This window comes from Populus alba, chromosome 17 (assembly GCF_005239225.2).
Source record: "Populus alba chromosome 17, ASM523922v2, whole genome shotgun sequence".
Lineage (NCBI taxonomy): Eukaryota > Viridiplantae > Streptophyta > Magnoliopsida > Malpighiales > Salicaceae > Populus > Populus alba.
Window position 1 is genome coordinate 6,349,368 of NC_133300.1, and position 72,089 is coordinate 6,421,456.

The following is a 72,089-nucleotide window of genomic DNA, read 5'->3' on the forward strand; positions in this document are numbered from 1 at the left end:
AGCTTTGTCGAAATACTTGTTCAGTCACATACCTTTCTCAATTGCTTTAATACATATGTCACAAAATATGTTCAACATCTCTCTAGCCCAACAAGCTTTATCTTGTGATTGAGAATCTTCCATGTTCTCAATTAATAGGTTAATTTTCTAGAGGCAATGTAACAGACATGGAATGCACCATCTTTCTTAAAACAACAACTTAAAGAAAGCATGCAATTTAAGAAAATAGACTTACAGAATTAGCAAACCAAAGCATAAAGCATATAATCAAAATATAGTGGCAGTTAATTTATTCCTAAGCTATTGATAGATCCCACATAACATGGCTGTAATTTTTTTCCCAAAACAATCTAAAAATTGAAAACATGTAACCAAAAAAAATATACAAAATAGTAACCCACACCCGATAACCAGTGGCAATGATTGCAGAAATATATAAGAATAGGGTTGTAATATTTTTCTTGAAACTATGTAAAAATTAAAAACATGTTACCAAAAAAAAAAACAGTAACTCGTCCCCCGATATCCAGTGGCAATGGTAGCAGAAATATATAAGAACAGGGCTGTAATATTTTTCCCGAACCTATGTAAAAATTAAATACATGTAACAAAAAAAAAAAAAAACAGTGACATACACCTGATATCCAGTTGTAGTGATTGCAGAAATAAATAAAAACATGGCTGAATTTTTTTCCCTGAAACAATCTAACAATTAAAAACATGTAACTTCAAAAAACACACAACAACTGACCTTGATTTAAATTGTTCAACCGAAACAGGGATCAGTAATTGTTGTGGTTGTGCTTTCCAAAAGACAGATTTGCAAGCCCTCTTTGGTTCTGGAAACCAAAACAGAACGAATTGTTAACACAGATCGAGAATTGTAGTAGATACAACAATGTCAACTCATTCGTCCCTGAATCAAAACAAATCAAGACAAATTAAACAAAAGGAAGAAGTAGGGTATGGTTATTACAGCAGATCAAGCATGTTACATATAGTTTTTCATAAGAAATTTACCTTGGAGAGCGTAATAATGTTAGCATGTCTTCAATCGTGAAAGGAGTTCAAGAAGGCAGCAGATCTGTGGTAATATCTACAATAGCTAAAAAATGGTGACTAGGTGCAATCTGTGTGAGGTTGAATGAGAGAGGGAAGAACAGTGGCGCGAGCAGGGAATCAGCTACGAGTCAAGGTGAGTGTGTGAAGTGTGAGCTTGGCATGACAAAGGGAAACAGAGAGCAGGGCAAGATAGCTGAGAGGAAAAGGTAGCAAATCTGTTGACAAACACAAACTATTCCCAAAGATCCGGGATAGACGGTTTGCGGTTTGTGTGAGCTTAAGAGGGGAATCTGAGTGGAGGAGAAAAGATCGATGAAACGAGGAAAGCACAATGAAAGAGGAAAGCACAGTGGAAAAGGAAAGCAGTGGAGGAGGACATATCAATGAGACCGGGGCTAATTTTTTTTTATTTTTTTTTTAACCCGGGGGTGTCCGAGTCAGTTTACATACACCATGACTAATTTTCAGGCCCACTAAACATTCTGCAAGCCCAGCAAACAGGTAAGGCACCGCGGAAATGACAGACTTCTGAGCGCGTCATTTTGTTTTTGGACACAATGTAATGGGATTGTGAGTTTGAAAGAGTTATTGCACGGCTTTTGATGGGAGAAGACTAGTTTATAGCAGGTTGACTGAACGCTGGATCTAGCTTGCTAATTTTTTTAAAAAAAAAAAAAATTGTTCCTTTCTTTATTTTCATGTGGATGAATTTAGGAGTAATTACAAAACACTCTTGTAGAAAAAATTGCATTAAAAGAGAACATTAAAATATTTCTTTATCAATAAAACATTGAAAAAATTTATAAATTGTTTTATCTTTGATTAACAGTTCTAAAAGAGAGTTAAGCATTTAAACTTTTTAATATTAAATTTTATTAATGGAAAAGTGGCTTCTTTTTCAAATTCTCTTCAAATTGAAAATCTCTCATTGAAGAGTGGCTTCTTTTTCTTTTTTAATGGAAAAAGGTTTAATTTTAAAAAAAAAAAATACATAAATTCATCTTGAACAAATACCCCTAAGGTTCTGCTCAAAGTTCTTGCAATAAAAAAAGTGAAAAACATTTTTCAATAAAAGCATAAACAAACTTATTTTTTATATAATTTTAAATTATTTGATATACTAATATTAAAAATAAACTTTAAAAATAAAAAATATTATTTTAATATATTTTTCTAAATAAAAAACATTTTAAAAATAATCACAACCCATTCTCAAATATGAAACACAGAAATAAAAAGAAAACGTTTGCAGAGTTGAAGTTAACAATTACGTGCGAGTTCTTTATTCTTGCTTTAAAATAGGGCATAAATGCAAAGAATCTCAAACTGATAAAGAGTCTTGTGGATGCATATTCCTATCCTTTCCCTCACTGAGATTGAAATAAAATTAAGCAAGACATGGCATACATATATACTAATTTAGCTTCAACTAAAGCTCAATTAATATATACTTTACTACATGTTTCAACAGCTTCACGTCATTTCCTTTTACCTTAAGGAAATATGGGAACCCTTGATCCACACATACATGTCTACACAACCACACATACATGATCTGTATCTTAAACCAGGTGAATTTCTTGAATCAACAAGCAAATATTAACAACATACAGGCCAGGATGAAGGTTTTATTTGAAAAATTTTGTTGGAAATCCTCCATCTTTCGGATTCAATCAGGAAAAGGTAACCTGCAAGACAGTTTCGGAGTTGCATTCAGACAGCTGGTTAATTTCCTGAGTACCAAGACACCATTTGACATTGATTTACACTCTACCATGCAAGAAAAATGAGTTGTAAAAAGCGAGCCTACCCAAGTCTAAGAAAAGAACACACGTTGTCGTGGTCCTGACGAGGATTTGCTGAGGTGCTGCTGATATTGGTCACCATAGAATCTGACGACTGGCCTTGTTCGAGCAAATGCCTTGGCCCTTCGATAAATTCATTAACTGCCGAGTAAAATATGAACTCAGGGTGAGAGGGAGTAACAAGAAGGAACTGAAAATTAATAAGAGGTCTCATAGTCTCACTCTCTGCTTCAATCGCTGGTTCTCTTCCATTAGTTGTTGCTCCTGCAAATTAACAAAAACTAAGGAAGATTGAATCACAGAGAGTACTGATCATGATAGTCGTTTGATTGTTCAAAACAACATGGTAAAACCATATCAGTTCGTTCACATCATATGGGGCTTCATGTACAGTAATTTTCACAAACTTTGCATGAATATTTTATTTTTTCTCATTGTTAAAAGTAGTGAAGTGACCTTGGACTTGAGAGCATCGACCTCCTTTAGAATTTTCTCTCCCTGAAGCACATTGAAGTTGAAACATGGGTGTGAGGTATTGAACAAAGTCTTCAGCGTACATATACAGGACAGAACTATCTACAAGAATTACGACAAGACAAGAGTACTGCATGAATTACCTTTGTTTCCATGACACGACACAAGCTTCCTTCAATTAATTTTTCTAATTTTTCTAATTCTTCCATGTTCAATCCCTGCAGGTCTTCTCCCCTTGTTCGCCTGTCATCAGTGGATCATCATATGTATCAGCATTGCAAATTGGAATGTGATCTATTGTGGCAACAAGTTATTGATCCTGAGATTTTACCTCAGTTCACGGGTTTTCTCTGCTATTTCCTTGTTCAACATGGCATGCACAGCACTATCAAGCTTAAAGGACAGAAACGAATATTGCCTTAATTAATACATGACCATGGTATCTTATGGGATTTATAAAGTTAGATTCTTGAACCTAATTCAAAGTCTTCTCCTTCTTGAACCTAATTCAAAGTTTTTTTTTATATATATATAAACAATCTTGATGTGGTTTTAAATTCAATATAACTTGATACGCTACAGTATAAAAACTAATTACCTGAAGCTCAACCGATGGTTGACTAAATGTGTCAAGGTTTTTGGGATGCAGATTACGCCTTTCTATCACTTGCCCAATGCTTCAAGAACAAAAGGTAGAGCAAATCATTTCTTGAATTTTCATGTCCAGGAATAAGCAAAAACTAGCTAAAAACAGTGCCAATGGTGGGATGTTTCAAGGATCACTTGTAATTGCTAGCTGCTATGATTCTTCCCAAAAGGACTCACCAAGATGTAAAGAAACAATCAACCTGTGAGGAAGGGTAGAAAATTTGCTGCTACTATGGCAACAGTAAACCACTAGAAAAAAATGCTGCTACTATTACAACAACAAACCACCAAACCTAAAAAAGATGGGCCTACCCAGAAACTTGGCAAAACCTGACGAGCAAAACAAGATCCAAACAGAAAATGAAGAAGATTAGACAGATTTTCAACAGCAACAGTCATTGCATGAAAGCCACAATAAAACCAGAATTGCACCAGCAGAAGTTAATAGGGACACAAAGTGCTAAGATTCGCTATTGACGGTTTGAAAAAAACAAGGCAGGAGAGGTAACTGAACACAAGACCAGACAGCAGCTATGCACAGACACAGATGAAGATTACAGGAGCCAGAAAGCAGAAGAATCTGAGAAAGGATGACCTAACAACAGCAAATGAACAAAAAGGAGACAAGTCTAAAATGAACAAAAAGAACACAGAAACGGCAGAAACCAAGAAGCAGCAAGAACCAGCCATAAAATGTCAGGAGAAGGAAGTAGAATCCATGATCTCTCGAAGTACACACACCAAAGCACCCTCATTTTGACAAGACTAGATAACAAAAAAGAGGAGGGAACTGAAAGTCTTGATAGATCAAAGAACTGTTGAAAGTAAACTAGATTTTTAAAGAATCTGTTAAATTGGTCAACTAGTTGGAACCAGTCGACCGAATGAAATAGAATAACCGGTTAAATTGTAAATTGTAAATGAAATAGAATAACCGGATGTCAAATAGAACACCAATAGCAAACCCTATATATATTAAAGCTTAGGGTGATAACTTGATTTAACAATAACAAACCCTAATATCATATTGGTCACTAGAGAACTATCCTTATCATTAAAAAGATTTATTACCCTATCAAAAGCTCAAATAATGTTAAATTAATCTAGACCTGTTTAAATGAAGAAATGTTTAATATTAAAATCTAGATCTATGCAAGTAACAGCAGGAAGATCAAAGAAGGTATTGTATCAACAAAACTATAGAAACACATCTCATACACGGAGGATATATTATGCGGTTTTCTATGATCTTAAGCTACTTAAATCTTAAACAATTTGGAACAGTAGTATAACAAGAGGATCTAATCACAAAAGAATCTCAGAGAACAAAAGCTAGAAAAATCCAGAAATTATTGTATTAAGCAAGAAATCATCCTTTGGTATCCCAATTGACAATATGAGCGTAGGAGTGGAGATGGAGTTTGGTAGGATAATGACATCTCAAAGTTCAAAGAACAATCCTATAGGAGTATTATAAAAATTCATCAGTTTTATACGCAATTGCCTCTAAAAGATAAAAACATTACATTTTAACACTTAAATATTCAATCAAAATCCTACTTGATTATTTTTTTTAACTTTTTATGATTTCGGAACTAGAGCAGGTAGCTTCGTGAAACATGTTCAAGTGTTGATAATTCTCATTTATTTAGTTATTAATATGCAATTGGAGATGATTACTCTTACCATATAACCTAAGACTCAACGATTCTCCTGTTGAACAAAGAAAAAAGATAAACCCTACTTTATTACAACATTCTAACAGCAACAAAATATACATTTCTTAGCACTTCTACAAAATCTTTATCATTCTTCTTCTTTGATGGTTAGAATATTGGTGTTCTTGTGCCAACTGGTGCCTACCCAGATTGAATCCACTTTCTCCTAAAAAACCTGAACCTTTTTTATACTAAACTGGAAGATTCATGAAAAATCACATTTTTATATCCTTAATTGACAATGTGAGTGCAGGAGTAGAGATGGGGTGTGGTAGGATTACAACACCTCAAAGTTCAAAGAAATCCTTCAACTTTTATGGGTTTTTTTATAAAAATTCATGAGTTTTATACACATTTACCACTAAAAGATAAAAACATCATGGTTCAACCCTTAAATATCTAATCCTTGAATCCATCCTTGAAGATACAAACTTTCATTACATATGCTTGTTGTCCCTCTTTAACCAAGAAAAATTTCTTATATGGAATAGTTTTAAATAAAAAAATTACTTTATTATATGATAGCAAAATTTTAAATCATAATTTCCTATATAGGATAGTTTTGAACTTATTTTTTCAGAAAAAAAAGTATTTTTTTAGTCACATAAACCTCTAATTTTTCTTCTTGTAATTTTGGTCCGTGAGCATATTATGAACCCTAAAAATTTTCTAATAATAAGAAAATTTAGAGTTAGATATCACATATATGAGAAAAAATAATGAAAGTTAAACCCTTTTCAAAATATGATACATTCAAATATTATCTTGTTTCACAATAGAAGATGAAGATTGCAAATGCAAGTAGGCTAGTTCCTAATTATACACTAGGAAAAAACATTTCCGATAATACTTATATACAGTGATCTATCATGACTGTAAATATAATTACTTATTCAAATATCTCCTCTTTATATCAACCTTTCAAGTCAAATTCTTATTCAGTGATTTAAACATTTTTTATATTGATTTTCAATTTTTATTTAATTAAAAAGTATCCATCTTTTTAACTAGTTTACTCCCTTTTTTTTATGTACGCACAATTTCATCAAATAATATATATATTGGATTATTGAATATATACAAGACCCTTTCATTTACCCGAATAGCATAGATAATTGGTATGTAAAAAGAGATTCTCAAAGGTTAATTTTTTTGTTGACTTCCTTTAATTTCTCATACAATAGATCATACAAACCTTACCTTTTGAAGGGAGAAATGAAAAGGAAAACAAAGAGAAGGCTACAAATTCTTACATTTTCTTAATTTTAAAAACATAAATTTAAAAAAATAAAACTCTGATCAGGGTCGCAAGTTTTGATATGTTAACCTTGGTTAAATTAAGTCATTTTTTATTTTTTTTTCTAAGAGATTATCTTGGTCTAATAACTCGAGGTCATAGTTCCTTCAATATTGGATTTATTTTTTATTGGGTTATCCTCATCTCATGACCTGGGTTATAGGTTTGGTTAGTTAATCTAATTGACTCAGTTTCATTTTCTTTTTTGAATTGATATTTTCTCTAATTGTATCATCTAATATTGTGTTTAATTGAAAATTAAGCTTCATGAATTTATTTTGTTTTACTTTTTATTAGATTATCTCAGCCTCGTAACCCCAGAATAGTACTTAACAAGTTATCCTAAGTTGACTTGACTCATTTTTTATGTCATTTTTTACAAATTTCATTGTTCAATATTAACTCTGACAAAGACAATTGAGAATTGAATTTCATAATATTTTTTTATTTGCTCTTTATGGGATTATCTTAGTCTCACAAACAAAGTGGTGGATTTGCCAAATTAACTTAAGTTAAATCAGGTTTTTTTTTCTCTAAGATTATTTTGTTCTGATGACCTAGGTCATGAGTTTTATAGATTGGCATGGGTCATTTTTTATGGTTTTTTTAATTGATTTATTTTTTAATCTTATCACTAAACATTGGGCTAATTAAGTCTAAAAGGTTAACTCGGGTTGTCTTTTTCGGTTCTTTTTTTAATTATTTTTTTCAATTTTATCTTTAAACATTAAGTTAATTGAAAATTATGCTTCATAATTTATTTTGATTTGCTTTCTATGAGGTAATCATAGTCTCATGACCTGGATTGTGGGTTTGACATATTAACTCAGGTTGACTTAAATCAATATAATATGTTGTTATCTTAATATTTAAAAAATAATAATCTTGAGTTTTTTGTCAAACTATGTTTTTACGGGTTGTATGGGTTACTTTTGGACCTAAAAAATCAACCAGGTTTCATCAGTTCAACCATCACATGATTTAAATTTTTTTTCTGCCATCAAGAAAAACATTAGCAACATTTGAACATTATTTTTTACATTCAAGAAAAATTTGACTTGACCCACAATGTACCGCAGGTCAATAATCTAGTGTTATTTCTAAACACTTTTCCTACTATTTGTTTTATACTTCTCCGCTAGTTCACATCATATCTATTGCCTAATAGTTTTTTTGGTGTTATGGCCAAAGACAATTGATGAAAAATACCAATAAACATGAATGGACTTGTTTAAAGGTTTAGAAGGCATCCTTATTTGTTCTAACACGTAAACTCTTGTTAGTTTTGGCGATAATATCTTTCTACATTTTTTTGTATGTACAAGATTTTTTTTCTTGTTAGCTTGTCATTAATATTAAATCCTCAGCTATTAAAAAAAAAACTTAGTTAAGCCAACTTTTTCTTTAATCAAACACAATGCTTTTGCTAGAAACATAAAAATGATTTTATGTTATACATGTTTTCAGAGTTTTCTTTTTTGTGAATGAATTGGATATATATACTTTGGTAAAATACTTTATTTTGAATATTATACTTAGATTGCATTGTTTCATATATAACCTCACCACAAACACTTAGATTGAGTTTATTTCTGAAAAAGATTTTAGTTTCTAAAAAAAGAAATTTTAAGGAATGGAATACAAAAGAAAATGCATTGTTTATTAACTGGGAATGAAAATTATTTTTTTAGAAAAGTGTTTTATAATTCTCTACTTTTTTCAGAAAAATAGAAAACATCAAAAAAATTATTTTTTAAATTCTCTATTATAAAAATAATTAAAGAACTTGTTTTGTTCGGCTAATGTTTTATGATCATTCCTTTTAATATTTTAAATTTAATCCAAATAAAGTCCTTATTTTCTATTTTGAAAAATGTATACGCAATAAACATGTTATTTTAATTATTTTTAAGAAAACAAAATTCTAAAAATAAACTTTTCTCCCTTGGGATCCTTCTGATATAACAAATAGTTTCAATCAAAATTAGTAACAGTAAAGCCTAAGATTTTCCCTTTTCTTAAATAATATTTCAATGAAAATCCTTACACTTGAAGATTAATTTTCTATAAACACGTAAAGTTTGTTTAGATCTTATAACCAAATTCATCATTTATATTACCACATCTATATGAAAGTGTCAAGCATCTATATGAATGTCTTTATAGTAAAAGCAATTTTTGAGCAAAACACAATTTTATTCTGCAGGTACGTAAAAATACTGTACGCAGAACATGTTAAGAAACAAGATGCTCTGAAAGTACGTGGTTTTTTCTTCATCAAGGCTATGGTTGTATACTTGTTTTACCTTCCCTCTCAGTGTTGTTAATGGAGCCTATGTGATGAATGATTCATTTTCGACTCTATATATTACTCTTCTAGGGTTTATGACGGTCATAGTTGATGTTGCTCTGTGATTTGAAGAGATGAAACGATATGTAAAAATAGAAAAAGAAAACATATTATTTTTAATACATGATTATCAATTAGCAAATGGGACTTAATTTACTTGGATGGATTATAGAGTAGTGAGCAGTCTTGTTATTATTTCCCAGTGCTAGATAACTTCCCTCTTAGGTTAAAGTTTTTTCTTTTATTACAAAAAATCGAGCCTGAGACTTCTTGAGGCAGGATGCATTTGAGCTACCAATTCAAGGGTTTTTTTTTTCTTTGTTATAAACAAGAGGTTGATACTCAATATTCTTTTGTGAAGAAGATAGAACTCTAGCACCAGTACAGTTGAAATTAAACATTGCAAGAAAAGAAGAAACCTATATATGCTTCTTCTTCTTCTTCTCTTAATTTGTTTCCTTATTAAATGCTGGGTGCAGCTGACCTTATGATCATATGGATTTCACAAAAATTAAAACATAGATTTCCTGAGGGTAAGCAGGACTAAAGCTAGGCTCTCCCAAATCAGTCAGCAGATGATCATTTGTTCTTATAACTAAATGCTGGGAGAAGAAGAAGAAAAGGCAGTGTCCAGGGTTAATGTAAGCAAGTTAGGTAATACCAGTTAGGTTACTATTTACTAATTGACAGAAGACTAGCTATTAATGCTAAGACAAGTTTTTTTTTTTTCCCCTAATATTTCGATTTTGATTTTCTTCCCTGCAAACATTTCATGTAATCAATAAAGTTTGTATATGTTACCTTAGCCACAAAAACAAGGAAATGGTTTCATGACTCTCATAGACAGAAAAATATATAGAAGTATAGTACAAATTAAGCGAAGATGGGGAAGAGAGTTTCTTTACATGAACACTATGCTACAAGTCACTTCAACTTAAGAGCTCATACATCATTTCGGAGCAATTGTAATCAATGGCCTCTACAAAGAATAGATTCAGGTTGTACTATTAGCTAGGGGTGTTGAGATTTCATATTTTGCCCTTGAGTTTTCTAGGGTATGAAGGCCTTGCATTGTGTGGTTGTCTATCCCTATATTTTATGAGCACATCCTTAGACTAGGTAGCGTTTCTGGGGGCATAGAGGATAGTAAATCCAACTTAATAAAAGTAGTGGCTTTGATCTCTAATGGCAGAAGTGCAAGTCTTTCTGGTTCAAAATAGACGTTATAAGCGTACAAGAGAAGCCATTAAAACATTAAGAGCATGTAGACCGCAACAAAAAAATCAAATTGATACTTTACTATCGTACACTAGAGAAACAAGCATACCCTAGACCACAAGCAATTCAAGTTTCAACACCAGCATTAAGAAAGACACAAGTGGATGTGTCATGTCCTTGAAAAAGGGTTTGAACTAGCAATAAGTGGCAGCAATAACATCAAAACCTTCATATCAGTACCAACTTCTCCCAGTGCTCCTCTCCTCGAAAAATATTATTTTGCTCACAGATACCAAAAGATTCTATTGTACATCTATTTCAGCCATTCTCTTCTTTTTTCAACTTTGTTGGGTTCAAAAGAAACCGTGGTTAATGTATCCTAGGTTGATCAATGAGCTCACAGATGACATAATATATATGGTATATCATAAAGTAGAAATTAATAAGAAAGAGAAAGGGAGCAGAACCTTGAGTTTGAGTACTCAAAAAACTTTCCAGTTGCAGAAAACACCATGAGAGCAATCTCAGCATCACATAGAATTGAGAGCTCGCAAGCTTTCTTGAAGAGCCCTCTTCTCCTCTTTGAGAAACTTACTTGCCTTGCAGTTGTGTTGTCTATCTTCTTGATCTGGATTTTCTTGCGAGTCATCTTCCCCAAGAAACAAATTCAGCTCACCCTTCATGCGCAAAATCAACCAAGATAATTAAAAGCACATACTGCTAAAAATAAAATTTATAAGAGAAAGAGATTGAGAGGCTGCGTACCAAAACCATAGACCTAATGGTATATATCATTAATGGAGGGCCTTATCAATGTTTACAGAGAGAAAAATCAAATACCCTTGACATAAAATGAGAAAAAGCATGCATCATACAACCTCAACAAGTATATTTACAAGCAAATCAATTTTTTTTTTTACTTACATCCACGCAAACGTATTATATTTTTAAAAATAAAATATAAACAGATTTTTTTACAAACAAGAAGAAGAAGAAGAAGATAGAACGTTGAATTTGGAAAAAAAAAAAGAATAAAGAAAGAAAATCTAGCCACTACCTTTACCTTAAAACGTACATCAATTGAATCGTTGGAGTGGCATTAATGGATAATACTACTGGATCGTGATAGCAAGAAATCAAGAACGGATCTTTAATTACAGGAAATTATCAAGCCACCATCAACCACAAAAGAAAGGGGGAAAAGCACAATCACAAGCACAGCCAAATTTACTAAGAGGATTTACATGTACATGGAAAATTAACAAGAGAAAATCAACTCGCTTTAATAAATTCGAAAGGAAAATTTAGTAAAAGAAACTGAAGAAAAAATAATTAGTACAGCACCGAGCATTTCTGCAAATAGAAATGTAGAGAAGCTCACTCAGTGATAAAACAAGAAAAAAGAAAGGGTGTTAGAAAAAGAAGAGAAAAGTTTTGCCAGATTAAGCCAAGAATCTTGAAAAATCTAAAACAACCCTAGCTGGTAATGCCAAGAACTCAAGCTGACATTGAAGTTTGTAAGAAATCTTTGGTTTCAGTTCTTCTTACCTATGTCTATGTTGTCTTTCTTTTGTTGCTGTTGACACCTCACAGAAAACCAAAGTCAAGTCCACCAGTGATGTTTAGAGATAAAAAAAAGGAAAAGGAGGTTAACAGAGAGATCTTCAACCCTGGTTGCAGGAAATAGAAAGATTCCTTTTATGGCCAAGCAAGAAGTCACACTGTTCAATTCTCTCCATTTGGTTAAGCAGAAAACAGGCTCAAAGGAGAATGTAAGGAGATATAAAACTATATATTTCTTCTTTTTATTTTTTTTTATTTTTAAGCTATTTCCATTTGAGTAAAGCACTAATAAAGTGAAAATATTTAAACGGGACTTTATTTTTATTTTTTTTATGGTGAGATTTGCTTTCCGTACAGATAGAGCAGCTGCTTTGCTGGTTAGATTTAACACTAACACCGCCTCTGGTACCCTCGTACTAATGGCGTCTCTTCAGCCTCTCTCTCGAGATAGGTTTGTACAAGGTAATAGCGACTACATAGCTTGCAGCAGTGGAGCACGTCAGTTTATCTTTTAGGTAGCAAGAACAAAGCTCATCATAGATACATACATATATAAGGAAAATACCTTAAATAATATGTATACCATTCTAGGAATGCATACTGAAAGTGAATAAAAAACTAAGTGAATTCTTACCTTCCTCTGCACTTGAGGTCGTGCCCTAAAGGGAAAAGAAATTTGTTTCTTTTCTTTGCATTTGGGTTTGATCATCTTTATGTATATTTATCATCTCTGCAAGTACTTTATTTATTCACTGGATTTGCATAGTGTTTAGTAGATTTAGAGATTAGTCATTATATATATAAATTGTTCTAAATACCTCAAATTATTAAAAAAAAAAAATCTAAATGATACGAAATTTTTTTATAACAAAATTAAAATTATTTTCTTAGCTGGTAAATAAAAAGGTAAGGGATTGTTAAGAAAATACATTCTAGATGGTAATCAAGAAGGTTGGCAACATAGATTAGTATCTTAATTCATATTTAAGGGATTGTTAAAAAAAAATATTTTCAGTGATATGTAATTAAAAGGTTTAGTGACAAAATTCAGTAATGTAAACTGTTGTTAATTGTTGAGTTTTTCTTAACATTTATAGCAATAATATATATATATATATATATATATATATATATATATATATATGCGGGCGCTAGTGTGTTATTATTAGAAAAATTTTATAATTATTGGATATTTGAGAGTTATGGATAAAAAAAAAAGTGAAAAATCATAAATGATCCAATTAAAAATGATAAAAACTTTCTTTTTATTCATTTTTTTTTATTTTTTTCTCTTTTATTCTTCTTATAGATTTGGTGAATGCCCGTGTGTTGTTATTGGGAAACTTTTATGATGTTGAATGATAATTATTGAATATTTATATAGATAAAAAATAGTTAAAAATCATATATGATCCAATTAAAAATTATACAAATTTCCTTTTTATCTATTTTGTTCTTTTATTCTTCTTTTTTCATACTATAATTTTTTTTTGGTGATTGCTATAGCCAACTACCTTCAATAGATTTAAAAATATTGAACTCCCTGTGTACCATATTTATGACCACTCCATCAAATTTGAAAAGTCAACAGATACTAACATTGATGGACTTTTTTTAATTAGTTTTAATGTTTAAAAGATTAAGAATATTTTTTTAAAAAAAATCAAGTTTCTATTATTTCTTATAGAGGAAAAACATATTATACTTATTGACCTTTGAAAAGTCAAAATGGATGGCGGGAGTATGATATTTTTTTTCATTTTTTTTTTAGCCCTAAAGCCTTTTTATTCGTAATTTTATCCTATTAGACTAAATCTGCATAAATAATATGTCAAGATTTTTTCAAATTAAAACTTTACTTGGGGTAAAAGTAAACATTAGAGAAAAATTTAAATTTTTTAAAAAATAAAACATATATCATTTTGATATTGTCTTAAAGAAGTTAAATATGCTCCATCTAGTTTTCAGTTTCAATATTGTTTGGTCTTGATTGTAGAACTTCACATTACAATCTTAACCTTCATCTGTTTTAATCTCTTGATGATGTGAAAAGGTTGTTGAAAAATATTAAGGAAGGAGAAAGTATTTGATCATAACATTTTAGCCACATAAAATATGAATCTTTGTGTCAATAAATTTGTATTGTAAAGAGGAGTTCGATAAAAATGGTGTTGTCCTCTATCCATGCTAGTAAAAGTAGGTTAGAATCTCTTAGGGGAGTTGGAGCTGCCAAATGAAAAGCCATATGTACTATGCCTTCTATTTTTTTATTTTCAGCACTCCAACGGGACATGTAAAGCAATAGCCAAAACGGTTTTTTGCTTTGTGAAGAGCCATTTCTACAGTTAACTGTAGAAATGACCAACGACTATTTTTATAGTCGTTGGCCAACAGCTATTTTTATAGCCGTTGGCCAACAGCTTTTTTTTTTTTTTTTTTTAAACATAGAAAATTTTGTCTATAAATACATGAAGAAAAAACTTGTAGTTTTAAATTTTTGTATTGTGCCTCACCCTTCTCTCAAATTTTAAAAAATAAGAATCGATTATTCTCCAGTTAATTATTAACATCGATTGTGTTAATTAACTGAAATTAAAAGGTATGCTTGTTTAAAAGCTTTTTCTATTTTCGTTTTAATATCTCTTGATTTTTTAGAACTTTTGTTGTTAACTTAATATTTGTGATGAGTTTTATTTCTTTATTATTTTATGTTTTTAATATGGGTTAAGGATGACAATTTTTATTTATGTTGTAGAAGGCAATGCTTATTATTAATTTGCATGTATGAAAACTACAAAATTGTTAAACATTGAATGTGAGCTTCTTTTACACTTTCTTAAGGTTTTAACTTGAGTTTTTTTTTTTTTTAATGTAGATGGATTCAAATTTTCCAAGCTCTTTTACCAATCTTCTTATGAGTGAGTCAGAAGATATTCTCTCTCAACCAAGTGATTCTAATCAATTAATTGATGACTTAACATGCTCGAATTTAAATGTCCATTCGGCAAAAAAATCACAAAGAAGTAAAAATTTCTCACTAGAGGAGGATTGTTTACTTGTCTCTGCATGGCTAAATACAAGCAAGGATCCAATTACAGGAGTTGATCAACAAACAAAACAGTTCTGGGCTCGCGTACATGCTTACTTTGTAGAGAATGGAGGAAACTTGAATAATCGTTCACAAATAAGCATCTCAAGTAGATGGCAAGAAATAAATAGAGAAGCCGGTAAATTTGTTGGATTTGTTACTCAAATTGAAAATCGTCAGCAAAGTGGAATGACCGAAGAATCAAGGGTAATGTTAACATTCATTTCTATGTTGAATTGTTTAACATATATTTTAACATTATTTAATTAATTTATTTTTTTACCAGATTAATGATGCTCGGCAAATGTATGCTTCTTGCGTTGGCAAACGATTTCAACTAAAACATTGTTGGGTTATCTTAAGAAAAGAACCCAAATGGCAATTTGAGCGTGCAAGTCAACATCAAAGGTCAAACAAGAAACAAAAAGGTCATTATAATGCAAGTCCGGCTTCATCAACTCCATCTACCCCTGATTCTGTTAGTTTAGGAGAAGATAGTGAACCATTGATTTATCAAGATAGACCAATCGGTCAGAAGGCTGCAAAAGAACGACTTAAACGTAGACAAGGAAAAGATAAAGTTGGGGATGCAACTGCAACGAATCTGTTACAACAATTCAAGGATACTCTGGTTGAAATTGAGAATCAGAAGAAACAAGACAGAAAAAATATGTTAGAGCAACAAGCCATGCTGATTCAACAAAGTCAAGAGAAACAAGAAGAAGAAATTATGAAAATGGATATTTCTAATCTGGATCCAATTTCTGCAGCGTATTTTCAAAATAGAAAGTTATAAATTATGCAAAAGAGGGGTTTTGATTTTTAATTAACTTTGATTGATTTATTGTAATGTAATGTATTTTTAATTAACTAGATTTATTTATTGTTTAATGTAATGTATTTTTAATTAAATATTTTGAAATTTATTTTTATTTTAAATATATTGTTATTACTTTTATATTACTTTTATAAATTACTCATATTAATTATATAATTAATAACATCATAATTATATTATATATAAAATATCTAAATTAGTTATATAATTATATTAAAATTAATTTAACATGAAATATATTAAAATATAAATGGCTTTTCTAAATAGTTTTTTACCATTGGAATGCACATAATACAAAAAGCTATATTTACACTATTCAAAAAGCTATTTTCTTCATTTGGCTCTTCAAAATGGCATTTCCATTGGAGATGCTCTTATATGTATAGCTTAACTAGTCATGTTCTAGATTTGTTTTATAGAGGTCACCAATTTAAGTTTTATAAACTTTAGGGCCACTGAAAGGCTTACATGATTATTAATTTTAAGACTTATAGGATGAGTCGAGGTACGCGTAAACTGGCTCAAACACCTACATTAACAGAAAAAAAAAAAGTATTGGGATCAATAAGTTTTTTTATTTCTTTTATTTTTTATTTTTTTACTTTTTAGAGAGACTAGATGTTGTTTTTAGGGTTAAAAAAGGATAGGCTTTAAAAAGGTTTTTTAGGTTAAAAAAAAACACACATCCAAATTTCTAATATATATTGTTTTCACTTGAAAAAAAAAAATGGATTTCAACGGATGAGATTCATTCTCCTCCTTTTTATAAAAATATATGCTCCCTCACCCTCCCAAAAAGGGAGGGGAGTGCTTAAAAGATTATTCGAATTCCAATTTATGATAATAACCTAATTAATTATTTATGAGATTATATATATATATATATATATATATATATATATATATATAATTAAAACATTTTAACTACAGGCATGAATGAAGATTTATTCAAAAGTCATTTTTTAACCTGTATTTTATTAAAATTTAAATTGTTTTTGCTTTAAATTATTATTTTAGTATTTTTTGATAGTTTTGATGTGCTAATGTTAAAAATAAATTTTAAAAAATAAAATAATATTTTTTAAAATATAAAATATTTTAAAAATAATCATTATTATATTTTTAAACACTGTTGAAATTCAATGCGAGGATGTATATTATCCTACGGTGCCTTGAATGAATCCCTTGGTAGCTTCACTTGTATTAAAAAGAATTTAAAGCAATTTGTAGTAATGTAATAGTCATTAACTCTCTTCAGCTCTAGTATTTAATTCCTCCTTTTCTTCTGTACTGGAATCTTGCTCGGGGAAATGAATGTCGTGAGCGAGCGGTGCGGTCCAATTCCTATTTTTCTTTTTAGGAAAAAAAAAAGAAAATAAAAAAAGGAAAGAAAAGTCTACTCTCCCCTGGCTTGAAGGAGATATGGTGGGTCCAAATGCTCAAAGACATCAATGAGTGGGCGACACGTTCTACAAGTTATTTATTGTACTTTCCATACTTAAAGGACTTTGATTCAAGCATTTCCTCAGTTCAGTGAAGTAGGTGATGTTCTTTTTCATTTTATTATTTAATATTTGCTTGATTTTAAGTATTTTTCATAAGTTATTTCACTTTTCTTTTTTAATGAAGCTATTATCTCAAATTAACATCACAAATTATTTTGGTTTTTGCGTAATTTTTTTTTTTAAAGATATAATTAAGTAAAAAATAATTTAAAGAACCAAATTTATTAATCAATTGAGTCAATCATTTAGATCGTAGATTTAATAAATTAAATCATGAAGTCCGAATTGATCAAATATATATTATCATTTTAATATAAAAATATATTTTTTAATTTTTACCAATCATTTAGATTATGTTTAAATCTATAAGTCAACTAAATCACGAACAAAACAATTCTTGCTCGATTTAATTTTAAACCGAATTAGATAACAAGTCAAATGGGAAAAAAACTTTAAAGTTAATCCATTAAGCTAAGTTTAATAATAATATCAAATAGTTTTTACAATATTAATTTTTTTTCCGTCCATCCATTCATTTATTTTTACTTGCACATGATTCTTTTGTTCTTTCCTTTTTTCTTTTTTTTACACGCTCAAAATTCCTTCCATCACCGATTAAAAAACAGAAGAGAAAACTATAATTTTAAAAATTATTATTTATATTCTTAACTTTGTATATGCACTAACACTTAACGTTATCATAAAAAATTAATAAAAAATATTTAACTATTTACGTGATTTTTATTATTTTTCATTTAATAATTAAAGAGCTTCTAGAAGATAAAAATAATGATAATATCATCAAACCAATATTACAACTCTACTAAAAAAAAAAAAAAAAAAAAAACTAAAACTTAACCTTAACCATGTAGGTGATGACCCAATGATAAGAACTTGGAATCAAGAGGTTTGCTTCTTCTGCGGTCTCAGGTTCGAGCCATAAAGTTGCTTCATATATACGATGGCCACTGAAAACTTACATGGTCGTTAATTTTAGGGCCGTGAAATTAGTCGAGATACGCGCAAGCTGGCCCGAACATCCACGTTAAAAATTTTTTTTTTTTTTTTTAAAAAAAAAAAAAAAAATTACTATTTCATCAAACGCTTACAAAATCAACCCTAATTTTATAATTTTCATCAACATGAATGCCATAAAATTGAATACGGCGACCCAAACCATCTACCCATTCAAACTTTATCTTCTCCTCATCAAACTAGACATGAAAATTAGGTTAAAACCAAGACACGAGCCATCCACTAGATTCTTCCTAGCGATGACAAGGGCGGTGTGAAGTGTTCCTTCGTGAGCCATCCATGGCTATTTTCTTCTCGTTCTACTCACCTATCTCCAGATTCAATAAATGAAAAACATCTAGAAATCCCATATAAGATACAAGATCAGCAAGCAAACGCTATAGAAATTGAACATCCCTCGAGAAAATCTGACAAAAAAAAAGAAACTCAAGAAACACATAACAGATTGCAAAAACTGGAGATGGATATTGCAGGGTTCAAGAATTTGAGTTGTGATGCTGTTGAACGGTGCTATTGGCTGGGAAATGAAGAGTTGAGCATTGAAAACTAGCATGGAGTTTGGTGCAGTTGTCCTTTCAGACCATCCACCAGACTCTTTGAAGATGGGCTTTGATTCTCCAGACACCAACAACAGTTCCATTGAAACAAAAGAAATTCATGAGTGCTGGATTTCAAAGTCCCAGATTTAGAAATTTAGTTTTGGTAAAAAATGAAATCCCAATTCTCCAAAAAACCAATTGAATCTCAAAGTCCCGAACTTTCCAACAAATTTCAGCAGAATTGGGAGAAAAAGTCAAATCCCATCTTATGATCACAGATACAAAAAGGGATGGGCTAGAAGAATAGATAGAAACCCTAGAATGAGAAAACTTTTAACACAGAAAAAAATGGAAAAAAAAAAAAAAATAATTCTGATCGAGTTTTCCAAAACTGAGGAGCTCTAGTATCAGGGACGAGAAATAAGGTACTTGTTTTCAATTTTATTATTCGTAAAATATTATTTTTTTTAGTTTATTTTTTTACTTTAAAAAAATATTTTTTTTCATTCTCATAATCTCAAGTGTGTGTGTATATATATATTCTTAATTTTTTAAATTATTTTATTAAATAAAATTTTCTTTTTAATTTTATTTTTAATTAAAAATATGTAATTACCTTCTAATTTGGTTTTTATTTGATTGTTATTTTTTTTTTTAGTTTTGGATTCCTTTGTATAAATGATTTTTTTTTTATCTTTTAATATTTAATTAATTAAAAATTAATTTTTTTAATTTTTAAAAATATAATACTTCCAGTCCTAGTGATTCAGGTCATAGATTTGAAAAGTTGATACGGGATAATAATTATTTTTACCCAATTTTATTTTTTATATTTAATTAATTAAGAATTGAGTTATATTATTTTTTTTTGAAATTTTTTTTTTCATATTATTCTGATTGATTTTTTAAATCATTCATTTATTATTATTATCTAATTTTTTAATTATTTAATTAAAAAAAATTAATTGATTTTATCCTGACAAATTTTTTTTTTTTTCTTTTAAATAAGCTTGTCGTTACTGAACATCAATTTTTTCAAGGAAAAAAAAAACTATCAGTTTCGTGGCCGCGTAGCATAGACCCACATCTAGTATACACCAAAGCTCACATCAGAAATGAAAGACAGAATTACAGATTATATTGATGATCGCATTAGTGACTAACTAGTCTCCACACATAATTAATGACGTTGAATTAAGATAAAGCATTTAGTAACAACATCATTAAGATATATGGCTTTTCGTGTCGCAATATGTAATTCACATGATCCAAAAAGGGGCAAAACAGGTGCAAACACAGGTGCAGTAACTAAGAATTAATATTAATTTCACTGTATTATTTTTCACTTTAAAATATATTAAAATAATATTTTTTTTATTTTTTAAATATTATTTTTAACATTAGTATATCAAAATAATATGAAAATATAAAAAATATATTAATTTAAAAAAAAATTAATTTTTTTTAAAATACTTTTTAATCACAATAACAAATGAACTATCTAGAAACACACGAAGGCTTGACTTCTAATTTTTTGCTGGAGGCCATGCTGTAACTGTGAATTCTATCTTGGCTAGTCTTTAAATCAGACAACAGTAAAAGGTGAGTGAATTTATTGATCAAAATAAAAATGGTATCTAACAAATTAAAAGAGGAGTGAATTTATTGTTTCCCTCTTTACAAAGAATTGTTTGTTGTTTTTTTTTTTAATTATATCATTTAATATTAAATTTATTAGGGATTAAACTTCATAAAATTATTTTAATCTCATAACTCGAGTTACAGATTTAACAGATAAACTTGAATTCACTTAGGGTTTTTTATTTATCTTTATTTTTATTTGAATTTTTTTTTATTTTCATCTTTCAATATTGAATTAATCGAGAATTATATTTTATAATTTATTTTGATCTATATTTTATAAGGTTGTTCAAATCATATAATCTAGATTATGATTTGACAAGTTAAACTAGTTAATTTTTTTTGTGTTTTTTTATAATTGAAAAAGGCTTAGGATATAGATTGAGTGAGCTGATTTGGGTCAATTTTTTTTAAAAAAATAAAACATGAAATTATATATATATATATATATATATATAATAGGTTTTTTCACTTACCTTACCTAAGCTATATCTCGCTTCAACGAGTCACTAAATCAACTTTTTTTTTAGTCTTGCGGATGAACCTGTGTTTGGCTAAATTTCAATTTTTTTTTTTTTTGTTAAAATTAAGTATGGGTTTGTATTTTTTAAATCGTTTTGATGTGCTGATATCAAAAATAATTTTTAAAAAATAAAAAAAAATTCATTGACAAGCGTATTGTGCCACCTCAGGACCCGGCCCCGAATTCGTTACGCTTGTTTTCTGGGCTCCTTGGAGTCTAAACTCAGTTGAATGTGCTACGATTTTCTTTATTACTGTTGTTGTTATGGGGTTTTATTTATCTTCTTGAAATGGTTATGTGCATCGCGGCATAGATTCAATGAAAATGCTAATTTATTTTTCTTGTACAAAAAAGTAAGCTAGTTTATGCTAAACCTGTTAACTTTTGTGTTTAAAAGCTTCGATTACCATATCCTCTAATAGAATTAATTGTCACAAAAGATATATTTCTTTAAATTTAATTGAAAAAAAAAGAAGAAGAAAAGATTTGTGAAAGCTTGTTCCAAAATATCCTTGATGCTAATACAAATAAAATGATAATATGTTTATTCCACTCGTTTCATCGTGTATTAGATAAATTTTTTTTAACAAAAACAGATGAATGTATGAGTGTTTTTAATATGTTTTTTTAATATCAAGAAAAAATATAATTATGAATTAAAAAGCTAGTGACTACATATAATAAAATAAAATGAAGACTTGTATGTGTTAATAAATATATAAAAAAATTGATAATGCAACATTGTGTATGAAAACTCAACTTAATTTTTAACATAATAGAAGAAAGAAACAATATTACAATTATATTTCACTAAATCATGACTCTCTTAACTAAGAAACATGAAAACATAAATTACTCTAAATGAAATAAATCTTAAAATGCATGAACTGATAACTATGAAAGAGTTGTTAATATCAATTACACTCATAAAACACCAAACACACCATCATTAAATATTAAAAACTTATTTGTTTTTGCGGTACAATACAAATATTATAGACCACAACAAAGACATCAAATTGGTACTTTACTATAATGCATCATGTGGTGCACTACAAAAACAAACATAGCCTAGACCACAAGCAATTCAAATCTAAACACAAGCATTAAGAAAGACACAAGTGGATGTGTCATGTCCTTAGAAAAAAACAAAAAACAGAGGTCAGATGTTGTTGAGTATGGAAAGTTAATCCCAATTTTTAAAAAAAGATTCATGTGTGAGCCTTTATTTATTTATTTATTTTAGGAATGTGGCGGATGTCCACCCTAAAGTTTTTTGAAAACAAAAGTCAAGTGACCCATCACCTATTTCTTTCCATATTCTGATCATAATAGTGGCTGGAAAACCGATGTTAGTTTTTCTTTTTACATAGAAACCTAATTTTCAATCTATTTTCAACCTAAACAAACTCATAAAACACAATATACATTGTCATAAACCTGTATATAACCTCAAATTACCCAAAAACTTGTCAATGAACTCAAAATCAATCCAAAACCAAAAACATTTTGAACTTAGAACTTCCATTTTAATTAATGAAAGTGTCAAATAACATCTAGATGAGACTCTCCTCAACGAATGAAATTCATTAACAATAAGATCAATTTTTTTTTATGAGCTAAATTGGTCTCAACAGAGATTTTTTTTCTTTATCACTAGAATCCAACAATTTTCTCTCTTTTTTCTTAAACAAGGAATTGAAAAGTAAGAAAAATAACTTTTTGCACCATAATTAAAATTTTCAAATATTAAGAGGCCAAAAGCTATATTATAAATAGTACAAGGACTAGAGTGATTTTTTCACAATATTTTTTTTATAATGCAACCCTTTTCCTCCTTTTTTTTAAATTTGGTCTCTTTTTTTTTAATTTTATCCCTACTTAACAATTCTTGATAAATCAGGGGCACACAAGGATGCCATTGAAGAGAAATAAAATTTGAGAACTAAATTATAAAAAATTTCATTCTGAATTACTAATTTTAGGTTTTGTCAAGTATTAATGATTTTATTATATGAAACCAACAACATGACAGTGTCTAATGCCAACCTTCCCAATGATTTTTTCACTCGTCTCTTAATTTATCTTGTTTATTTTGTTTGTTATTGCATATAGCTTTAATTTTTCAAAATTATTTTTTCTTAAAGAATATTAAATTAATGTTTTTTAAGCACTTTTCATTGATTTTAAAGTGTTGATGTTAAAAAAAATATATAAAAAATATTATTTTAATACATTTTTAATTTTGAATAACACTCTACACCATATTATCAAACACACAATAAAATTGCTTTTGGGTTTGGTTTCCATCACAAAATCAATAACTTTATATTGGTATTTTCATCCTCTTGGTTTTCACCTTACTACTGGTTGTTGTTCATAGCTTATGAAATGAAATAAAAAAAAAAACTAATTGAATAAAATCACCTAATTATCAGATAAATTGATAAGAAACCAAGATGAAAATAAATTAATTTTTTTTTTACCTATATCACCATCAGAAAATTAGCAACTAAGATCGTGTTTTCATAGTTTTATGATATAATGCTAATTAATTCATAAATATCATAATAACAAAATAATTTGAGGATGATGAAGCTAAAGTACAAATTAAGTCGCTTTCTTGAAGGCACAAAATCACGTAATGGTGATCTTGCTCAGGCATTGGTCAGGTCGGTTTTTAATACGATTTTCATTGTTGGTAGAATTACATCTGATGGAGCAGAACAAAATTATTTTGCACATCATCTCAACCATATAATAGCCCACCATTTAATATAATATAATATACTTCAGAGTACTTCAGCAAACAATCAATCACATTAAATATTTCCATCTAAAGATATTTAATAATATATTAAAATATATTTTTAACATTAATATGTTAAAATAATATGAAAACATTAAAAAAATTAATTAAAAAAAATAAAATATAAATAAATTTAATTTAACTTTTTTAAAAACACAATAACAATTTATATCTTGAATCACTGTTAATATAAGATTAAGAGCTTGTTTAGAAATATAATTACAGTTATTTTTTATGTTAAAATACATTAAAATAATATATTTTTTTATTTTTTTAAAAATTAATTTTAAAATTAATATATCTAAATGATTTAAAATAAAACAAAATTAACAAAATCATTTTTTAACTTTTTAAAAATACAAGTTAGCCTGGATTTCCGAACACTGTCCAAAATCCTAACACTGTCTAAGAAACGAAGGTGTTGTAACGGTGGCGTGGATAAGCTTAATATTTCCCACCCGGTGGGTGTGGGTGTGTTTATGGAATTCAACTTCCAGTAGAAAAGAGATTTAAAAGCGGGTATGACTTCAAAACTATTAAATTAATTTTTTAGTATTTTTTTTTTTGGTAATTTTAATATATTTATATTAAAAACTAAAAAAAAATATTATTTTAATATAATTTTAAAAAAATATTAAAAAAATACGCACACGCACACACTTGAGAAGACATTATCATGTGCAAACAGTTCACAGGCTGAAGGTCAAAGAAGGGAACCTCACAGCACAGAAATTACTCCTGTTGGAAAGTGATTTATGGTACTGACAAGTGACCACTGACCACACACCGAAGAAATATTAAAGAATTGAAGTGAAGTGGGGTGGGGACCATCCTAACTCATTTAAAACATTGCTGTGTGTGTGTGTGTGTGTGTCAAGCCTACGCACTACCTAGTACATAGGACCCTTGCTAGCTTCAATAATTCCACCTTTTTCACACAACGCATGAAACACGGTTCACATTCCAGAGCCTTGGAAAGCCGACTTCCATCTACCTTTGTTTTCTTTTTCTTTTTCTTTTTCATACTTCTTTTGTAAAAATATATAAAAATAATTATTTTTTTTCAATTTTTTTTTATTCTAGCATCACATTGATACTTGAAGGGTATGTAAAATGAGTATAGAGAAAGATGGAGATGCTAGTAATATGTGGAAGAAGATCTGCTACCTATGCATGGTCATAATATTTAGCTCATCTCAATATTTAATTAAATTGTAGACCCGTAGGATCATACAAGTCAATTTAAAACTTTTAATTTTGATATACTAAAGTTAAAAATTAAAAAAATATATATATATTTTAAAAAAAAACAATTTTAAAAAACATGCTACACTGGTAACACTGCTTCCACGCACTACTTCTTTATTGCATGCCCTAAGCAAAAGCATGAAGAGAAGCAGGCAAGGAGAATCGTGCTAACTAACCTCTAGAAATCAATGACTTCACGGAATGCAACTCCTGTTTCTTAATTTAACGACTTCCTCCAGTCTACTATTATATAGAGTAGCAGCCTTCGTCTCTAGCTGCTAATCACGCAGAAAGAAAACGATAATAACCATGCTTGGATGCCAAAACATGCATGAAACCGTGATTGTCAGCGTGTGCTTGCGCACCGGTAAATAATAAAAAGCTTTAAAACAGACCAGTCCTTCACAGGACTACGAGGACGACAGAAACACACGGGATCAATCTTGAAAGTTTGCAACTGGACATAAGAAAATTGTTGTTGTTACCTGCACCAAGGTGGGGAGGGAATCTTACCAGTCACAGGCCGCACCGTTCCTCACACACGAGAAGTCGGGGGGGATGGGAGGAGCCATTGTCACTACTCTGCATGGTTTGCTAATAATATATTGATCAGATCATGTGCAGGCATGCAAGACTTTGAAAATGAACGCTATGGTCTCCCATGCAATGATGTAGCAGCATACACAGAGAGCATGTATATATTAAGTTCTGTCAGTGGCAAAACGTAAAACCCAGCTGCTTGATGAGGAGCACTAAACAAAATGAGGGTAAGGATGTTTGAGCAATCACAACAAGGGAAGGATAAGACTAAATGATACTCGGCTGAGGAAGAAGATGCATCTTAGGGAAACTAAAAGGTGGATTAATGGCACAGAAACTATATCTTGGAGAAGTTAACTGTCATCAATGGACAATAAAGCTTATTCGGGCGTGCGTTTAAGAATTGCACGTGCATTGTCGTCACAGGGAAACCTCATGTCTGGGAGTGAGAACAGCAGATGATACCTGGATAGCCCAAATGAGTCCACGGCCACTTCTAACGAAAAAGGGTTGCAGGGGGCTACATCACTTATAGGAAACTCATTTCCATCATCTCACAAAATATTCCTTGAGCATCATACACTGCTGAGGAGCTGGTCAACCTACATGCCTTTCAGAATGAAGATCAAGCTCCTGGGCACGATTTTAATTTCAAAATTGATCAAGCAGCAAGTATAAAAATGCACGAAGACTGAACAAAATGCAACACTTCACCAGGTACACAAAAGCGTAGCTGTCAACAACTCGGTGAATCCATGAGAAAGAGTAGAAGCCTAACACAAAGGTAATGCAAGGTTTCTGGCCTGGGATAAGTTAATAGGGTTGCAGATTGCATGCATCTGTTATTGCAGCACCAGGATTAAAAATTGAGGAGTAACTCAAAACTGTATTTTACACCCTTCAATCAGTTTAGCGACTTCACATGCTTTTCAACATGGAAATCATTTAGCAACTTCGAAAGAAATCCTGAAAAATCAACCACCTTTACTCCATTTTATAATGAAATTTCCTAGTTCTGAAATGTCTAACAAACTGGCTAGTTATGAAAATCCTCTGCATATTAGGTCTTCAGTTAACGGGGCTGATATGAACACTAGTGGGTGAGGGCTCTGCAATTAGCAACTGGAACGCTCAGCTGCTGCAGTGCAGTCTATCTCTACAGGCCCTGCATTCAGGCAAAAATGCTCCCCATCCGATTAGCAGCTCCAAAAAGTCCAGCATTCCATTGCTAAAAGACTCTGTAGCTTGCAATTACATGCAACAAGTAGCTCTCCAGAGTTTGTTGTCTTTGATACACTGTTGGCCTTTAAACTACATGACTTGGCTTTTCCTTTTTTTTTATTAGTCAATTTTTGCTAATCAACTTACCAGACTTGATAGCGTGACATGAGATCATCTACCCTAAAAGTGCTATTTCTATTCAAGTCCTAGAACGTGCTTCGCTGATGTACCTTGAAAGTGTGAAATAAGTAGATTAGTTTCCCTAAAGGCACTATTTCAACTAAGAAGTTCTGACATACTTCCAAATTTATATTACACAGGAGCACAGTAAGTTGCAGCTGTGACAACCTCTCTCTCTTAAATTTCATGGAAACCTGAACTCTATATCTTATCATTTAAGTTTCTACCTTCCAATTAAAATCTACCACCAAAACAGAGCATGAAAACAGAAGGTAGTAAATTCAAGTAAAAGTGGACACTAAAGACTACCATATCTCATCTACTCACTTCCTTTAGTTCATCACGCAACTATCGGGAAGGGTAACCATGGAAATCTGGAAAAAGCAATCAATCAATAGGAGGAACAAAACAACACAAGGAAGTGCAAGCAAACTTATTCACAAAGCTCAATGGAAACAAAGAAATAAAAGTGTAGCAAATCACCGCAAGACAAAACTTCAGGCACACATGCAAAAGAATTCATGCAATAGATAAAAGACTATCCAAGTTTCAGTCATGACAAACCTCTCAGTCATTCACTGAACTGAATTTTGCGCTGCTCTACTTGCAACCAAACACTCACCAACATCAAAGTCCAAACAGAAGAAACAAACCATTCCAGATAGTTAAGAAGTAACTAACTCAACCAAGATAAAATTAGATTTCAACTACTAGGCAATTCTGCAAACAAAATGCCCAAAAGCCAAAATGCCTGCAAAATAAAGATTAGATTTCAACTACAAGGCAGTTGCGTAGACAAAATGCCAATAACTCTACATGATTATACTACAACATTACAGCAAACTGCTACGACAACAAAGTAACAACAAGAAGGAAGTGCCTTACATCGCTAAGTAGCCTTCACCTTATCATCCCCTACAACCGAAAGTATGGGCAAGGTACTTAAAAACTCATCAAGACCCTCAAAAAACCCAATCCCTTCAATATTATCCTCCTCCCCATGCCCAGGCCCATTCCTTTGACTTGGTCCAGGTGCAGCCTCATCCACCTCATTACTAAACATCACATTCAAATCCAACTTTCCCAAATCTTTTGCTGCCTTCCTTTTGCCACAACTCCCTTCCCCCTTTTCCACCATCTCCTCCGGCACACTACCCCCACCATCACCATCCTCATTTTGAATATTTTCTGTTCCAGCCCCTGCTCCTACCCCCTTCTTCAATCTTTCATTTTGTGATTTTTTCGCATGTTTATTCGGAGTTCCTTTCCCCTTTCCATTTTTTGCTTTCTTTCTCTTTTTTACACCCCACTCATCACCGGAATCAGACTCATCTTCACTTGTGTCAGAGATATCTATATACACATCATCTTTATAAATCACCTTTTGCTTCACTTTATTATACATTTGACCACCACTACCAACAGCACCACCAGCTGGGAAAGGAGTGGAAAACATTGCAGAAAACGGAGACCAATTACTACCAAACTCATTACCTCCTTTCTCATTATTACCTGAAAACCCCAACGGAAAAAAACCCCAGCAGCAAAAGTATGTATCTTTACCAGTCACCGGTGGTGCTGGTACCATGACAGCATGAAATGCCCTTCTACAACTTTGACACCTTAGAATACACTCCTCATAAGCTTTAGGATACTCGTAAAGTATATAACAATAAGGACACGCAGTCCAAAAACTCGATAACTCTGGCTCACTCGCATTCGCATGCTTTGTCCCAGTTGCAGCAGCAGCGGTGAAGGTGGTTGCGTGCTTCATCGCTTGCCTCGAATCAGTGGCACTCGGTTTTGGCGCTGATCGAGATAAGCCCATCACAACCTCTGGCCGAGTTGGTTCAGTGGGAATCTTAGACAGAGTTGACTGCTTATTTGGCTCAGTGGAAGACTTCAGCGGCGTAGGCTCACTGGGAGCCTTAGACGGGGTTGACAGCTTATTTAGCTCAGTGGCGGCCTTCAGCGGGATAGGCTGCCGAGTTGGCTCATTGGGAGCCTTAGACGGAGTTGGCTGCTTATTTAGCTCAGTGGCTGCCTTCAGCGGGGTAGGATGCTTAGGCGGTTCGATTGGTTTCTGCTGAGGCTGTCGCCAAGTTGGCTCGGGATTTCTCTGCTGAGTCTGTGAACGAGGTGACTCGGCGGGTTTGGTCTGAGAGGGGAACCGAATTGACGACTCAGGCATCCATGGCATACTGAACTGCGGAACAGGCCGAATCGGCTCAGGATTAGACGGCGGTTGCTGTTGAAATGGTGGAGGTGGCGGTTGCTGAGTCACGAGAAGACCGAGCTGACTCAGTTGTAACTCATGATCATACATTGCCTTCTTAGCAGGATTCGAAAGCACCAGCCAGGCCTCCGACACAAGCTTGAACGCCTGATCAGCGAAGAGCAGCCGGTTCCTCGTCGGGTTGAGCAACAAGGCGAGCTTCCGATACTGATCCGCAATGAGTTCGAGATCCTGGGTCAAGCGACCGAGTTGGAGAATCATATAGTAATCATAGTGGTGATTGTTCTCGACGCGTAACTCTCCTGCGAGGAGAGTGTCGGCAACGGCGATGATTTGATCGGAGAATTCGTAGAGTCTCGGGTCGGATTCTCGGGCTCGGATCGCGAAGCTCTTAGCCCCGTGCAAGTCACGTGCTGCTAAGAGTTTCTCTGATATAGTTAACCACCGCTCTGCTTCTACTCTGTAACCGTTTCCGCCTCCGCTGCTGCTACCGTCCATTTCTTTTTGTTTCTCTCTCTAAAATTATTCTCTCTCTCTCTCTAAAAATTTTATTGGTCTTTTCTTTTAAAGGGCAGAGGGGAGAGAGGGAGGAGAGAAAATTGGGGAGTGGATATATTGTCTGGACGAAAATGGACGGGTGGTTTCAAAGAACTACGTAAACTGTCTGCTTTAAGGGACTTGAGGAGGGGTTCTTTTGGTCATTCTGAAACCTGGTCTCCTAGTGTTGTGTTTTTGTGCTGGAGATGGGGAGCGTGTGATGTTGAGGGTGTTTTGGCCATTTAAGGAGGGAGATCGGTGTTTTTGTTTGTTTATGGGGATTTTAATGAGGGGTATTCTGGTCATTAGATACGTGGTCCGGCACGGAGACTGTCATGGAAATTAATGGAGGGTGTTATGGTCATTGAAATTGGGAGCTTATGTTGAGAAATGGAAGGGCTGTTTTGTCATGTGGGAGAAGAAAGAAGGACTGGTTTTGATATTGTTAATGGCAGGAGGAGGGTTCTTTGGGGGGTAAAAAAGGAAGAAGAGGCTGGAAATGAAGAACAGCTGAGTTGGGACACTTTGGTGGGTGACGGACAGAAGGGTTTCTTACAATTTCCATTTTAGAAAAATCCAACTAAGGTTCTGTTTGGCATTACAAATCATTGTTATTTGAAAGTAAGAGTATACGTATTAATGGGATAAATACAGGCATTGGTAGCCCATGAGCAGGGGAGAACCACTGCGTCTTCACATATACTCCCTACAAAAGGCCTAAAGCCTGCCTGTATATTATATTATTAACAAAAACTAAACCATGCAGTGAATTTTTATTGTTTAATTTGATACTTGAAATTATTACTATTATTATTATTATTATTATTTTGGTACAACCGAGCCTTTTTGAGCTCAAATTATAGTTTAATTACATATTGTTTTCTTAGATGAAGGTTAGATTGAAAGATAAAGGATTGAAATGATAAAAGAAGGTAAAATAGGTAGTATGTATGCAATTTATTTAAAAAATTCATTTTAGTCTCTTATATTTTTAAGTTATTGGTGGTTGGTCCTATAATTTTTTTTAATATATAAATATTGGTATTAAATTTTATTTTCCTCTTTTTTAGTTCTTTTTTATATGGAGAAAAAAGAGGAGGTCACCAGATTTCAGTTTGGAGAGAGAAAGTTATCATTGAGAAAAGATTTTGGCTATAAAAACAGTTGATTTCTGTATCAAAAGTTTCACATGATGAGAAGAGTTAATATTGAGTGTTTTTTACATTGAAAATACTTATAAAATAGATATGGGCTCGAGAAGAATTTTGGTTTCAAGTTAATTTCGGATTTTGGGTTGTTTTTATTGTGTTTTTAGAGGCTATTGATTGGTTTAACAAGATTACTAGCGTGTTTCCTAGGAGTTTTAGGTTTTTTAAAAAAGAAGGTTAATATTAGTTTTTGGGTAAAAAAGAATCTTCTTTTTTCGGTCACACCAATAGTCGGATTATGAGATTTCTAGATGACGTGTTGTCTGCTGCAACATACCTGCTTTCTTCTTGATTGGGTCAGGCGCTAAGCCGAGCTTGCCAGGCCCAACAACATTTAGCCTGGTTTACCAAGCTTAGCAGCGTCTGGTCTCTTTGTTTTTTTCTAAAAAATTATTTTTTTATATTAATGGCTTTTTATACGTGTATTTAAAAATAATTCTTACATTTATGTTTTAATTAATATTCCTTCTCTATGATTGTTTTGGGTTTTTTTTAGCCTTTGTAGAATATCAATTATTTTTAATTATTTTGAGTGTGTTTAATTTTTTCATAGGTTAGTATGATTCATCTATAATTTTGTTTAGTATATTTTATATAGATTAAATACTTATTTTTTATAATACTTTTAATACATAATATTTTTCTTATTCTTTTGTTTTATTCAATAAATATTTTGTGTGTGTGTCAAACTCTATTACAAATTAATTTTTATAAATAAGTTAATTAAACATAACTAGATAAATGACCCGTATTATGATATTAGATATTTTTTTATTGATCTCTTGATTTTTTTAATTATGTTTTTATTTATCGTTAATTATATATTTTTTCATTTATTTACACAATGGTTCGTGATTTATTTAGTTAAATGTGTGCATAAGTTTTTTGATTTACATTTATGATTTTTAATGTAAAAAAAACACGTTGAGAAATTCTATGTGTTCAAGTTTTTTTTTTATCATGTATTGGTGTTTTTAATATGATCCTTATTCTTATTATTTCTTTTTTTTTAACTCTTTTTTAGGAGTTATATTGTTTTTAATTTCACCTTTCAATCTAAGTTGATAGTGTATTATTTTTTTATTTATTTTGGTCCTCATTGATTGGTTATGTGTGTGTGTGTGTGTTTGTGTTTTTTTTTTTTCCTGTTTGCTATTATTGTCTTTTTTTTCCCATGTGATTCAAATAAAGCTAGCTTATTTAGTTAGTCATGATTATAACCTGAGTTATTGGATTTCTCTTATTTTTTAAAACATCCTAGCAACGCCTAAATTTTTAACTGGAAAAAATAATCAGGACTCGTAATGTAACACAATCACCAACCTAGTAACAAAACCTAAAAGAACTTGATGTTTTCCTATACACACACTAACATTTCATTGTGGATTTCTATAGTAAAATTATCATTTTGCAATTTACAATTTAAGTCTTATAGCATGCATTTAAGGATAATATTATATTTTTCATGTGACACATTTGCTATTACATGATTGAATAAGGGGGAATGAGTCTTTTAACCTTTTTTATTTGTATAGTGTAATGTCTAAAATACCCTCAAAACTTGAAATTGTTTAACTATAAGGGCACGAGTGTATTCAGTTTTTTATTCTTCTTGGCATAATGTATTTATTATAGTACCTTTTAAGTCAAATAATCTATAGCTAAGATTAAGAGTTTTTTTGGTCCTTTTATTATGTATTTTTTTAAAAAAATATTGTGTGGGTTTAGGGGCAATTTGATATTGCATAAATTATTATTATTTTTTTTAAAAAAAGAAAAGTTGGCAACACGTGTGGGAGGTGTTTACGTCTTTTTAGCGATGTATGTGGCGCTTTCCAGTGCCCGACACCACATTTCAAGATAGTGTTCAATGTGTATTACTTCCCCCTTCATGGTTGTTGTTACTCATTTTTAGGTCTTTACACAAACAAATACAAAAAAAATAAAAATAATTGTCAGAAGAAAGCCAAACACACACACGCACACACCAGTGAAAAAAAGACATCGAGGTGCCTAGAAAATTGCCAAATATTGGTTGAGAAAGTTCAAAAATAAAAAGATTGAAATTTGACAGAATATTTTTCACTGATAAAGGTCTTATTGACAAATAAAATTCAATTTTAAGGAAGAAAAGTCCAAATTAGATGTTTAAGGACTCAATTAGATTTTATTGAAAGATTAATTGAGTTCATGAAAGGTTTGATTGCAAGAAAAAAAGGATTTTTAAGTCAATTTAGGCTTTAATTGGAAGAAATTAAAGTTTGGAGGTTGAATTACAATTTTTAAGAGTTAATTTGGTTAAATCAAGGGCTTAATTGCATAAATATTGAAGTTTAATAGGCAATTAATGACTTGATTGAATAAATCCAAAATCGAGAATCAAACTAGAAAAAGCGTATAAATATAGGAGCTAAAATTGACCAAATCAGAGGCTAAATTAAAGAAATTGAAAGTTTGTTGATCAATTGATGGTCAAAATGCACAAATTTAAAACTAAAGATCAAAGTGGAAAAAGTGGTCAACTTCAAGGCTGGCATTTGAATTTGGTAGGGATGTAATTAAATTGATTCTTAAAATCAAAATCTCAATTGAGGACTTGATTGAACAAATTACAAATTGAGAACTAATTTGGAAATATACTTTTGACGTCATGTTTTTTTAAATGAAACAACACATTTTGTTCAAAATGACGTTGTTTCATTTATTGCTACACACATACACAAAAAACTCAAAATGGCGTTATTTTGAACGACATTGTACATCTTCTTCTTCCCCTGAACACGTTATAGGCAGAAGAAGATTGTTCCCCTGTAGCGCCTCCTTCCCTTTCTCTCTCAAATACTCAAAAACCCGACACAACTCACCCATGGCCTACCCATGGCCTACCACCAGATGAAAAACACAAAGGGGACAAGTCCTGCGGGCGGTTGCCCAGCAACCCTACCCATTCGGCATGATTTGACAGGGTAGGGTGGCTCTCTTCCCTTTTCCCCCTTATAAATACCAGATGGTGGAAAGACCAGGGGAAGAGATGAGGAAGAGGGGACAACAGAACAACGAGAAGACAAGAGGCATAAAGAGAAAGAAAAACAAAACAAAAGAGAAAAACAGGGGGAAATGGGAAAATAGAGGAAGAAAATGAAGAAAAAATGAAAAAAAAAAACATAAAGGAGGAGGGAGAAAAACAACAACTAAAAAACAGAGAGGAGAGAATAAAAGAAAAGGAAGAAACAAACATGAAAAAGGGAGACAAAAAACAAGAAAACAAAAAGGGGGGGAAGAAAGAAAAAAAGAACAGATAAAAGAAGGAGAGACAAGAACAAAAGAAGAAAATAAGAGAAACACAAGCACAAAAATAGAAAAAAGAAGAAACATAGAAAAAAGAAGAAACCACCGCTCACCGCTGCAACATCGCCACCGTGAGCCACCAACTACACCACCACCACCACCATATCAACCCCTTTGTTTTGCAAGTGAACAGTGGAGAAATTATTTATTGTTTATTGGGCTGGACAACACCGGCCTAGACCAGAATGGTTGGGCCAGGTCCAGTCCAGTCCAGTCCAAAAAAGAGAGAGAGAAATACCTTTTGGGTCGACATTGGCTCCACCCTTGTCTCGAGCAGATGTTGGTCCAACACCTTTAGGCTGATCTCAGCCCAATTTCTTCTGGGTTGATTTTGGCCTAGCCAGGATGGGCTCAGCCCATCCCCCATTATATTATTGTATATATTAATAAAAATAAATTCCAAAAAAATTCAAAAAAATCCTTTCAAAAATTTGTGACTTTCTCGCGTAGTTTTCTATCAATTGTTTTTAATATTGGTTTGTATTTTTATACTATACAGATACCAATTCGATATTAAAATACTCGATTTTCTTTTAGCATCTAAGATTACGAACTTATACGTAAGACGTATTCCCAATACTAAAAAGATAGTTTTTTTTATTATTATTATTGACATTAGAACGGTTAGGTTTTTACCATATAAGATAAGAATCTCCTTACTGAGAAAGATTTGTATTCAACCTTAGATAACCTAACAATTAGACACCTAGTTTAATTAGACAATTAAACAATGCAACTTATCTTAGGTAGGGCATATAAGGGGTACTAATACCTTTTCTCTTCGCAATCAGTCCCCATACCTGATCTTTAAGACCAGTTAGGGTTCTTAGTGACCAAATACTAAATGACGACTCCATTCTTTCTTTCCACTATTAAAGGACAAGAATTCCTCATTCTGTGTCCCTTATTCCACGATTTCCATATCCTAGAGAAGACTAATTACCGCGACATGCGTCCACATGTGACAACGGTGGTAAGGCACGTACAACTACCCCATGCGCAGTGGAGCTTTGAAGATATTTTTCCTTTCCCCTTTTTTTCTCTCTCTTCAACCTTTAAAAACGCGTATACATTGTAAAAAGTCAGAAAAGTGTGTTATTTGTTCATTTTATTGCATTTGGCCCTCATTCTTTTAATTGTATCAAATTTCATTGATTTGTTTTTCAATTTTATCCTTTGGCATTTGATTTTTATATCAAATTTATCCTTTTATTTTATGATATTTCAGACCTTCAATGTTTTGATTTCTAATTTAGATTTTTGGCTCATTTATCATATTTTAATTTCTTTTTCAATCTCATCCTTGGATCCATGATCTTATTTTTAAAATTTTCATATTTTGTCCGTATTTTTGGATATTTTTGTGATTTTCTTTTCAATTTTTCCATTCAATTCAAAATTTGATGATATTTAAGATTTGACCTTCAATGTTTTGGTTTCTAATTTTGATTTTTAGCCCTCTTATCAAATTTTAATTTATTTTTAATTTTATTCTTAGATCCATAATCTTTATTTTTTTTTTAATTTGGTTCTCATTCTCTTGATTTTTGTTTTTTATTTTAGATTCATTTGTTATATATATATATATCTGCCATTCAATTCAAAATTTTAGCTTGTCCTCTCTTTTTTTTCTTCTTCAAATGAGGTCCTTATTTTTTTAATTGCTATTTTTTTTTATCCTTTATTTTTTTTTATTTCATGATTCAACATTTGATTTCTTGATTTTTCCCATTGTTTTTAGGCCCTACTCAAGAGTCAGTATGGGACAAGTACTGGGTCACGAGTTGACTTAGTTAACTCAAGTCAATCAAATCTTATTATTTAATAAAAAGTAAAAATAATACCATTTTAAAAAAAAGAAAAGAAAAGAAATAGTTAATAGGTTTTAACCCCATTTTGACTGGATTTGTCCTAAGTTAATTGCGACATAGGTCAACCCTTGTTTGTTTTTTTTTTTTAATCATCTTACACTGGATCAATTCTCCTCTAATTTCTTTTGAAACTTGGTCCAGTTTAAGCCATGAGTTAGATGGGTCATAGATCAACTTGTCGGATTGGGACAAATTTTAAAATTATGGTTTTTCAGATATGGTGCTTTCATTTTAGTCACTAGCTAGCATTATGGGTTTGAGAAGTTAATACAAGTTGACATCATTTTCTTTTATGTTATTAATTAATCTTATAAATCAAGAAAAATTAATTTTATCTGCATATAATCAAATTCATTGTTAATTATCATAATTATTAATTAACTTATTAAGTTAAGAAATCCTATTGGAATTTAAATTGACTACAACTAATCTATTAAAGAATTCTATACAAAATTAATTTGCTACAATTATTTTTTTTCATTGATAATTATCATAATTATTGAGAATAAAATGACCTTAATAAATAAATTATTTTGATTGGAAAGGAATAAATACTATTTAGAATGTTAAATGAAACTAAATAAATAAATAAATAAAAAGATTCTAATAGGTTATGTTGTTTTCAATAGAGTAAAATAATGAATTGCATTGTTGAGGACACTATATGGTTGCACTATTCTAAAAAATGTAATTTATAGATTATGTTATTTTTTTTTAATTATTTTTTTTTAATTTATAGATTATTAATTTTTTTTAAATAAAATCAAATAGTAAGGGATGAAATAAAAAAATCAATAGAAAAGGATTTACAACAAAATAAATAACAATCAAAAGAATAAAAATTAAATTTAATAAAAAATAACATGACTTGACACATTTAAATTTTGGTAGGCCAATGCGATCTCCGATGAGAGGATAGATAAAAGATGAAGGGAAAAAAAAGACCATCGAAGTCCATATCTGCCCATCCAATGACTTGTGTCGAACTACCAAGAAAAGTGCGTACATGAAGCTTTAATGCTATCATAAAAAGTCGTTGTTTTGCCACTGATTAACTTCTGATGAACTGCTTGAACACCATAGATGCCTTTTACTTGTTAGCATGTGTATTAACTACACCAACCTATTCACCATAATCTCATTTTGTTTTAATTTTACTTTTGATATTTTAATTCTTAATTATTTTAAATTAGTTAATTTTTATTTTATTTTACAAATTCAAGCATCAATAAGCACACAAAATTTCTCTGATATTAAAAAATTCTCATATAAACACAGCTAAAATAAATTACCAAATCAAATATTAAATAAAAATCAATAGAAAGTAAATGTGAAAAGATAAAAAAAAAAGTTGAGTTTTTAGAAAAAAGAAGACATGAACTTCCCTTGATTGTAATATACTGAGAGTACTTTAAATTTTTTTTTTGTCTTCTTCACATATAGTTGGAATCAACAACTCTTCTAAGATCCTTGACCTAGATAGACCCTTTGGTAAAACGTTGAAAAGGAAAAAAAAACCCATATACTGATAACAAAATACTGTTTTTTTTTTTTTTTTTTAAATGAGAACCTGTTCTTAACTTCTTATATTGTTTGTAAATATGGAAAAACTAAATTTACATTGAAAATGTGAAATAGACACCAAAAAAAAAAAAACAAAAAACAAATGAAAGTGGAAAAGGTACAAGAATATAAAGAAAGCCATTCCTTTTGCTCTGTCTTTTTCCTCCCCTCTTCTCTTTTTTTGATCCTTTACACAACCATGTACCCATCAGAGCAGGGTTGTTGAGCTGGCAACTTCATGAACACACACACCCACGTTGTTTGACCTCTTTACATAGTTTTCTCCGTCTTTCTTTGAGACAAAAACAGGTGTTTCTTTCTTGTTCTTTTAACTAACACTTTAACCCCACCAGCCCACCACCTCCTCCTCCTCCTCTCTCAGGGATTTTTTTAATCAATTAATCAATTCTCTCATATGTCTATGAATTCTCCTCATTTCTATCCATCCAAAGACACAAACTTTACCTTTATTTGTCTCTCCAATGGCTGTCCCATCACCATCTTTCTCTCTTTCAAAACACTCCTTATCCAATTCCCCTTCATTTCATGCTTCCAACCCTTCATTGGATCCCTCTAAAGCTTCAGTCTTGGGAACCCAAAATGTAAACTTTTCGTCTTTCTTTCTGTGTATGGATATAAAGATGTTATATTTATTTAGTTTCTTTTTGTTGGTTTATCTGTTTATTGCTTTTCTTGTTGCAGGTCTTTGGTTCTAAGGCTAATTTAGGAGGAGTTGAGCAGACCCATTTGAGATTGTGGAATAATTTGAAGTAAGTTGTTGTGAGTGCCTTGGTTTTGTATTGATTGTCCTTCTCTTGTTGTCAAAAGTTACTGTTTTATTTCATTTTCTTATTGTTGTTTAATTTCTGTTGCTAAATCAATAATTAACTCAAATTTTAATTTTAATGTTGTACTGTTATTTTAACCAGAGGTTTATCTTGAACTATTTTGTTTTTTGATTTATTGAGCTGAATTGATTTCAAAATCAATCTTGTTATGACTTTGTATTCATAATTTAATCATAGAATATCTGGGATCTGACACTAGCAGACTTTACAGGGATCTTCAAAATGACCAGTTAAAGTTGCAGGTGGATGCATGTGGTTGTTTTATACAAAGAATTATTCTTTCTGTACTTCAAAAATGTATAGTATAGTGCAAGGACATAACTTGCCTCATTATTATTTTTATCTGTCTACGTTTTTCTTGAGTTAAAAACATATATTATGTTATCAATTTTCATTTACTCTGCCATCCCTTGGTTAAAATACTGAGGACTTTTCCCCTGCTGATGATTTATCCGGTGATGTTGAGGATACTACTGCCTGGTGATTTTCTGATGATTTTTTTTTCTATAAACATCTAAGTCTTTTTAATCATCTACTTTATTTATAGGAGAGATTGTATAGTATAAGACAATGACTACAACCAGCAACCTTTGGTATTGAGCTTAAGAAAGAAAGATAAGCCTGTCCTTTATTTAATACAAGTTATTTGCCATCTACTTCATTAGTTTGTTGCATATTTTCCTATTCTACTACATTGGCTTTCTTCAACGATTTCAGGACAAATTCAGATTTGAGATTACAGGCTTCCAGGGAGCCTCCTGGACTGACCAAGGAACTTAAAACTGACAAATCCGAGCGCATGGAAAGAATTGGACATGGTTCTGATTTATTTGATGAGATGAAACAACGGTTCCTGAGCTTCAAAAAGCATAAATACATGTAAGGAGAGAAGAGCTTTGGGTTGATGTGATTTTTCTTTGATGGAAACTTATCTTGTCCTCTAATGCGAGGTAAAATTTGAGCAGGCAAAACTTGGAACTCTACGAAAAGCTTGCAAAAGGTCAAGCACCAAAGGTAATAACAGTTTTCTTATTTTTTGAATTATGTTGTACATATTCTGGATGCATCTTAGCATCCCGTTTGGCTTTTACTGTGATTTTGATGCTGAATGTCAGAAAAATATTATTACACTTCAACTAACAAATCCAAGTGCAGTTTATGGTGATTGCTTGTGCAGACTCAAGGGTTTGCCCTTCGTCCATCTTAGGATTCCAGCCTGGTGAAGCTTTTGTTATTCGCAATGTTGCAAACATGGTGCCACCCTATGAGGTATAGGATACTTTGCATCTAATATGTCCTAGCATCATGTCTGTTTTATTTGAAGCATTGATGCCTTGGAGTGAACACTTACGAAACAACAGTTTTACTAAATATGTTTACCAGCATCTGTTTTTTTTGTTTGATCTTGGTTCTATTTATGCAGAATGGACCATCTGAAACAAATGCAGGCTTAGAGTTTGCTGTAAATTCTCTGAAAGTAAGTTATACACGCCTACAACTCTAGGCTTCTTTCTTTTCTCGTCCCTTGAAGTCATGGGTTTATACAACGGAGTTATACAAAGTATATGCACATATTGTCAAAACTGAATTATAAGTAGGACTCCAGGCTATAAAGTAAAGCTGATGACTCATATTACCCATTTAATCATGGACAGTAAGGGCATTAGCATCTGGGAAGTATTATATCTAGAGCCAGAAGTGCTCTTTGTCCAGCTTTAGAATATGCAACAGTATGGAAACTGGTTACTTTTGAAGTCTCCTAGACCATATTTATCTTTATTTGACAAATCATAAATAATTCCTTTTGCAGGTTGAAAACATTTTAGTTATTGGTCACAGTCAATGCGGAGGCATTCGCGCTCTAATGAGTATGCATGATGATGTAGAAACAAGGTCCAGTCAAGATAACATATGCTTTGAAATCTAGTCGTTTCTTGCAATCATCAAATATCATATTTGTTAAAGGTGTTGATTTATGTTTATCCCTCTATTTTAGCTTTTCTACAATTTTCTGTCTTCAGTAGCCTCATTGGAAGTTGGGTTTCTGTGGGGATGAATGCAAGAGTAAGAACTAAGGCAGCCACGAAACTTCTGAACTTTGACCAGCAGTGCAAACATTGTGAAAAGGTGATTATGCTTTACTGAATTTAAAAGGCCATGGTTCCTGCTTTACCCAGCATGCTTGTCTGCATATTTAGTTGTTTTCTCTCTCTCTAAGGATTGAGAACAAACTCCTTTTCATAAGATTTTTCTTTTATGCTTGAGCATTTTCCTTTAGTTCTGAGCTTGAAGTTTGTAGTTTTGATGCATGTTTTGCTTGCTCTAAGCATTTTCCCTTTCTGTTAATTTGTTTTTATCCAGTTCTTTCTTTCATTAAATAGTTGATGGTGACCAACCTGATGCTTTTGAAATTTGTGGCCAATATCTGAGAAATGGAACGAGAAGTTTAATAACTGCATGTTTGCTACTGGATTGGGTCTAGATTGATCCTTTTTACTGTTTTGCTTTATCACAACTCTGGCAATCTTCCCTGGGTGTACCCCTCTATGAACTTGCGAAGGGGACAGTCCTACTTTGCAAAGGCAACTGTTTTTTCTCCAATCCCATTTCTATTCCTGTTTAATATTGAAAGTTTTGGGCCTTGATGCCCACATGAAATTTCTTCTTAATGAATAATAGGTTTTGCGGGTAGACAAGATTATAATTTGATAGTAGGTGGCTTACAAAACTTAAACCATGGTCATGCTGGATGATTTGTTCCCGACATTGTTTTCTACAGGAATCGGTCAATTGTTCATTGGCAAACCTCCTCACTTATCCATGGGTGGAAGAAAAAGTGAGGAATGGGGAACTTGCTATTCACGGTGGCTATTATGACTTCGTCGACTGTGCATTTGAGAAATGGACTCTGGATTACAAGGAAAGCAATCTGAAGGACAAAGGTGGGAGAGTTGCAGTAAAAGACCGAGCATTTTGGTTCTGAATTTTGCTGCTACTGATTTATCTATATGTTGTTGTTGTTGTTTAGTCTTCTTAGTGCTTTGTTTATATACTGTGAAGACACAGACAGACAGAAAAATAATGTTATTCCTCGAATTCCAGGGAACAACTACTATGTTATATGTGTGGTTGTGTTATAATCCAATTTGATGTCATAATTTGTATTGTGCTGTTGTATAACTCTAACCTTCGTGGTTCACAATGCAGAAATGCTCCCAAATCCCAGATTCTGCTGGATGATATTTGGCATAATAGTTTTCTTCGTGTCTGATTGCATGGATAAGTAAGAGCTGAAGGTACATTAGCTTGACTTAAATTCGTCCATCCCTGTAGATGTAAATTATGTAAATGTTTGAAAGTGTGGTTATGATTATTTTTTAAAATGTTTTTTATTTAGTATGTCAATAATATTTTTTTTTATTTTTTAAAAAATTATTTTTAAAAATTAGTATAATTTAAAAACTTCATAAACATATTAATTTAAAATAATAATAAAAAAATTGTTTAGAAATATTTTCCAAACCCACTGCCAAACAGCCATAATTGTGAGCGTATATTATAGAAAAACTAATTCACAAGACGATTTGCTATGCTCAATGTACTGCACATACACGTACAAATCACTGTATAGATTTCAGTAGTTTTTTATTTTTTCCCCTCAATGATTCAAGATTCCTGAATGATTCAAGATGGAGAATTAAAGTGAAAAAACAGGAAAACTGAGTGACTTTTTCAATAATTTTATTAGATACCATTGAATATTTTTTTAATGAGATCTTTTTTTATTATTATATTAGAAAGTTCTATTTGTACACCCCAATTTCATGGTCTATTAGTCCAAGTCTTCATGAAGCCTACTTCACTAGCCTAGCAGGAGAATCTAAATATTCTAGGTCCAAATCATGAAGTAAAAGTGTGACGTGAACGATGCATTGAATTTGGTTGAGGAGGCCCCTGGTGAAGAAGAAGAGCTAGTCAACCCTAGATGCATCAGATTTCACCATATTTCAAGGGGATATTTGAAAGCTGATATGTTATAGTATATACCAGTGTAAGCCGACGTCATAGGTGAGAAGTTGAGCTACCAACGCACAGATTTTCCTACCACCTCACCCTTCTCCGCCTCCCACATCTATAAAAATCCAACCTGTGATTGCTAAAAGCCTAGGACTCTCCTCTCTCAAAGCCATCGCCAATCATAACTTCCCGTTATTTGTTCTACTGTTTTTCCCACCTTTTGTGATCAGTAGTTTGTCACTGATGAACAGCCAGACAATTCTTGGTGAAGCCCGGCAACTCCTGGAGGTAACATTGCCTGAGCTTCCCATGCCTGAATTGCCTAAGTTGCCACCACTGCCTGAATTCCCAAAACCTGAACTGCCAGACAATTATTTGTTTTACTGTTTTTCCCACCTTTTGTGATCAGTAGTTTGTCACTGATGAACAGCCAGACAATTCTTGTTGAAGCCCGGCAACTCCTGGAGGTAACATTGCCTGAGCTTCCCATGCCTGAATTGCCTAAGTTGCCACCACTGCCTGAATTCCCAAAACCTGAACTGCCAGAATTTGAAATACCAAAACTACTAGTCCTTGACGATCAACATACCATCTAGAAAATGTTTTATGTTATGGTAAAACTTCATCCAGTTTGCTTGGTGTACTATTATTATCTGCTGTGGTGATTTACTGTTCTCTACTATCTCTCCATGTAATTTTTTCCAGAAATATGCACTAACATTTACAATCAAGCTTTAATGTAATTGCAAATTGAATGTCGCAGTCCCAACATCATGGTTTTTCTTTAATCAAACAGGAGAAGTAGATTTAATCTTGATATACAAAAACTAATACGAAAAAAATCAACTGAAGGTCAATTTGCTTAATTTTGCTAATCATTTAAGATGAAGAGTATAATGAGAGTGGTGTCTTTCTAAATTGTACAAAGCATAAGTGAAATGTCTCTAAGGTGTATTCCTCCTATCGGAGAAGGATTTCATACTACACAAAAGATAATTGCAGAGGAGTAGCTCATTATTCTTTTTACTCACAGAAGCTGTAAGAGAACTGCAAGAGAGTGAGAGGTATGGCACCCCTTTCCAAAACCAACGAGGCACTTGCCGTGTGCATCCCATATCCTCTGCTCAAGGTCACATAACTCCTAAGCTCAAAGTTGTAAAATGACTAATCCCAAAGGCTTTCACATCACCTTTGTCAGGTTTGAATACAATCACAGACGCTTGCTCAAGTCCAGATCCTCTATATATACTCACTTAATGGCCTTCCAGTTCTCCCTCGGATCGATGCTGATGTTACCCAGGACAGTTCATTTCTTTGTTACTCTATCCCAAACTCTTGCTCAGTGGCATCGCCTCCACTGCCAACCATGCCTTCAACCCCCACTCTCCCCACTGTTATAGTATAATATAAATCATATTATGGACCTTACCTAACAACTTAAGTTATTGGGTTAAGATGATTCTTTGACATGGTATTAAAGCCTTGATAACCAAGCAGTCACGAGTTCGAATTTCATCATCCTCATTTATTTGATAAAAATTAAGTAAAAGGTAATGTGAGCCTGTACAAGTTTCAAGTCTAAAGAGCTTTCACTCGAGGGGATGTGTTAGAGTATAATATAAATCATATTCTGGGACCTCACTTAACTGCTTAAGCTATTGGGTTGAGATGGTTCTTTGACACACATATCCTGGAAACTACCTTGTTATTTGTTTGTTAATGGCTGAGTTCAACTACTTCAGCATTGTTGGTTCCCATCTTTCTACAGTTATGATTGCCAGTTTTCACTAATAAATGAAAGTATCAATTGCTTACTAGTTCTTAATTAAGTTCCTTTCGAAGTCTCATAGATTTGAACAATGATGAATCATCATGAGTGTTTGGTAGTGGAGAGCATGAGACAATCACTGTAGCATCAGAATGAGGAAAGGTTAGTTATCTTTCGGAACAATCAACAAGACAAGAGTAAGGAAAAAAAAAAAAAAAAATCTTATACAAGGTGTTGTACAGATTGACAAGCTTGCAGGTAGATCCTTTAATTTCTAGCTCCATCAAGCTTGAGTTTTAATCATAATTTCTTATCATTATATGAACTATGATGAATAGTTTTACACAGAGACTCCGTATTATACAACTGATTGAAAAAAATCAATAAATATCCATCATTGTTCAAACCATGGTGGCAAGCTGTACAGTGGGCCTAAGATCTAATTATGATCCCATTTGGGATTATCACATCTCTTTCTCTTTACATCTTTATTCTGCTGATCATGATATACGACTTCTAATCAGACCCTCAACATCCTAAGCTATGATGAACTTCATTCATGCTAGCATCTTGCAGTGCCATGTGTTACTGTTATGGCCCAACCTGGAGCTTAGTTTTCAAGTCCTAACACCCTCAATTCGCAAGCTGTTGAGGCTCGCTTTTGCTCCAATGGATGCTAGGGCTTGTGCCTGCCAAAGTCCAGCAAGTTTTCGGCCAAGAGCCCAGGTCCCAGGAGGCTTAAGGGGACTGGTTTTCAAAGCAGGAAGAACTATAAGAAACCACAGAATAGAAGCTAACATTTGACATTATACATTCTATCTTTAAAATCTGGACAGCTTAATACAAAGATTAGGAAGAGATAAATAAGATTTTCATACTGAAGTATCATCTCTGATTGTAATTTTTAGTACATTTCACCACTGATCATCCATTTTTGTTCAGCCACACACTCTTAAACAAATAATTAATGAAGGGGAAAAATTATATTGCTTCCAATATGTAATCAAAGTTGAACAAATAAATCAATGAATATAAAGCCTGAGTGCTTGTTTCGCTGCCTTCAGTTTAGATAAACCTTAATCTATCTTCATCATTGTAATAATTGATCAAAAATCTTTAAGTAATTTCCGAACTTGCTCTAATGTGACAAATAGCACAACAGTGAAAGGTCCCTGCCTTGAAATTGTAGGGATAAAGCCCTTATACAAGGCCATAGGACCCTCTGCCTTGACAGTCTTCATTGCACAATCTAATGCGCCCTTGTAAGGTGGTTCAACCCCGGGCTCAACCTTCATGTTCATAACTCTAGTCTTGATCACATCAATAGGGTTTGAAGCGACGGAAGCCACAAAACCAGCCAGAAAACTTGCTGCGACATGGGTGCCGATCCCATCACTCATCAAACCCTTCTCCAAGATCATCTCCTTGGCTTGATCATATGATGCCAGCTGTGACGCCGTCACAATCATCGCCCGGTTGACTGTAAGACTCGAACCCCGCCACAGGCTAGCGACACCCTCCTGCTTTGACATTTGACTTAAGGCATCGACAACACTCATGTAATTTCTACGCTGTTCAATCGGGAGACGTCCATCAGCCTGCATACGGACCATCGCTACATCAGCAGGATTACCAACAGCAGCCCCGACAGCACCGGAGATTAGTCCAGCCACGATCTTTCGTACAAGTGGCATGGTATTGGTATCTGGATCCGTCCATTTATGTTTGAGGACATCATAAAGGCCCATACGGGTGGTGGAGTATAAGGTTTGGCGGAGGATGGTAGCGGAGACACCAGAAAAAAGGGCGGCAGCGCCCTCGGATTGGATGATACGGACACCAATGGAAAGGGGTCCCACACGGGGTGGAGGAGGGGGTTCAAAGCTGGTCGGTAAGGAGATGTTGGCCGTAGAGCTCAACGCAAAAGCAGGGCGATAGGATTGCACGGAAGATGGATTTGGGATGTGGGATTCACCTTGAAGTTGCATACGGACCTTGATTAAATCCAAAGGGTGAGTGGAAGCACCGGCAATGATGGAGGCAACACCACCCTCAACAAAACCTTTCAAACCCATGATATAGTTTCTAATGGACTTTCAAGAGCTGATGATCAAAGAAAGAGTCGAATCAACAATCGAGATTGATGGAGAAATGAACAGAGTGAATATACAATAGAGGAAGGAGAGATAAAAAAAGGTGTGTTGATGAGTGTTAGACCATAATCCATCCATATTTATACAGAGACTAGGCGCCGGGAAAGAACACAGAGACCTTCTTGAAAGCTGGACGCGGCAATCTCCGTTCACATGTTGACTTGGGTTAGTGTTTTTAGAAGGACTAGAGGGTTCGCGTGTTTTTTCTGTTCAACTTTACAAGTGGGTACCACTTGTTGAATTGTATGGAGCAGCCGTTTATGGAAGATGCTCTGTGTGTTCCATGGGAGGGACCCAGGTCTAAATTCAACTGGCCTTTTACTTATTTGTCCCTATTTTTGTTTTTTAATTCAAGTGGGACCAATACGTCTTAATTTTTACCAATAAAAATACCATTATTTATTCCAGGACACTGTCGATTTCAGGCCTATTTAAAGAATTATAATCTCTTTGAAGAGACAAATAATTACGGAGAAAATTTATTCAGTAAGAAAACCAAGATTAGAACTCTTATGGTTGAGACAAATAATGAGAGGGAAGGAACATGGAGTCCTTCTTGAGAGCTTCACGCCGCCATCTCACCTCACCATGCCCGTGTTGACTGTGCTGTAAGACTCTAAACTCTAGCCGTTTGCTTGTTCAAAGGTGACTTTTGACACTTCGTGGCCGTTTGGTAGTGTGGTTGCGGGTGAGGTTCACTCGCAACCACACTACCAGGTGTTTGGTTAAAAAAAAAAATGAGTTTCGCTGATAGGCCCCACAAATAATTAAAGTTGAAACGCAGGTTACGAGAAGCAGTATTTTCCTGCTTCTCATGCTGATAATAACATCAACAGTGGAGCATGGCTCCACTGTTCATTGAACAGGAACAGTGGAGCCATGCTCCACTGCGCACTGTTCACTAAGTGAACAGTTTTATCCTTTATTTTTTTGAAAATCCATGAAAATGAGTTTTAAATTTTTTTTTGTTTTTTTAAAAAATTATAATAACATACCATTTATGAAATTTGATTGCAATCCAATTATGTTATTGCCGGGTCCGACCCAGTTAAAAAAAATTTAGTTTTTATTTTTATTTTAATTGTGTTCTATTTAAAAAATTAAAAGGAGATCGCTTGAAGACGTAACAAAAGATTCAGTTTTTTGTTGTTGCCCCTTAAGAAACCATGAAAAATATAGTCCTTGTTGGATAAATTTTCGCATGTGATGACATTGCACATAGTGTAATGGAATAATAAAAAATATTTGATATCAATATTATTTATTTCATGATGTAATAACAGTAGTTAAATTTACAATATTTAAATTAAAAATCATTAATATATATATATATATATATATTTTTAATTATTTTATAACCTCAATTTGAAAAGCATTTTTATTAACCAAACATATTAAACTACTTTTTCTTCAACCTCAATTTCAACCACAGTTTTAACCAAACATCTATTTTTTCAAACCAACCTCAATTAAAAGTAATTTTTATAAAACAATTGGCACTCTTGCTTCAACTTTGACTTTTTAATTTCCTTTCCGTGTTGGGTAAAAGATGCTATAGACATTTGGAGTAACAAAACTAGTTATACACGATGAAAACTAAGAGCTTTATTTGGTTCATCTAATATTTTATAATCATTTTATTTATTTATTTCAATTTAAACAAACAAGATCCTTATTTTTCATTTTAAAAATATGTTTTTAGTAAAAAAATAATATTGGGCCTAAGCCAAAAGTTTGAAATTACAATCAAGAAAGACGTTTAATTGAAATCCCGATGACATCTTCATAAAATAAGTCATTGAGAGTTGCAAGAAGATAAACTTTTAGCATTTATGCTTTGATTTTCCAACCAATCGGCACAACAGTTCCTGCTGAGTTGAAACCGTCCAATTCCTGGTAATCAGATCCAAGATTTGTTTGAACGAAGGGTCCAGATCCAATTAGAACTTGCAACCTCATCAGTCAAAGCTGCAGATTCCATCACAAATAAGACCTCGATCAGTAATTTTTTTTTTTCTTCTAGAATTGCTTACGCCAATTTACCTGTTCGTTTTTGTGTTTTTAAAAGTATTTTTTAAAAAAATTTATTTTTTTTTTTTATTTTTTTTATTAACTTTAAATTTATATGTTTTTAGTGTTTTCAAATCGTTTTGATGTGCTGATATCAAAAATAATTTTTTTTTTTTTTAAAATCATTGAAATGCATGGTAGCACGAAAAGTTATTTGAAAAGCAACCCGCAACTACACTGCCAATCAAGCTCTCGATATACATTATATAACGCTATCTCATGAGTTCGTTTAATTTTTTTCGAACATAAAAAAAAAAAAAATTTAAACAATATCATTATTTTTTAAAGAAGACATAATTAATTTGAATGAGTTTAATAAACTCTGTTGATTTAATAATACAATAAAAAAGGCATTCTTAGTTAAAATAAAAAATAAAAAAAGTGATAATTAATTATAAAAAATAAGTTGTCAATATCGTATTCGGGAAGAGAAGAAAAAAACCCATTGGAGGCTTAGCATCGCTTCGCCGTGAACATCGCTCCACTGTGAACATCGCTCCATCACTAGAAAGAGCTTGCCTAGACAATTCTAATGTTATTGCGAAAAGTTACATGACAACACTACTTAAGAGATCGCATGTGTCATGAGAGTAATGACTTGGAAAGTAAACCTAATAAAATATCATGAAGTGAGAACTCATGCTTATATTTAATTTAATTCAAAAATATTTGTTTTTAAGAAAAAGACAAGTTAACAAATAACGACAAATAAAAAGACTCAAGATAACCTGAGTCATTTTTAAAATCAGTGAAAAATTAAAAAAAAAAAGCAGATAAAAAAATAACGCAGCCCAATCTCCAATTAAATCAATGTTGAAGGATGAATCTAAAAAAACATAAAAAAGAAGAAGCAATGAATGTTCTAAACCTGAGTTAATATCCAAAACTCGTAACCCATTAAATCTTAGACCCAAGCTTAATCAAGAATCTTAATTCCCAACTAATTTAATGTTGATGGATGGAACAAAAAAATATATCAATTTAAAATTTACCAAAGTAGAAAAATAGCACTAAAAAAAAATAAAAATCAAATTTGATAGGAAAAAAACTGAAGGAAAGTGAAATTGTAATATAAATTCAATTTTTAAAAGTTCGTGGTTTGAACATCTGAATAGCATGAAATTTCTACTTTAAGTCCACCCATGAATGTGCCCACCAACGCCTTTTGAGTCAAACCATGAACTCGATTGCCGAACCTCTCAAACTCCTTCTTATAGTCCCTTTAAGGAACCCACTTGTTGGACCTTTAATAATGCTTAATCAAGAATCTTAATTCCTAATTAATTTAATGTTAATGAATGAAAAAAAAAATATCAATTTAAAATTTATCAAAGTGAAAAAAATAGCACTTAAAAGAATAAAGATCAAATCTAATAAGAAAAAAAATTAAAAAAAATAAAATTGTAAAATAAATCCAATTTTTAAAAATCAGTGGTTTGAACATGTGAATAGGATCAGAAATTTCTACTTCAAGTCCACCCATGAATGTGCCCACCAATGCTTTTTAAGTCCAACCATGAACTTGATTGCCCAACCTTTCAAACTCCTTCTAAAAGTCCTTTAAGGACCCCGCTTGTCGAATTTTTGATAACTTTTTTTTTTTTGGTAAGCAAAATTTGATAACGCTTCATCAAAATCCTCATATTTTATGGGTCCAAACCGTGCCCAAAGCTCTTCTTCAAATATCTCCCACGTTATAGTTCATCCTTCTTCCTTGCAGGCTCGATGCAACCATTGCCACCATTGGTTGGCTTCTCCTTCCAAATGAAATGAAGCCAATGATACCTTTTAATTGTCAGCAGTCTCTTGATATTCAAAAAATTAATCCATCCGATTGAACCATTCAGCTGGATCATCCCCACAGTATCGTGGAAATTCTAACTTGGCCACTTCCGAGCCTGCCAACAATGCCAGCTATCCCCAAGGTCACCTTGCCTCCACTTCCAAGCATGCCTTCAATCCCCACCATCCCAACTACGATCCCCTTCCTCTCCCCACCTCCCGGAAATTAGGCCAATGTTAGCTTTCCTTTTCTGCATGTTCGACTATTCAGCGTACTGTATCGACTATTCAGGCCATTTTCGATGAGAAGACGTGCTGTCCACCCTCATTGCCAGTTTTCTTCCTCCCCCCATCACGAGAATCCATCCCGGTCGTTGTTGTGGTAACTTGAAGACGCCTTGGACGCGATCATGGCCTCTGAAAGCTTGTTAATGGTTTCCTCCACCAAGTCCTGCCTCCAAAAGCTCGATTCATTCTTTGTTTGTTGTTATTGCGCAAGCTCTGTTCCTTTTCTGCATGTTCGACTATTCAGCGTACTGTATCGATCTCTACGAAGTAGCGTGAGGAATTCATTTATTCCTCTCTGTATTTCTTTCTCTCTCATTTACTCGAGGATTGTTGCTGTTTCCAAAATTCCCTGTACTTGTCTGTGTCATGGCATCATGTCTATTGCCAGTTCTCAATAGATTTACCTCCTTTCTTTCCACATTAATTGCTGTTTCTCATGGTTACACCATATTATCATAATAAATCATTTCGTCTGGTCGAAGAAATGAAATTGGCAATCTGAACATAGTTGATGTGAATAAGATACAATCGGTGTTTAAATCTTTTAGATTACGGATTGCAATATAAAGTTTTCATAGAAAAAATAACTTACCACACAAAGCTCTTGCCCATGAACTCAAATTTGGACCTGAGAGTAACAATGAAGTACGTTGCTTTGCACATAGTTGTAGGAGAGATAAGCCATTAGTGCAGAATATTTCTGCAGAATCAGCTGCTGACAGTCATTTCTGCAGAATTTGAGCACATTTACTAGTCTGCTGAACTAAATCTACAGAATTTGAACAGAAGAACTTCATGTTTGATCTCCGCTGTCGTATCTCGATTATCTTATGCCTCTTGCAATAAGATTTGCGCTTTAATTATTTATTAATCATTTGTTTATTTTTCCTTTTAACTCAACTTTCCTCTTGCAAAGATAGCATGATCTTAATTTATGTTGAATGAATAATGTCTTTTCTTATTTGATTTCAAAGACTTTAAGGCCGTGACATTGTTTTTAGTCGGTAGTTCACAAATTACATATTCACTTGACACAAACTCTACTATATCAACATCCATTGCTTCTGGATAATCAGTCCTATAAATTAGGATTTTCTTTTCCTTTTATTCTTTCAATATAAATTCTCTTGCCTTGAAGCTCTTACTCTTATTCGTATATATCTTTAAATTCCACTTCTTCAACCTTCTTTCTTAGTTCTAAATCTAGACCTTGTTGAGGAATCTTGAATCATAATTTCTTCATATTTTTGTTTTTTTTTTAAGGATAATCAAGTAATTTTATTTTGTAAAAAAAATATGAAAAAACCATGTTAATTCTAAATAATTTTAGGATGACAAACGGATCCTATGACAAGATTCTTTTACCTTTTGAGGCTAATTCGAGGCTAATTGATTGGTTTTTGAATTGAAAATCGAAATTGTAATCAAACTAATACAATCCACATTGAATTTAAACTTGTGTGTAGTGATTTTAGGTTCTTGTAATTTGAATTCAAAACTAGATGACCAAACAAAATATTTTATTTTGTGATTTGTCAACAAATAAAAGTTTGAATCCCGAACCTATGGAAAAGAAGAAAACATATGAAGACGTGGTATTGTTTTCAGTGGAAGATAGATAAGAAGGTGAGCTAACAACAACAACATTCAAAACGACTTTCCTGTTTTCTAAACTAGACCAACCATATGGAACAAATCACAAATAGATCTCTCCTACATGCATCGATCTATCTATAAAAATCCATTATCATCCCTCGTTAATTTGTCACAAACAATATCACACAGTTCTTTCTTCTCTTAATCCTAGCTAGCGAGTTCATACAGCCTCTTCCAGGCCTTGAGATTTAGCATCGAGATGGCAAGTTTCAGCCATTTTGTCTTAGCTCTCTTCATTGCTCTATCAATTTTAGGCGGCGAGGCAGCTTGTCAGCTTCTGCAATTGCCCCCTTTACCTTCGATACCCAATTTACCTAAACCAACATTGCCACCAATGTCTTCCATACCAACACTACCACAACCCACATTGCCAACCGCACAACCTTCCCTGCCTAAACCCACACTGCCTCCACTTCCTAGCCTGCCAACAATGCCTAGTCTCCCCAAGGTCACCTTGCCTCCACTTCCAAGCATGCCCTCAATGCCCACTATCCCTATCCCAACAACAATCCCCTCTATCCCGTTCCTCTCCCCACCACCTGGAAACTAGACCATACTATTTCTCATTCTGAGTTTTTTATGTTTGCTTTCTGTCAAAAGTTCATATCTTTTGGTCCCTGTGAAGAAAGTGTGAGGAGTTGTGCTGTTTGCTTCTGGTGTTCTTCATTCATTTATATATATATATTTTCACTACCTCTTTCATCCCCTGTATTTCATTGCCTTCTTGTATTATCAATTAAAAGAAATGTAGTTTCAAACATTGTTATCTGGTGTTTTTTCCACACATTTGATTACTAAATTATGCTCTTTCTGGAATTCTGCTGAGCTTGCACTAGTAATGATGAAACTGTTGATATCTAACAAGAGTTTTATTGAGTATAATGCCAAAACTTGATGTATTCCAAGAGACTACAGCAGATACATACCCAGTTTAAGATTATCTCGTGTGTTTAATGCTTGCAACTAGTGTTGAGACTTTCATAATTTGAAGAAAAAAAAAATCAAAACAATTATGAAATGACTGTTTAACCGTAACCTCAAATAGGCTCTTAGATTCAAATGGCAAGAAAAATATTCATTTGATCCTAAATTTGAGATTCATTACTAGTATATCTTTGAAATAATATATTTACATCAGATTTATTTTCTTTTATTAAACTATTCTGAGTTTTAAACTCAACTATGGTGATGTGTGCGTGATATACTGTGCTATCTAATGTGCAATTGATATATCAATACTCAACCTAAGTTTTTCATATTTTTACCTCGAAGTTTGAACTTAAAAAATCAAGAAAGGCAACATATGTTTTAACCGCTAGAAATTTTGGGTGGACAAAAAGATTGGAAATTACAGTGATATAGAATATGGATAATCACTTGCATCCTAAAATATATTTTATATTATTTATACTCCAAAAAAATCACTTTCCATACTAATGACCACATTGGATAAACTTGAGAAAATTAGCTAAACTGTACCCTTTTAGGTTTAAACTCTACTAGATTGATTGCCCAAGCTTTGCTGTGGGCAATTTTAGGTTGTGTGTACATCGTGTGCACACCAATAGTCTCATCTCTTGCTATATTTCTCTTAAAAAATATGTCATGTAAGCTCACTTAAAAGAATAGTAAGAAGTAGAATTAAAAGCCTAACTCACTTTATTAACATTTTAATAAACATAAACAGTGTCATTGATGAATTAACATGCAAACCATGCATAACCATTATTATCATGGATTAATTTCTTGTTCTGTCGTTGCATGCCTAAGTGTCCGAGCATCAATAGGTTCTTCAATTCCTTTCTTTTTCCTTGCTTGGCCATCATTCTTTATTGCATGTTTAATTGGGCTTCAGATTGTTGTTGAAGTATTAGTTAGCTAGCAATGTTTGATTCTTGGCATATTTGTTCATTTTTGGCTTAACTGCTGTGTTAAGGACAATTGACAACAATATCTAAGAATGATTTTGCTATCTAAGTTGTTTGCCTGCTGAAGTTGTTTGTTGCTGGTGATTTCATTATTGTTTTGTTTCATTATTGTTAGAGTCTGTCCCAAAAACAATTAAATCCAACAACTTCCATATTTCATTGTGTTCTATATTCTTTCATTGTTTAGTGCATGTTTAATTTCATGCGATAAGTTTATCTTGCTAAATGGTTTCAAAATATTTTGTTTGCAGGCATTTTTTGTTTCAGTTCTACTTAATCATTTTTTTCCTTTCTCTTGGGGTTGGTTTGGATGGGTTTTCTTTGTTTTTATGAACATGATTTATTTTTTGGATTCCTTTTGGCTTACTGTCTTTGGATTTTTAAATTCTTCTTCGTTTATTGTCTTTTGAGGTATGATTGGTTCATTTCTTTCAAACAAAAACTTTTTGTTTTTGCTTTGTGGGATGGAATAATTTTGTTGTTCTCTTAGCCTTTACATGATTAGCTGCAATTCTTATCATAGATAGGATGGCCTTGAATATTTTTTCTCAATCTTTGCAATGTTGACAGTTGCTTATGGCTAGGGCATGGGAGGTTGGCATTTAGATGTTTCCTCTATCGAGCTTAGGAAAGGGTGTTCTTATCGTGGTTGGGTTTTTTTTTTTTTTTTTTTTTTCACTTCGTATAAAATATAAATAGCTAACAATCTCAACATATTAGACTATATAAATGTAAGAAATAATCTTGAGAACAAATATAAATGCGATGCTAGCCAAATGTTAGCTAACCTGAAACTAATTGAGCAATTATAGGGTGCCAAAAAGATCATAAAAAAAATGAAGACTTGGCTAACTTGTAGATTGAAGGAGAAGCTTTGTTTCCCAAGCTCCAGTGGACAACAAACAAATGTTGGTGGTTTCTTGAAGATATTTTTTTTTATTTTAAAAGATAATAAAGCATCATACCAGATGAATGAGCCAAAAAAGGCAAAGTGCTTATATTTTAGATTATTTTTCAATATATTCTTTTAAAAATTTATACAATTTCAATTTGTTGACAACACATTATCCTTCCAGCATTGCTAGTTAGCCACCCCTACACCACGTAGCCCTTTTCTCCTCCCTATTTTGCTGGAAAACCATGGCAATTTGCATGCAGAACCATTGTTCTGCAAGAAAAATGAAGAAAAGTTAATTAACATGGTTATCGGGTCAGGCCAGCAACCATGTGGACCGTGGGCTGGACTCATTTCGGCCCAGCCCATATAAAGACCTGTTCATGGGAATCATTTGAATTATTTTAAGAACAAGTTTACTTTAAACTAACATAAAAAAGATTTTTATGAATTCTCCATGAAAACAACTCCTTATAAATAACCAATTCTTATTTCGCATGGCCTTATCCCCAAAGAAAACTTGAATTAAACACTCAGGGGTATGATCAGGTTGGGGGGCAATCCAAAAAACACATCATAGGACTAGGTCTATGATTTCTTTTCTTAAAAAATAGAAAATGTAGGGCAGAGCTAACGACCTTTGAGATAAAGGTTTGTAGATAAAGAAGTATAATGATGTTATGCTCTTCTTAGATGTCAAGATAATAAAATGTGACTCAAGTAAACAAGAGCGAAAAATCATTGAAGCTTATTACAGAGACCCAAACTTTTGAGAAAAGAAAAACTCTATGAAGAAAAGGAACTTATATTTTTCATGTAAGTATACATGCATATTGATCATAATGCATTACTTTGATATTTAATAGATTAGTGTCTCAACAACAAATCTTTTTCGAGCGCACCTTTAGGCCCTCATCTTTCGGGTAGTGCATTTTGTAACCCTACCTCCTTTCGAGTGTGTTTTCATGGCTTATTTTTTTTTCTTTTGAGTGTGCCTTTGAGCACTCATCTCCCAGGTAATGCGTTTTCTAACCCTATTTCCTCTCGAGAGCCATTATCTCCCAAGTAAGGTGTTTTCTAACCCTACCTCCTTTTGAGCACGCCTTTGGGCCCTCATCTATTGGGCAATGTGTTTTCTAACTCTACCTCCCTTTGAGTATGTCTTTGAGCCTTCAACTATGGTAGTGTGTTTTCTAAATCTACCTCCTTTCGAGCACGCCTTTGAACCCTCACTTCTAAGATAGTACGCCTTTAAGCCCTATCTTGTCATCCCTTCAAGACATCTCTAGCTAAATCCTTTAGCCAGGTAGATTATATGTTCTATTTGGTCAGGTCATCCATCACAATGAGACAATTTTGAAAAATCTTTGCATTTTTCACTTGAATAGGTCGCCCAATACAAAAGGACCACCTTGAAAATCTTTCTATTTTTCACTTGGGCAAGTCGCCTATTACAATTAGATCATTTTGAAAAATCTTTGCACTTTTCATCTAGGCAGGTCACCCATTACAATAAGATCACTTTGAAAAATTTCTACATTTTCTATTTAGGCAGGTCTTCCATTACAATAAGGCCACTTTAAAAACCTTTTATTTTCCACCTAGGCAGGTTGTCCATTACAATGAGATCACTTTGAAAATTTTTGGCATTTTTCACCTCGGCAATCACCCATTATAATGAGACCACTTTGAAAATTTTTTGCTTTTCGTATTTTTCACCCCATCAGTCATTCATTATAATGAGACCACTTTGAAATTTTTTTGCATTTTTCACCTAGCCCAGTTGCTCATTACAATGAGACTACTTTGAAAAATCTTTTTATTTTTTCACCCAGGTAGGTTGCCCAATACAATAAGATCAGTTTGAAAAATCTTTGTATTTTTCACCTGGGCATGTCACCCATTACAATGAGATCATTTGAAAAAACTTTTGTATTCTTCATTTAGACAAGTCACCTATGACAATGTGACCATTTCAAAATTTTTGAATGTTACCAATAAGCAGGTTACTTGGTACAACTATACCACTTCGAAAAAAAAAAAGAGAAGTCTTTCTGTTTTTCACAAAGATCATCTTCACAAACCTTATCTCCATTTCCTTTGAATGCACTTTCTATCCCTTGTCTTTGGGATAATGCACTTCCTAGCCCTATTTTGTTTTTCTCTAAGTGTGCTTTTACGCCCCCACCTCAAACACTTTCAAAAGCATTAACTATTTCTTAATCTGAAGAGTCCATTATCTCTCATTCCTTTTTTTTCTTTTTTTTCTTTTCAAAGTTTACTATCTAAAGTCTATTATGAGACTTTCTATCATAAGCATTGCAAAGAGGAGGGAGTAACTGTCATAACCTATTTCTAGGTTATTCCTCAAATTCACATTTTTTGTTCAAAATAAAAAAATAAATTAATAATAGAAAGAAGACTAACATTCAGGAAAAAGCAGGATGAGGGGATTCCAAATATACAGAGAAATCAAGCTAAAATTGTTTTGACAAAATTAGAAGCCTAATTTTATCCCTTTGTACGAAACCTGGAGAAACAATGTTGATTCTAAGTCAAATTAAATGATTTTTGGACGAATCTATATAAAAATCAAGTGCAATGACATACTTATATTTTTAATACGCCAATATGATTTAATCATGGTCAAATTAAAGTTTAATTATATTTAATAATTAATTTGGGTCCAATTAAAGGATTTAATTATGTGCAAGGACTTCATTATACTTTAAATGGGTCAAATTAATTTTATTTGAGACTTAATTGGTGAAAAATTAAGTTTGGGAGTCCAATTTGAGCTTAATTAAAAATATTGGAATTTTAGGACACCAAATTTAATTTTTACCAAGTTAATTGATTGAAATCAGGGGCAAAATTGAAAAAAAATCAAAATTTTAGGGTCAATTAAGAGCTAAATTGAAGAAACTCGCAATCAAGGACCATTTTGAAAAAAAGGTGTTGAAATCTAGGGACTAAATTGATCGAAATTAGGGGTGAAATTGAAGAGAATTAAAAGTTTGATGGTAATTGAAGGTCAATTTGCATAAATCCATAACAAAGAACCAAAATGAAAAAGGTGTTGAAATTCAGAGCTAATGTTGAAATTTGACTAGGGCAAAATTAAATCAAATCTAAGGTTTAAGGTCAAATAGGGGTGGAATTTAAAGAAATTAAACCTGGAGGACCACATTGAACTTTGGCCAAAATCCCTAATTTAACGTCTAAAACAGAGCCATTTTGAACATTAAAAAAAGAAGGGAACCACACAACGTGTCGTCTAGTTACTTTTCATTATCTTTTCTTTTGGCTGAGAAAGTTGTTCAGGTGACTACTTTTCAAGGGCTTTTAATGCTTTATGTCTCAACCAAACCAGACAAACAATACATCGCCATAATAGGTTGACATTGTACTACACCCTAAAGTAGGTCTCGCCGGCCAATTGTGCCTATAGTCATTGTGGCACCACCCTAAAATGACCAACTCGACCAGTCCTTAGCAACCAACTTTTTTAGGTCATAATAACAACTCTAAACCAACATTTAGGATCTTTCTGGGTTGAATCAACGACCAAGATTTGGCACTAGTAAAAACAAGATGTCCCTCTTCCATCCCCTATAAATAGGGGTGGATTCCATGCATTGAGTAGGAAGATATCAGAGCCTAAAGTTGGTGAAAATCAGCTTTTCTTCCTAATTTTTTCTTTTTATCTGCCAACCATCTTCTTCCTTTTCTTTCTTTACGCATCTGTTGCCATCGCCTTCACCAACATCATGTCGACATTCCCAGCATTGCTAGTTAGCCACCCCCCGCACTAGGGAGCCCTCTTCTCCTCCTTATTTTGATGGAAAACCATGGCAATTTGCATGCAAAACCATTGTTCTGTTTGCATTGTTGGGTTGGACTAGCAACCATGTAGATCATGGGCTGGACCCGTTTCGGCCCAACCCATATAGATGGGCGGGGTCCACCCTACCACCCCCTTAAAAGAAGAATAAGGGTCTGTTGGGCCACCTGTCGGCCCAACTTGACTGGGTCGGGATGGACCCTCTTTGACTCAACCCATATATAAACAAAAAAATTTTGAAGGCCCTTTAAAAGAAAATGTGATTTTCTCGTATGTTTTTTTAACAATTTTGCATAATATCGGGCTGTGTATTTAAACTGTAAGATGCAAATCTTGTACTAAAATACTTGGTTTTCTCCGAAACATTTCTTAAAAAAAAATTGAAGATTAAAAAAAAATCTCAATTTTTTTAAAATTAATTTCCTCTTTCAAAAAAACAAAAAATATTTTGTTTTCATGCATACGACCAAATCCTAAAAGTTTTCTAAGCATAATTTTTACCAAAAAAAGAAAAAAAAAAGCATCTTTCTCATGTTTTGAAATGCAAAAATATAAATCATAACTAGTTTATGATTATTCATTAGGGTTTGGCCAAAATACCAAAAATTCTTCACTAATCATTTTGTTCACCTTATATTTAGAGTGTTAAGATTTAGGTGTAGACTTTAATATTGAGGGGTGTACAACTATATAGTAGAGTACAACCTCAGGTATTAATGATATAAAGTGCAAAATAAATGCAATGCTAAAACCCTTTTCTTTCTTAACTCCTGGACTTAGAATAACAATCAAATAATAATGCAACTTATCTTAGGTTATCTGTATTAGGGGTGATGCGTCTTCCCTTTGCACAACTAGTTTTTAACCTCGATTCTCGCAGACCATTAGGTTTTATAGTGACCATAATACAAGGTGGCAATTATTAAACCTTAATCATAATTTTATAATTAAACCCAAAACCCTTTCCTTTCTCAACTTCTCCCAAGAGGTAGAAAAACGTGTTATTTGACGTCACCTTATGGCAGGTAACACACCAATTTCTCCATCAATTATATGTTATCTCTTTTCATGAAGAAATTTCAAAACCTAGATATATAAATACATCTAGTCACATGGAAAAAGTTAATATCCCATCCTTGGCCACACAAAAATAGCTATAAAAAGTTAGGCCTGAAGCTATCATGTTTAACCTTCAGCAAACTCCTTGTGAGTAAGGCAAATTATCACAATAAGGAATAAAAACTGAGCCAAGGAATCTATCATGTTTCCAAATGCAGAAAAATGTTGAAATTCTTCAGGCACTTTCTTGTAATCACGTGGGCAAGTTCTTTACATGTCAAATTGTGACCTGAGGAATATTTTATTGTGTGATTGGTCAGCAAATACAAGTTTTAGTTTTGAACAACCCAGTTCAAGGGAAAAATGGAAAGAAGAAAACATAACGTGTCACAACAAGAAAAGGAAGGCATGGCATTGTTTTCAATGGAAGATGGATAAGAAGGTGAGCTAATAACAACAACATTCAAAATGACTCCTGTTTTCTAAACTAGACCAACCATATGGAACAGATCACAAATAGATCTCTCCAACATGCATCGATCTATCTATATAAACCAATTATCATCCCTCGTTAATTTGTCACAAACAATATCACACGATTCTTTCTTCTCTCAATCCTAGCTAGCGAGTTCATACAGCCTCTTCCAGGCCTTGAGATTTAGCATCGAGATGGCAAGTTTCAGTCGTTTTATCTTAGCTCTCTTCATTGCTTTATCAATTTCAGGCAGCGAGGCAGCTCGGCAGCTTCTGCAATTGCCCCCTTTACCTTCGGTACCCAATTTGCCTAAACCAATGTTGCAACCAATGCATTCTATACTAGAGCTACCACAACCCACATTGCCAACCGCACAACCCTCCCTGCCTAAACCCACACTACCTCCACTTCTTAGCCCGCCAACAATGCCTAGTCTCCCCGAGGTCACCTTGCCTCCACTTCCAAGCATGCCCTCAATGCCCACTATCCCTATCCCAACAACAGTCCCCTCTATCCCATTCCTTTCCCCACCACCTGAAAACTAGACCATGCTATTGCTCATTCTGAGTTTGATTAGTAAGCTTTCTGTCAAAAGTTCATATCTTTTGGTCCCTGTGAAGAAGTGTGAGGAGTTGTGCTGTTTGCTTCTGGTGTTCTTCATTCATATATATATATATATATATAATATATATATATATATATATATATATATATATATTCTGAGTTTGATTAGTAAGCTTTCTGTCAAAAGTTCATATCTTTTGGTCCCTGTGAAGAAGTGTGAGGAGTTGTGATGTTTGCTTCTGGTGTTCTTCATTCATATATATATATATTCGCTTCCTGTTTCATTCCTTGTATTTCATTGCCTTCTTGTATTATACATATACCTTTATCAATTAAAAGAAATGTAGTTTCAAACATTGTTATCTTATGTTTTTTCTACACGTTTGATTACTAAACTTTGCTCTTTCTGGAATTCTGCTGAGCTTGCACTAGTAATGATGAAACTGTTGATATCTAACAAGAGATTTATTGAGTACAAATGCCAAAACTTGATGTTTTCCAAGAGACTACAACAGATACATAACCAAGTTCAAGATTATCTTGTGTGTTTAATGCTTGCAACTAGTGTTGAGACTTTTATAATTTCAAGAAAAAGAATAAAAAAATAGTGAAATAACAGTGAAACCACAACCTCAAATAGACTATTCAAATGGTAAGAAAAATATTCATTCGGAATGTCTCCTTCTATCTTTTGCCCTCATGTTGGGCAATTGTGAGGAATAATTTAAGTTGTTCTTAAAGATTATTAGATAGGTAACCCATGTTAAGTCATAGGCGCAGTTAAAGTTTTTCTAACATAACAAAATAATATGTAGGCTACGCTAGTATTTTTTTTTTTTAAAAGAAAGATATGGACCATTGACTTAACCATGTTCAATAAGCCTAGTTCATTTAATTATAAGATTAAAAAAAAAAGTATCTATAGTAAATAAAGCAAACAAAGAAAAGTTGGCAATAATTAACTATAAAAAATGACCTAGCAATATCATACTCAAAAGAAGAAAAACAAAATCTTGTTGGAGACTCATCGTTATTTTGTAGTGGACATCATTGATATGGTTCAACGGTATTATAAATTGTTACATGACAACATCGAAAAAGATCGCACACATCGTTAGAATAATGACCTAGAAATCAAACCAACTATTATCATGAAGTGAGCATCTCATGCTTATTTTTTATCAATTTTTTTTTTTTTAAAAAAGCTAAATTTGACAAAAAACAACAAAGAAAAAGACTCAAAATAACCTGAGTTATTTTCAAAATTCATGAAAACATATTATAGAAAACAAAATAAAAAAAGATAATGGAGTTCAATCTCCAATTAAATAAATCTTAAAACCTAAGAAAAAAAAAAATCAAACCTAAGTGAATCTCTTAAACCAGAGTTAATTTTCCAAACTCGCAACTCGAGAAAATCCTAGAGTCAGGCTCTATTAAGAAGCTCAATCCCTAATAAATTTAATGTTGAAGAATGAAATAAAAAAAATATATCAATATAAAAAATTTGCCAAAGTAAAAAAAAAAACATAACAATAAAAAAATGATAATCAAATATGATAGGAAAAAAACTAAAAGAAAATAAAATCATAAAAAATATGTAATTTTAAAAATTATCTCAAGTAAAACAAATAGCAATAAAAATAATAGGGACCAAATCTGACAGGTGAAAAAATTAGATGATGAAATTGGAAAAGATATCAAATTTTATAAATTATTTTAAATAAAACAAAAATAATAAAAAATGGATCAAATTTGAAAGAAAAATAAATTGAATGACTATTTTGAAAATTTAAAGGATCAGATATGAAAATCAAGAAAGTGGGAGAAACCAAAAAAATCATCGATTCAAAATCGAGTGTCAGTAAGTCACACGTGTTGCCTATAAATGAATGGACAACTGGGATGATTTGAATACTATCTTGAAAACCATTATTTGTTAGTCGAATGCCTCCTCACACATCAACCCACTCATTAACACGTATATTACATGCTTCAATTATTTTTGATAATATTATATTTATTAAACTATCAATTTTCTCTTAATCAACTTAATTATAATTAAAAAAACCCGGATGAAATTACAAAAAAAAAAAACCCTTGGATGTGAGTTAAAAAATTTCTACTTTTAAAGGTAATTCATTCTTTAGACTATGCTTTAAAAAGAAAAAAAATATAAAAAAACCCTTGGATTCTTTTTTTTTTTTGGTATGGATAACTTAGTCACTCCTTGTGGTCTAAGAATTTTAAAAGTCTGATTTCTCCTCTATTAATTTGATAATCATTAATGGATTCCTGTAATCTATATATATAGTTAACTTGATTGCTGGTCAACAACCAATGAACTGCACTAGTTCACCTAAAAAGCAAACAGGTAGAAAAGAAGAACTTCGAGCGTTTGAATCTTGCGTATGAAAAAAGAAAAAGAAACTGAAGAAAACCATGGCTAGTGATCAACAACAATCAACAATTCAAGCTCCCCTCTTCATCTCCTCTATATTAACCCAAAGAAAAGTCCTCCATTGTCACTCACAATTTCCTGCAATCCTCTTTTTGCTTATATATTATTGCTCATTTATAGTCTTGTGAGGCCTTGGAACATTACCAGCATGGCAACTTTCAAGTGTCTTGTCTTGTCTCTCTTCATTGCTTTGTCGTTTTTGGGTGGGGAAGCAGCTCGTAATCTTCTGCAATTGCCAAATCTGCCTAAACCACCATTGCCACCATTGCCTTCTATACCATCTCTGCCACAGCCCGCCTTGCCAGCCTTGCCAACCACTCAACCTTCACTGCCTAAATCCAATTTGCCTCCATTTCCTAGCCTTCCTACGATGCCAGCACTGCCTGCAGTTCCAAAGGCCACCATGCCTCTGTTGGGCGCGGAATCCGGTGACCGGTGATGTACTGATAATTGCTCAACGGAGGGATAAGCACACTGAGACACAATATTTTACGTGGTTCGGCAAAACCGCCTACATCCACGGGAGAGAGTCATTTTATTATAGATAGAGAAGGGATACAATAAATACATGGAGGAGGAGGCACATCCACTCAACTCAACTCACTATTCACGCAGCTGCAATGGCTGCAGGGCTGCTGCCCATGGCAGCAGCTCTTTCTCTCCTCTTTCTCTTCACTTCATTCTCATGTTCTCTCACACCTTAGCTCTCAAAACATGCCTCTTTTATAGGCAAATGCTAGCACCAACTCCAGCTCCTTTTCATCAATAATGGCTGCTGAATTTTGACAATTGAGAAGGCTGCACATGGGAGTCAATGGTGGCTGCCATCTTCTTCAACAAAGGTGGATGGTCAAAGTCAAGGTTAGGCACATTCAATGGCAACACACCTAACAATCACCCCCTTTGACATTTATATGGGCAATTGTCCTCTTGCTTCTTCAGCACAATCTTGCATCCTGCAGCTCTTCCAAGCTTACCATTCTGAGAGCATCTCCGGCCAAGTTTACAGGTACTCGCCAAACCTTTCAATCACCAGAGTCACCAAAGCACACCTTTTCTCACACAAAAGGATCACTACAACCAGATGGTCTGCCACTTCACATCTGAAGAGTGTTAACGCTTGTCTCTGGGACACAACATTCCCCTTCGAGCGTATCAACCATGCTCGGTCCGGAATGATTCATCAAGCCTCACACCAAGGCTTACAACACCCCCTCAAACGGAAATTTCTATTTCCAAGTGCGACAATCATTATCTGAGTATCTCAATATGATCACGAGCTCACCACTCTTCCAAGAGTCTACTCATCCAGGAGTTGCGCCTGCCCTCTGTTCCACCCTAGGAACCACGCCTTACTTCTCCTTGAGTCTCTCGCTCTTAGTCGTAAGAGTCCAGGTAGCTCTCCACCTTTAACCATGGGGGCAGCCCATTAAAGGTTGATCCATATATTTCTTCATACTCTGAGTATTACAATGCCATCTTCGAGCTCACCACCTTGACAAGAGTCAACTCGTTCCCGGAACCTGCGCATGCCCTCTGCTCCTTCATAGCAGCCGCGTCTTAATGCTCCACAAGTCATCCACTTATTGTCCAAGGCAAATGTCTTCTAGCTCATTGATCTTTAGCATGGGGGCAATATCCATGAAAGTCAATCCTACATTTGTCTTCATACTCATCATAGCCACTTCATTGGCTATCCATCTGTCCACTTATATCTAGCCATCATATCGGCTCTGGGGCGTTCTAAACTGGGCTCATATCGTGGCCCACACACCTTCTCCTCGGGTGTCTCCGCTCGTCGTCATGCGGCGGTCTGAAATCTGGGCACATATCATGGCCCTCACACCTTCCATCCGAGGTGTCTCCGCTCGTCGTCATGCGGCGGTTTGAACCGGGGCTCCTATCACAGCCCTCACACCTTCTCCTGAGGTGTCTTTGTCTTTCATAGGCAGTCGCATCCTCCTTCAGTTGGGATGCTTCAGTGGCTCCAAGATTCTCTAACACCATGTGGACTTGGGAGAGATTACTGCCACTAATAACATAGAAAGAGAAAGTTGCGGTATACTCCTCGCAATCCTCCACCTCGATTTCTATGTTTGGAGCTTCTACGCCTTTCTGCTTGACAGCTCCACCTACACCAACTCTCTTTGGTGTCTTCTCCTTTTATAGGCGGTCGCCTTTTATCATAGGCGTTTGCACCCCCTCAATTAGGTGCCTCTGCAACAGCTCTCTTTCCATCCTTGCATGCATTGGAAAGGTCTTCGCCTGTTGTCTTCATCAAGAGCATAAAAGACTTCCTGTTGTACAAACTTTAACAGTCTCTGCTCTGAGCTTCATCTGGGAACACTTCTTCTCCTTGCACCTATTGTCTCATTTCAGTACCTCGTTGGATCCCTCGGGTACTCTTGCACAATCTCCGTGTGCCCTCGTGCAATTTCTGTTCTCCAGATTTCTCCCTATTCCTTGCTTATGTTTGATAGCAGCTCATCCTGTCACAACACCTGTCCAAGTCAAAATAGGGTGCCAATCTTTATTCCCTTGCTGTATTTCTCTTCCATTATCAGGGTCTTCATTAATTCTCCCCTCAAGAAATCACAGTCACCGAATCTAGCTTCTTTGAAGAAATCACCACTCCATTAGATCCTTGATCATGCGGAACTCAACTGTTCCCCTTGTGCCGTCATCTTACTAGTCTTCAACAGTTTCATAACAAACTGTCACATATACGAAAATAGTACCGTATGGATAATCCTTCCACTAAGCAAGTTCCCAGGAAAGATTGGAGGGGTCACAACGGTCCCGCTTAAAACCCAATCTCCTAGACAGAACTTCTTAGGCCATATCTATCCATCGTACTGTCTCTCCGTATATACAACCATTTGCTAGCTTTGTTGCGGCTTTCCTTTACAAGTGATCTGGAATATACAGGTTTAATACATGATTTCTCAACATCTAGCGAGACTACTAGTGCTTAGATTCGTCAATATTGGTCTTCGTCAATTTTCACTCTACACCTCAAATTGTCCACATCTCGGGTGTCCTGAGTGTCCCAATTTTGCCTTCCTTCAAGGCATTAAATTTCCCCCTCTTAATAGTTCAGCACATGTAATTGGGCAAACATGTGCACCTTCTTCTTCATCATCTTCATCGACCACCATGATGACCTTCAGATGCCTCCTGATCGGGCAATCTCTCTTTAATAATTCACCACCGCCATTTTGGTCTCGAATCTCAACGATCGGACCGTACCATTGCATCCGGAATGATCAAATTAGCTGGAAACATGTATTGAATCGTCCAAATCGCACTTCAGACGGCTAAGATTTGATCAACACAATTCTGGCCTGAACAACGGCTCAGATTCAATCTCAGATTCGGTTGCACGTAGGATCAGCTACACTGGATCCTATCCCTCGGCTCGCGGCTCGGCTCAGCTCCAACTCGGCTCGACGTGGCTCGGCTCGCGGCTGATGACGTGACAGTGGGTCCCCATATGCTGACATGGATGTTGACTAGTCAATTGCTTGCTAACTGTGTATGCTGATGTCATCCTTGCATCATGATGACGTCATCCTTTGCATGGTACTGTTCATGATACCGTCACTGTTCATGATACTGTTCACATGGGTCGGGTCAACTGGTATTCGGGTCGGGTCAACTCATCCGGGTGAAGAAGACGCGTGGGGCGCGTCTGTGCGCGTGGGCAGACGCCTTGCCGGAGAGTGATGGAGAGTGCGGCCATGTCCGACGTCCGATTTTGACGCCGTTTTCACCAGTGGCTTCGTCTCGGCCTCCTTTACACAGTGGTATGGTCAAAACATAATTTTGACAACTTTTATTTTTGAGCAAAAAATCAAACACCACTTAAACCATTAGCTCTGATACCAATTGTTGGGCGCGGAATCCAGTGACCGGTGATGTACTGATAATTGCTCAACGGAGGGATAAGCACACTGAGACACAATATTTTACGTGGTTCGGCAAAACCGCCTACATCCACGGGAGAGAGTCATTTTATTATAGATAGAGAAGGGATACAATAAATACATGGAGGGGGAGGCACATCCACTCAACTCAACTCACTATTCACGCAGCTGCAATGGCTGCAGGGCTGCTGCCCATGGCAGCAGCTCTTTCTCTCCTCTTTCTCTTCACTTCATTCTCATGTTCTCTCACACCTTAGCTCTCAAAACATGCCTCTTTTATAGGCAAATGCTAGCACCAACTCCAGCTCCTTTTCATCAATAATGGCTGCTGAATTTTGACAATTGAGAAGGCTGCACATGGGAGTCAATGGTGGCTGCCATCTTCTTCAACAAAGGTGGATGGTCAAAGTCAAGGTTAGGCACATTCAATGGCAACACACCTAACAATTCTTGTAGGGACTATGGACACCACTTTCTCCACATTGGTATGATATTGTCCACTTTGGGCCTAAGCCCTCATGGATTTGCTCTTGGGCTATACCCCAAAAGGCCTCATACCAATGGAGATATTTGTCCATCTTTATATACCCATGATCCTCCCCATTTCTAGCCAATGTGGGACTTTGGTTGCATACCCAACAATCCTCCCCTCAAACAAAGGACCACCGAGCCTCCCCTCAAACGATCATTTATCCGTCCACTCTCTATCAACCATGATTCTTCATTCTCCACTTCACCGTGTTGGGGTTAGGACACGTCCATGAAGCATCCGGAGAGCACTACCTGACTTGAGAGTTTGCTCTTTCTAGGTCAACTCCTCTTCACCGTGTTGGAGCCAGGACACGTCCGTGAAGCACCAGGAGCACACCGCCTATCCAATAGAGCTGATCCACGGATTACATCGTGATTTGCTTGGGGGCCCACCACCTTTTGTTCGGCATTTCGAGGATTCATCCATCATGGCTAACTCCGGGGCAAGGCTCTGATACCACTTGTAGGGACTATGGACACCACTTTCTCCACATTGGTATGATATTGTCCACTTTGGGCCTAAGCCCTCATGGATTTGCTCTTGGGCTATACCCCAAAAGGCCTCATACCAATGGAGATATTTGTCCATCTTTATATACCCATGATCCTCCCCATTTCTAGCCAATGTGGGACTTTGGTTGCATACCCAACAGCCTCCGCTTCCAAGCATGCCTTCAATTCCCAATATCCCTCTCCCAACTACAATTCCCTCTATTCCATTCCTCTCCCCGCCACCAGCTGGAAATTAGTCTCGTTTCAAGTTTGACTATGGAGTTGTCATGTCAGAGATATATCTTTTGAGTGCTTGGCTCTTACTTCTATGCGCAGTAGTGTGAGGAATTGTGTTGTCTGTATACCTTCATTTGAACACTGTCAATTGCTTCTTGTATTCATTTGTCTCGTTTTATCTTATTTATATATATATGAACTTTCACATTTAATTAGTTCATTCTTCTCTGTTTTTCCGGCTTCCTTTCATTAACAATAATTAAAAAAATAAAATATTATGATCGAAGTTAGAACCAGTCTGATAGAAATTAGCCGATTAGCATGTACAAAACGTTAGAAAAATAAATAGAAAGAACTTACATAGGTGTATCACGCAACGCCGCTGATCAGATGAAGTTTTTTTCAATATAAAACAGGGGTTGTTGAAGTGATACTAATGTTTGTAAAAAAAACAAAAAAAATCAAAAGTTTGAGTTATTAACAAGTTTTGACTCAATAAATTCAGTTATTAAAATAATATAATTAAAAATAGCATCAATAATAAATAAATTAAATTAATAAAACATGCAATGATCATCTTAAAAAATAAAGGCATACCAATATTGTGAAAAGATATCTTCTATTTAATAATGGAGCAAAAATTAGATGAATGTGATAACCTTACACAAATCAAAATAAATAAATAAAATTAGAAGCTTAATTTCAAGAAAGTTAATGCTAAATGATGAAATTTTAAAAAAATATAAAAAATAACAATTCAAGTCCATTCTAGTTGTCCTGTCAAATATACAATTTAATTATGAAATCATGATAATCCTATAAAAAAATTAAATAAAACAATAAAGCTCAAATCTCAAACAACTCAATATTGAAATCAAAATTAAAAAAAAATTAAAACAATTAAACATAACCTAGTTGTGAGATTGAAAAATTGTTCGTGTAGATTATCTTTAGATGTTGGATATTTAGATGGCTTGGGATTTATAATAATGTAGTCTTTAAACAATTATTCAAAACTAAAAATAATATTTGATTTTCAGGTAACTTTTATATATATTCTAAACAACCCTAGATCTATTTAATAGAATTCTCAAGACTCCCAAAAATATTTTAGATTTACAATTTCCAATGCTTACATGTGTTTTGGAAACTCAAGAGTTTTCCCCAGCCAAATATATAAGATATTTCTAAATGATAATTTTCATTTCATGAACTTTGAAGCTATTTGACCCAAAGATTTGGGGAAGATTTTCTCTTTAAATTAAACATGCTGACGAAACAATAACGTGTATGCTTTAATAATTGAGAGTTAATGTGAACATGATATAATCGTCTGTTTTAAGTTTTTTGGATTGTGGACTGTAATAGAAATTTTTGTGTTATTTCATGCAACATTGTTAATTCGTTTCAGAAATTACCAGAAAGTATAGTCATGATGAATGCAGAATAAAAAGAAAATCCTACAGGAATTTTTGCACAAGCACACAGGCAAATCCTTTTTCAGCTGTGACCACAGGATAATTTGCCTATATACATCATCTAATCGAATGTTCAGTTGTTCACCAATTTGGCATTTTATCCCAACTTTAACTTCAACATGGTGTTAAAAAAATCATTTTAATTTAATAATTTAATAATTTAAGATGTTGGGTAAGGTTTTAGAATATACTTGAAACTTTAACCAAATGTTACCTCAGTTTTTTTTTTCTCTTGTAAGTGCTTTAAGCAAGTTGTGCTTGCGCCATTGGGAAAATTCAATTTATCAAGTTTCAACTACATATCCCTTTTCGGTCAAAGAACAAGAAGCCATAACTAGAAGACAGGACTGATTTTGTGTGGAGTTATGCTGTAGAAGAAAGATTAGATTGGCTAGAACACTGAGTTTTTCTTCTTCCTTTTCAAGGAAAACAACATTTTCAGGACTAATTAGATGTTCCTCTGAACTCAAAATTACATTACCAAACGGACAAAAATAGTTAGATTGGCCAACAAAACAAGTTTGAGTCCTGCAATAGCCAGCACGAGGAGTGAAAGAAACGTCCTCCTAGTCACAGCAACAAGACAAAAAAAATAAAAAACATGGTATTGTTTTCAATGCAAGATGGAAAAGAAGGTGACCTACCAATCACAAAACACAAAATGATTGTCTTGCTTTCTAACCTAAACCAACCATCTGTGACAGATCACACAAATGGATCTCCACTTCGTTTCCATCTATAAAAACCCGATATGAGGAGCCCTAGTTTGTCACAGACAATCTCACACACTTCTTCACCTGCTTATCTCTTGTTCATATACTACTCTCTTTCAGGCCATAAGACTTAGCATCAAGATGGCAAGTCTCAACTGTTTCATCTTAGCTCTTTTCATCGCTGTGTCACTTTCTCGCGGCGGGGCAGCTCGTCATCTTCTGCAATTGCCCCCTTTACCTTCCGTGCCCAGTTTGCCTAAACCATCATTGCCACCAATGCCTTCTATACCAACACTTCCACAGCCCACATTGCCAACTTTGCCCACCACGCAACAACCTTCACTGCCTAAACCCTCTCTGCCTCCACTTCCAAGCATGCCAGCACTGCCTACCGGCGTCCCCAAGGCCACCTTGCCTCCACTTCCAAGCATGCCACCACTGCCTACCGTCGTCCCCAAGGCCACCTTGCCTCCACTTCCAAGCATGCCTTCAATTCCCAATATCCCTATCCCAACTACAATTCCCTCTATTCCATTCCTCTCCCCGCCACCAGCTGGAAATTAGTCTCGTTTCAAGTTTGATTATGGAGTTGTCATGTCAGAGATATATCTTTTGAGTGCTTGGCTCTTACTTCTCTGCGCAGTAGTGTGAGGAATTGTGTTGTCTGTATACCTTCATTTGAACACTGTCAATTGCTTCTTGTATTCATTTGTCTCGTTTTATCTTATATATATATATATGAACTTTCACATTTAATTAGTTCATTCTTCTCTGTTTTTCCGGCTTCTTTTCATTAACAATAATTAAAAAAATAAAATATTGAGATCGAAGTTAGAACC

The 72,089-nt window shown here is 33.5% G+C and overlaps 3 protein-coding genes, 1 long non-coding RNA gene and 1 pseudogene across 7 annotated transcripts in view; 1 reads left to right on the plus strand and 4 right to left on the minus strand.

Annotated features, from left to right (window-relative positions):
* Positions 1 to 1,093, minus strand: part of LOC118060860 (uncharacterized) — a 2,865-nt gene extending 1,772 nt beyond the window's left edge. Inside the window, exons 1-2 of the long non-coding RNA XR_004689496.2 lie at positions 1,021 to 1,093; positions 752 to 916 (exon numbers count right to left, since the gene is read on the minus strand). This is a non-coding gene — a long non-coding RNA (uncharacterized lncRNA). The remainder of the gene's footprint in view (positions 1 to 751; positions 917 to 1,020) is intronic.
* Positions 1,094 to 2,401: 1,308 nt separating this feature from the next.
* Positions 2,402 to 12,105, minus strand: LOC118060908 (MADS-box protein JOINTLESS-like; annotated as a pseudogene).
* A 13,327-nt stretch (positions 12,106 to 25,432) lies between these two features.
* On the minus strand, positions 25,433 to 30,155 carry LOC118060831 (uncharacterized). Of its 4 annotated transcripts, none has more exons than XM_035074122.2 (2): positions 28,188 to 30,155; positions 25,433 to 26,503 (listed from the first exon to the last, which is right to left on the minus strand). In XM_035074122.2, the coding sequence occupies exon 1, from the start codon at positions 30,034 to 30,036 to the stop codon at positions 28,192 to 28,194; it is 1,845 nt and encodes a 614-aa protein (XP_034930013.1). In that variant the 5' UTR covers positions 30,037 to 30,155; the 3' UTR covers positions 25,433 to 26,503; positions 28,188 to 28,191. The 4 variants fall into 4 exon arrangements, with proteins under 4 accessions (XP_034930013.1, XP_034930024.1, XP_073262076.1 ...); XM_035074133.2 differs by having other exon boundaries at positions 25,433 to 26,534; XM_073405975.1 differs by lacking the exon at positions 25,433 to 26,503 and adding an exon at positions 27,662 to 27,676.
* Positions 30,156 to 38,241: 8,086 nt separating this feature from the next.
* On the plus strand, positions 38,242 to 42,077 carry LOC118060886 (beta carbonic anhydrase 5, chloroplastic). Its single transcript, XM_035074194.2, has 9 exons — positions 38,242 to 38,667; positions 38,768 to 38,835; positions 39,631 to 39,792; positions 39,879 to 39,927; positions 40,069 to 40,182; positions 40,337 to 40,390; positions 40,724 to 40,806; positions 40,935 to 41,040; positions 41,693 to 42,077. The coding sequence occupies exons 1-9, from the start codon at positions 38,548 to 38,550 to the stop codon at positions 41,894 to 41,896; spliced, it is 960 nt and encodes a 319-aa protein (XP_034930085.1). The 5' UTR covers positions 38,242 to 38,547; the 3' UTR covers positions 41,897 to 42,077.
* A 3,585-nt stretch (positions 42,078 to 45,662) lies between these two features.
* LOC118060874 (mitochondrial uncoupling protein 5) lies at positions 45,663 to 47,068 on the minus strand. The gene has a single exon (XM_035074169.2). It carries the CDS (start codon positions 46,771 to 46,773, stop codon positions 45,805 to 45,807), a length of 969 nt encoding a protein of 322 aa, XP_034930060.1. The 5' UTR covers positions 46,774 to 47,068; the 3' UTR covers positions 45,663 to 45,804.
* Between the last annotated feature and the right edge of the window lie 25,021 nt (positions 47,069 to 72,089).

What these genes read in the sequence shown, in the direction of transcription:
- LOC118060831 (XM_035074122.2), bottom strand. Translation starts at nt 30,036, where the DNA reads ATGGACGGTAGCAGCAGCGGAGGCGGAAACGGTTACAGAGTAGAAGCA.
- LOC118060886 (XM_035074194.2), top strand. Translation starts at nt 38,548, where the DNA reads ATGGCTGTCCCATCACCATCTTTCTCTCTTTCAAAACACTCCTTATCC. An exon ending in CAAAAGGTCAAGCACCAAAG is followed by an intron (nt 39,928 to 40,068) that starts GTAATAACAGTT and finishes ATCCAAGTGCAG; the next exon opens with TTTATGGTGATTGCTTGTGC. An exon ending in AGTGCAAACATTGTGAAAAG is followed by an intron (nt 41,041 to 41,692) that starts GTGATTATGCTT and finishes TGTTTTCTACAG; the next exon opens with GAATCGGTCAATTGTTCATT.
- LOC118060874 (XM_035074169.2), bottom strand. Translation starts at nt 46,773, where the DNA reads ATGGGTTTGAAAGGTTTTGTTGAGGGTGGTGTTGCCTCCATCATTGCC.